The 72,089-nt window shown below is 37.0% G+C and overlaps 1 protein-coding gene across 2 annotated transcripts; it reads right to left on the bottom strand.

Moving 5' to 3' along the window:
• Positions 1 to 33,989: 33,989 nt before the first annotated feature.
• Btla (B and T lymphocyte associated) lies at positions 33,990 to 63,801 on the bottom strand. Of its 2 annotated transcripts, XM_077110417.1 has the most exons (5): positions 63,598 to 63,801; positions 45,417 to 45,740; positions 39,343 to 39,486; positions 37,686 to 37,732; positions 33,990 to 34,832 (listed from the first exon to the last, which is right to left on the bottom strand). In XM_077110417.1, exons 1-5 carry the CDS (start codon positions 63,683 to 63,685, stop codon positions 34,545 to 34,547), a joined length of 891 nt encoding a protein of 296 aa, XP_076966532.1. In that variant the 5' UTR covers positions 63,686 to 63,801; the 3' UTR covers positions 33,990 to 34,544. The 2 variants fall into 2 exon arrangements, with proteins under 2 accessions (XP_076966532.1, XP_076966533.1); XM_077110418.1 differs by lacking the exon at positions 39,343 to 39,486.
• Between the last annotated feature and the right edge of the window lie 8,288 nt (positions 63,802 to 72,089).

Below are 72,089 nucleotides of genomic sequence, written 5' to 3'. Positions count from 1 at the left end.
TTGTCTCTTAGCTTTTAAATAAACTTTTGCTAACCATTTGCTCTATACCAATGACTTAAAGACTTGAAAAGCATGAATCCAACTTTTTGTAGGAAATGTTACATTTGAGGAGTCACCTAAGACTTGTATCCATCTGCTCTTTCCAGAAAAAATGCTCTTGTACCATTCTCCTCTGAGTTGCAGTTTACCTAGCCAGATGGTGGTCAGGATTTCTGTCTCGAATCGTTGTTGTAAGGAACAAATAGGAGCATGTGTGTTTGACTACAATTATTAAAAACTACAGATGCTTTTTGTTTCCATTATCAGTCTCATTCTTGCATGGAAAGACAAAAGACAGACCAGGACAGTAAAGAAGAAATCACTTGTATTCAACCTGCAAGCTGTCCTTAGAGCATTTGCTTTGTAAATGGTCTGATTTCCCATGACAAAAAATGACAGGCCCACTCAGTTATACTCAATTCCAAATCAACAATGAACTTCTGAGGATCCTCTATGGTAGAAATTGGAAATATTAAGTTAAAAGTGTAAAGTTTCTGATCAAAGGAGTGGTGAGATTGTGTGTGTGTGAGTATGTGAGTACATAAGTATAAGTGCATTGCCTATTTACTCTCCTTCCCCAAATTGGAAGGAATCCATAAAAGACAAAAATCAGACAGACTCAATTGATTTTTTTAAAGTGCCACATCAAAAATCTTCATATGATTAAACTATAAAAACATGTAAGATTTGGTACCAAGAGACTCAACTCCTGGAGAATTAATGATGTATAGGACAGGCAATAAATATGATGATTAGTAGGACTAGAGGAGTTAAACAATCCATGCCCCGTTGACTAGACACCTAATGAGAGTAGTTATTTACAGGGAATTAGGGAGGGTGGATAAGAGAATGGAGGATGGACAGGGTGCATGTGATTGTGATTCCTAAGGAGAATGATGGGCATCCAAACTCCAAAGTAGGTACTAAGGGGCTATCCTGTGAGCATACCATGCTACCCCACATAGTCAGTGAGGCAGTGCCCTGGAAGGCAACAGAAGCACAACAGGCAATCTAAAATAAGGTCTCTACTGAAAGGAAAGTAAACAATCAGGAATGAGATATTTAAAGAAAGCCAATGCATAAAGAAAAAAGGTCAATAAGTCAAAGAAACTACAATGGGGTAAATAATAGAGCAGCTTTAGTAGAGTTGTTTTTGTTTAATTTTATTTTTATAACAGGCTTATTTTTTATTAATTATTATTTTTAAATTAAAAATATGTATGGATTATAGTGTGATAATTCAGTATGTATATACAATGTGTGATGATCAAATCAGGGAAGTTGCATTTCCATCTCCTCGAATATTTATAAAATTTCAGATTAGCATGTAATAATTCATATATGCACATTTACAAGGTCCAGTGTAACATGTCAACATGTGTATTTTGTGTATTGATACGGTTAAATTTTTCCCCTTTGGACACATATTTAGAAAATTAATTACTAGACCTCTTATAATTAAAGTTTTGATGCATTTACTTTTCACTTATGTTTTCTCTTATTTATTGCACTTATTCTTATTCCTTGGTCATGAATAATCTATTTGGGCAATAATAATCATTACCAATAAACTATAAGAATTATAAAAACCTAAACTTCTCTTACTAACGTATATTACTTGAGACATACTTGGGTCAGCTACATACTATGCAAAAGGTGAGACACTCTGAATCCACACAAAATGACTAAACTTGTTCATGCTTGAAGACATATCTTTTCCTACACTGTGCCAGGTGAAGTGTTTTATAATAGAGTCAGAAGGACATGAGATGAAGTCCCTATATGCAAAGCATTCATAATCAAGAGCAGTATACATTGTAAGTTACTGAATCCTCAGAATAGAGAGAAAGCATGTATTTAAAGGATTTCCAAAATATAGTATTATTTCGCACTACTAAATAATCAAGTATTAACTTGGAAAGAAATAGTCTAAGCATGGTGGCTGGGGTGTGGCTCAGTGGTAAAGTGCTTGCCTCTCCCATGTGAGCACCACGTAAAAGTAAATGAATAAAATAAAGATAAGTTAAAAAAAAAAAGAAATAGTCTAAACAGAGCCATATGAATTTGTTTGGTCTTAACGCTGTATGGGAAGTGGATTTTCTTGGAGGGAACGGACCACACTCTGTAATAATAGGAAATAAAAATGTTTTCATTTTCTTCTACAAAACACACAATTTAGGATCACTAGGGAATTCAACTTGGTAAATATCATACCATACTGAATGAAAAGTGGGAACTGAGACTCAGTAGAGTAATTTAAGAATTAAGAGTGCATTTCACTAGATATTTGAGGAGAAGATAGAAGAGTACAGCCCAATGAGTCCTTTCCAGGGATCTAAATCCCAACTCTAGAAGTTCCCCATTGTACTCCAGTGGAAAATGATCCACCCTCAGAGATTGGGCCTTTAAATGATCCACCCTCTGAGCTCTTCAGGCACCACAATGAACAGCAGAGATGCTGTCATTATAGGTCCAAGTGTTAGGCTAGATTCAGAGGTTCAGTCCATGGTTGACCAATTTCACAGTTCTGGACCCAAGATGAGGCAGAACATCATGGCAGGAGAGTACGAATGAGAAAAGCCACTCAGGACATGGCAATTGGGAAACAGGTCAATTTGTTTGTTTTAAAGCATAGTTAGTATCCTCAGAATAAATCATAAAGATAACAAGGTATAGGTCATGAAAATTAAAAATTTAGTCATTGCAATGAAAAATTCAAGAGATGTTGAGGGCCACAGCCGAAGGGGCCCCAGCAAACTTTCAGACTGCCAGCTGATGATTGGCTCACAGCGGCCCCAGCAACATCTAGCTGATTGGCTCCCCTGCGGTGATGCTCATTGGGCTGTTTCCCTGCCCTTTCAGACCACGGAGCTGCTCATTGGGGGACTTTTTTGGCTCCGCCCATGCGACCCAGCCAATCGGCCTCAAGAGCAGGAGGATTGTGGGAGGAGGAGGCTGGGTTGGGGTGTGTGGCTTGTGGGAAGCCGGTGGTGGCAGTTGGGCTCTGAGGGTTTTTTCCTGAGGAGCTGTTTTCTTTGGCTTGTGTGGTTCTAAAAATAAAGTTAGTTTCTTTTGACAAGTGGCTCCTGAATTGTGCCCAGCCAGACTGCGGCAGATGGTCTCAAAAGTCTAGCACACATAGCTGAAGACTGATGGAGTAAGCTAGAAGAGTGAGATAGAATTCTCCTAGAAGATGCATAAGGAAACAAAGAGGGAAGGTAGAATGGGACCAGAGTTTCAATAGTCATTTTATAGTAGTTCCTGAACAATAAATGGGGAGAAGATGATAGTTAAAGAAATGATATAAGACCATTATCCTAAATTCCAGAAAGAGTCCTAATTAAAAAAAAAAAAAAAGTCCTACTAAAAGCCATACGAGGAAAACCTAGACTTACTACTGTACTGTTATGACAGAACCCAGAAAATTATGGGGGAAAATCCTAAGATCATTCAACAAAAATTACTTACAAATGAAAAAAATCCAATCACACACTGTCTTCCCATATGAAATTCCAGAGGCTGGAATAAGAAATTCCAGCTAATGAAAAAATATCTTCAAAGTTTGAAGATAAAGTTACTTGACCTCAGAATTCAAATCACAGCCAAAGTATAAAGAAGAAATAAACATATTTTTACATGCAAGAACTCAAAATATTTGCCACTGACATTCTTTTTGTAAGAATTTCCTGAAAATATGCCAGCAAATAAAGGGTTATTTCAAAAAAATCAATGAGGGGTTCAAGCAACAATAACTAAAGAAAGAGTTACAATTTAATGTGAAGTCTGAATGTGTTGGGTCACTTAGACTGAAATCTCCATGTGATAACAATGAAGGATAAAGAGAAGAAGGAAGTAGAAGGATTTTTTTAATGCACCAATTTGTAAATACACCAATTTTCTTTTCTTGTACAATTGAAGGATATAGTTATTAATTAAACTTAGACATTATTAGAAAAATATATGTTTAATTATATAAGATAAAAAATTAACCTTTATAGAATAGAATGATAACATAAAACATTTAAATAAGTTTAGGAATAAAGGGAAAAAAGGCAGGAAAGAGGGAAAAGCAGTCAAAGCATTCCAAGTAGAAACTGCTTCAGTCAATTTTCTCTTTTTTTCCATGTGCTGTTATTTTCATTGGGATTTTTCCCATTTAAAATCCCTTTAAAATAGATCACTATGGTATTTTTAAAAAATGTTTGAATGTTAATAAATAAACAATAATAGATCAGGTGCAAGGTTATATAACTGCATCATTTGGAAAACTGTGGCACTAGGATTGTAATTTGAAATGAACTTTAGGATCTTTTTGATATTCTGTCTCAAATCACTTAAAAATTATACATTTAGAGAGGTCTGTTGATGTAGTTCAATGGTAAAACATTCCTATGTTCAATCCTAAGTGACACTTCTCACAAAGAGTAAATAAATTAAATAAGGGAAAAAATATCAAATCTTTGGTAAGGAATAAGTTTAATGAAATCAGTAAACACATTAAAAAATTAATGAGTTAAATAAATCCATTAAGACAGAAACTTTTAAAATAATCCAGGTATGTACTCCTTAATAATATTTATGGTGGAAAAAAGTTAAAACAACAGTTGTTCCTTGGGGTGAGGAGTATTATGGGGGAGACAGGGAGCTTCTAGGGGTGATAGAAGTAGTCCACATCCTGACAGGAGGCTGACTGACCTGGATTTACATATTTTTCAACTCAAATACACATTTCATTGCATACAAATTTTACATTGAAGGGAAAAACTCTAAACAAGTATTGAATATATAGTTAATGATAATTAAATTAACTAGAAGTATGCTTTATTTTTTACAGATCAATTGATATCTGCACATTACCTTGATATAGTTCAGCCAAATAAATGGATTCACCAATTGTTTTGTAAATGGAAAGTTTTTTAGTCTAAAACTTAAGAGTCATCCATTGGATAAAGTATTTGATTCTTCTAAAAACTTCAATATGCATATATTGTGATTATAGGTGTGGTAGTAGGAGCAAATGTGACTCCATTTTGTTTTATGACTTCATCCTGTAAAACAACCATGCCAAGTAGAAGAGTCATGACTGGGGCAAGATGTTCTTTTCCTTTTGCTATAGAAACCTTTACTAACACGGAACTACCTAATGGGGCATTGTTTCTGTAACTAGGGTAACGGGGCTCTGTTTCCGTAACTGGGGTGACTGGGCTAACTGTGATTGGTTAGGCTTCCCTCCGCTTGACTGCACTGTCCCACTTCTGTAACCTGGCTTGCTTGCATTGGCTAGACCCCCGCCCCCAACATGCCTTTTGCGGTTTTCAGGCTTATAAGGAGTGCCCTTGCAATTATTCAGGGCTGATCAGGGGAACAGATTTATGTTCTAGTCAGCCGCCACCGGTGTGCTTCAATAAAGGCTTGATTCTATTATACGTGAGTGGTCTGGAAGTCAGTTTATGAAACCCTGGGACAAAGCTTTAACTATAACATAGGTACTTCTAAATATTTTCTAAGCATAGTTCATAAGAATTCAGGGAGACTACATGTGTCACTGCCCCTTTTAAAAGTGTTTAACACCTCTTTTTGCCCAAATACCTACTAGAATTGGATTTCTTGCTCATGATGCAAACTCTGTTAAACAGAATTTCTGATGAGGAATGTGGTTTTGTGTGTGTGTGTATTCTGAAGTTAAATAGTGAGGGTCTACTTGCTTTTTGGATATTTGTTTATTGGCAGGATCTCCGAGAAATAATTTTTATTTTGTAGTTTTGCTGCTTTTAGCTGCAGTTATCAGCTGCATTCTATCTATCATTGCCCCTAGGGTCCCTTGGGCATCCTCTAAGGACGGTGGTTCTCATGGTGGGAGAAGTACAAGCCACTAACTTGCTCTTAATGGTTATCAAGTCTAATCGCATCTCAATTAAGTTACGGTAACATAAGAACAAATTCAAACATTTTGTGGCAAAAGAGTAAATGTATGCTTGCATTCTTGTGGAATGAAACCTAGCATAAGTTTACTCTGTTGAACAACTGTTGTTTTGATTTTTTCCACCAGAAATATTAATGAGTACATACCTGGGTTATAAAAAAAAAAGAGTATCTGTTCTAAGGGAGTCACTTAGCTCATTGATTTTTTTATGTGTTTGATGATTTAATTAAACTGTTGATCAAAGGAAAAGCAGTTGCCTAATCCGTAGCATATCATATATAGCTGAAGCGATCAAAGGAATCAGGTTCCCAGTCTTCCACACTCTCTTATGAACCCCCAGAAATCATCTGCCTATATGTTAGGGCCTGGCAGGATTGTCAAGAGATCTAGTTAGTAGGAATCAAAATTCCCACTTCAATGACTTTCTCTATCAGAGCTGTTATCGCTAGGTGTCTTCCCAGAATTTTGAATTGCTTAATGTTTTCTAGAAAGAAGGAATAAAATAATTCCAAAGATTCCTATGTGGCATGGCCAACTAAAACTGGCTGAGGTAAGATCACCATGTTTCATTCATATGTAATATCATCCCACTTATACTCTCGGATTAAAGTGAAGATTTTCCAATAATCTCAACACTTTGCAGTGTACGATTTTCCTTGGTGTTTCTTTTCCCTCATGGCATCTTCATACCCTCCAACTTTTGTCTTCAGGTCTGCCACCTTCTTTTATGCTTGGGTTTCCACCAGTAAATAGAATGGGCTGCAGGCCTGCTTCTTTTAAGCATTTTTTTTAAAGCTACAAATGATTGTGTGCAGTTTCTCTCTCCCAATTTGTTTTTCTGTGTGATGTATAGAAAATACATTATGATCACTCAGGAGATTAATTAAGTCAGGTTAGATTTCCTAGGAATGAATTCTAAGAAACCGATTTGCCTGCATGAGATTTATTGAAGGGGTGTTCTTCAGAACAAGTCTTTAAGAAAGGAAGTGAAGGAGAATAAAAAGGGAAAAGATATGAACAGACTGTGATCTCAGGTATAGAATAACTTTGGCTTGATCTTCAAGTAGGGGTGTGCACTGGAGCATATATTGCACCACAAAGATTTCCCCCCTTGAAGTAAGATGTTGGTTTATTCAACTCCAGAATCAGTTGTCATTGTCTGCAGCAGAGGAGTTGTTGATCTCCCTGGGAGATGACTGACATTATCTGAGATCAATCATCCAGGGAAATGGGTAAGTAGTAGCTATGATCCATTAGCTTTCAACACTTATGACAGGTTGGGGGAGCATAATTTCTGGTAGAAGCAATTGGCCATAGGAAGACCCTATCTCAAAAACAAAAACAAACACAAAACAAAGGAATCACAAAAACAAGACAAAAACAGATGGCAATTAGACATCACCAATATCTAATATATGTTGCAGTCCACCTGTATCTCACGTGCATAATTAGTTTAATAATTTTAGCTAAGATGCGTTAAAGAGGAAACTGTATATAGTTTAGAAATGCTACTGATAAATCAGCAGGAGTTAGAGAAGATGGGTGTGCTTTGTGAAGTGAACTTGCCCATACTCTGTGTCTTCTCAGGAGGATACACCTAAATATAATAAGAGTAAGCCCTTTGACAATAAGTATGGGAGCTCAGTGGTTAGAATGGAATAAAAATTCTTACACTTAATAATTTGACCATTTAAACAACTGTTACTTTTGAATAATCATCATCTATGCCCAATAAGAGATGATTTGGATACAAAACCTGAGTCCACCACTTCTTCAATTTTACATAAAATCAGAAAACCAATATCCAATATACACATATGATATATGTTCTTCCATCACTAAACTTAAAACGCTCTTGTACAAATTTGCTTCCACATAGTTCTCCTCCTCTCTTGACCTCTAACTTCCTTCAAAGTAGATAGCGTGTCTCACATATCAGAACACAACAGAACACCAGTATAGTTTGATGCATAAAGATATGAATGGAAAACTAAGAGTGCACAGTTCCATCTGGAGAAGTCATTATGACTGTTGGAAAACAACCATGGAATATTTTTAGGTTTCTCAGGGAGTGACCACCTCTCTCCCAGTGTCCATCATGATTCATGGAGGCAGTTTCAAGTTTGTTTGGCTCACCCCAATTTCACTTTGTTTGGGTTACTGGTACAAGGTTGAGCTATAATTATGGCTTGATTCCCAAATGTAAACAAATGGAAAAGGGTAAAGATGGGAAAATGTCAACAAGAATTTCCAGCCCAGAAAAAAAATAAATTCTTTGGAAAAACAAACTCTTCAATTTCTTCCTTGAAAGACTGGAAATTTATAAAATCATGTAATTATGCTAGAATAGTTTTTAAAGTTATTGGCACTTCATGATAAGTTGTGTAGAAGCTAAAAAACCAGAAATTTTAATTTTCCGGCTTCAGAATTAAGTAACACCATTGGATGTTTTCTTTTTAACAATAAATTGTGTTTTTCCTTGGATAAAGAAGGAGTTTTATTAAAATGACTAAATGACTTTGCCATTTTTGCAAAATTTGCCTGTGTTCATGATGATTCTCCAGAGAAACATAACCAATCAGAGAAAGTGAGAGAGATCTGTTTTAAGAGATAGGCTCATGTGATTAGGGAGACTGGCAAGTCCCGAATCTGAAAGGTAGGATGGCATGCTGCAAATCCAGTGTAGTGGCACCCCCTCCTCCACAGAAAATCTTAATTAAGCTTCTCCAGAAATCTTCACCATAATTGATTTTAGGATTATCAGCAAAAGAGTCTCTACAGAAGAGTTCATTTTCCAGTTGCTCTATTTTACTTGGCCACTGACCTAGAAGAGATCAGCACTCCAGGTGCTGAACGCCCCCTTGCTAGTTTTTCACAAACATTTATCCAGGACAGTGTGTTTGCAAATGCAAAGTGTAATTTAAAAAAAAAAAAAAAATTCTTTAACAAGGCCTCTGGCCTTGAGCTGGAGCTTCACAGAGATGTTTACATTTCTAAGAAAATAGAAGTTACCAATTGAGCTCCATGGTAACAGCTGGCAAGGGGAGGGAAGAAAGGAGAGAAGAAGCTCTCCCATTCTCAGGGTTAACTTGCCCAAAACAGTGAAAGAAAAAGCTGTTTTTGCATGAACTTCTGCAGACTGTGTACTTCCCCCCCACCCCCTTATACCCTGGGTATAAAGTTCTGAAAATACTTGAACTCTTAAATCTTCCTGGTTGTCGTAGTGTGTTTTACATGTCAATTACATCCTCTTCTGAATTAGTTGAAAAGTAAGATTCTCTGTACTTCTTCTCCTGATAATGACTTTTAGTCACATTTCTATTCAGATATCCTAAGATTTAAGATCACAGCATGAATAATAATAATGAACTAGCAATTACCAATTTATTGGATATTGCACAGAAGTGTTTCATAAGATTAAAGTGATTCACACTAGGTTTTCACACTAATTAAGGTAGCTGGTTAGGCATCCTCTGGAAGAGAATTTCAATGTTTCTGCATCTCGAGAGTTTGATTTGAATGCATTTCCTTGGTTTAGGGGTTTGGCGATTTTTTAAAGGCATAATAGAGAGAGAATAATTTTTTTTTTTTAAATTTGTAGTTGTAGATGGACAAAATGCCTTTATTTTATATGTTTATTTTTATGGGGTGCTGAAGATTGAACCCAGTGCCTCACACATGCTAGGCAAGTGCTCTGCCGCTGAGCTACAGCCTCAGCCCAAGAGAATAAATTATTTAAGAAAGTGCGTTTCTATTCCACTGAACAGTCAACCCAAACCAGACAAAATAGCAGCTATAAACATACTCAACTGTCTTGCTTCACAACTTTGGTCTTCTTCCTCCTTACCTGAATGCCCATCTGCTAAATTCCAATTCCTCCATCAAGTTGCTAAAATAAAAAGGGGGAAAAAAATAAAGCAAAAGATTATATGAAAGAAGTTTCATTAGCTGAGCATCCACATTGAATTCGTTCCATAAACTTGATGCTGTCAAATATCAACAAAGTCATATACTAAGGTTGTAAAAATAGTTTTTTTCTTTAATAAAATTACAAAAGGCAAGAAGGCCCAGTGTGAACTGAACTCAACTTCTCCAAAATAAAAACATGATGACTGTTAAAATGCTGAGATATCTGAAGGACAGTATGGGGAGGTTGTCCCATGTGACCAGGCCGTCTGAGTTCATTGGTGTTTATCCAGAGGGATGAGCTTTTCATATCTTTATGACAGGAATCAGTGGCACAAGTCAGAGCCAGGTGCCCCCTGAAGGTGTAGTAAAGTCCTTGTCCTCCCTCAGGGCTGGGAGCAAGAGCAAAGCACAGTTATGCTCCAAAAATGTATGGTCTCCTAGGGCTACATGACAACATGCACGGACTGGTGGTTTCAACAACAGAAATTTATATTCTCACAGCTCTGCCGGTTAGAATTCCAAGGTCCAGGTTCTGGCTCACTTGGTTTCTGGTGAGGACTCTCCTCTTGCCTCTCAGACCGACACCTCCTTGTTATGTGCTCACCATGGCCTTTCCTCAGCCAGCTGCTTGGTGTGTCCTTTTACAAGGCCATGAGTCCTATCAGATCAGGGTCTCACACTAATGACCTCACTAAACCTTAATTATGTCCTTGAGGGTCCATCTCCAAATAATGTTGGGCAGGGGGCAAGATCTTCCACAGAGGAATATGTGAGGAACATAACATTACAGTTAATAGAGAACAATCTCAGGTCCTTCAGGAAATCTGTTTTTTGTTTGTTTGTATGTTTGTTTTTAGTGGTAGATTTAGGTATGGAAGAGCAGAGGAAGGATATATAATTGCAGGCTTTCTAAGCTAACTACCAAGACAGAAATCAGAGACCTATCTGTTTATTGCCGGGTTTTGGCTGGAATAAGTAATAAATTCTCCTGGCAGCATTGAACTTTCTCTAGCAGGCATTTTAGGGGAGGTGAGAATCAGTCTAAGAACACAGCCTTTAAACCGCTAGAAGCTATGGTAGAATATAGTCACATTTCTTAGTACAGAAGTTTGGACCAAATCAAGTGCTGAGAGCTCTATAGAACTCAATGGCAACACAAATAATCATCAAAAGTATGTCTATAGGTAGAGTAGCTTCTCTCAAAGATACTTTGCCCGGGGGAGGTATCCCTGAAATTATGTTTTTATCACTGTAATTAGGAAAATCACTGTTAGTTTTCAGGTTTCTGAATCTCTTTGTGATTCACAATATAAAACTTCGACAATCCAACCTGCATGAAGAGACAAAATGTATAGCAATGAAGAACAGGATCAGTCACCTATTTTTAATATCTGGATAATTAGGATTACCCTTTAGAATTCTGCTATTGTTTCTTTAGTATAACACTAATGATTCTGATAAGGAATAAGTTTTTACAATTTTAATTACTATTACTGTACTACTCTTAGAGTAGGAAAAAACATGGATTTTTATATTATCTACAATTGAATTCCATAAAATATTTAGCTTTTTTATTGAATATGAATCCTGATTTTTAAGTTTCTTTTTTCTTCAAACTTCCTACTTATGGTAACTTGAGTTAATAGACTCACATGAACTATTGGAAGAATTCATTTCATGTATATAGCTCTGTGTGTGCGTGCAACAAAATTTTGTTTAATTATACTCCTTTTATGACTGCTAAATAGTTTCTGGAAGCCCTGTGGTTGAAACATAAGTATTTGGGGAATTATGCTTTTAGATTAATTTTAAAGATTCCTTAGTACATAATTTAATTGTTAAAAGGATTTGAAGCTGTGTTGTAGTATGATTTATAGGATTTAAAAGTTAGATACTTTTTGATGGTGAAGAAATGGAGATGGTTATGCTGTGTGGCCTTTATTGTGTGGATGTGAACATTTATTATTAGTGTTTTCAGATCAAGTTTTTATTATAGAGTTTGTTATTCTTGATATTCCTGTGGATAGTAAACAATTAGTGACAATCCAAGACACAGTAATTGAGAAAAAAATGAAATAAAAAGGTTAAGTACTTCCGGTTGCCATTTGTGATTATACACATCAGTAATATATTTTTCTTTATAATCAAGCTTCAACATGCTTTGGGATGACTTGGGTATGAAAATTGGAGAGTAATCATTGAAAAATATTCAAGTAGGAAGTATGATTAAGAATTATGAGTAGGTTTCAGGTAATTTAATTTTGATATTAGGTGTGATTGTTGTTTGAGAAGAAGGAAGTAAAAAGTACCCTAGCTTGATTATTGCACATGCATTATAGGTGCCGAATTATCACACCCAATAAGTATGCATAGCTATTGTGTGTCAACTAAAACTAAAAATAATTGTAACTTTTAAAAAATATATATTGGCTTTTTTTTCCATAAAAATAAACATAACAGAACATGCCAGAATCTCCAGGAAACCCTGTCCTAAGGTTGTCAGAACTTGGATCTTGTCCTAAGCATTCAGACAGCACTAGCAGAGCACTGCTCAGTGGCTCTAAGACTAGTTTGAAATATATTTGTGAAGCAAATATAGAAAATATCTTCATGAACTTAGTGTAGGCAAGAATTTCTTGAACAGAATGTAAAAGCGCCACCCACAAGGCAAAACTAGATAAATTAGATTATATTAAAATTAATAAACTGTACATATCAATGTGAAGTCTAAATCTAATATGTCTATTGGACCAATTTTATTTTTTACTTAGGCTTATAAACCCAACTCTTAAAAAGGGTCATTTTTTTCATTTCTTTGTTGAAGTGGTTTAAAAAGAGAGAAACCTGTCTATGTAAAATGTTTTTGAAAGTGTCAAATAATATGTATACTTTAACAGAAGTAATAATAAGTGTTTCCTAAAGACAGTTGGTCACAGGGATGTTGTTTAAAACCCTATGACCTTGCTGTCACTGATGCCACTAGAGAAAAATGGACAGCTGCCTCCTTGGGCTGTTGCTAGTCCAGGCCTTCAGGACCAGGGAGGATGGATTGGAATAGCTGCAGGCAGCTGCCTCAGGTCAGAAGCCTGGCCACCAAGTCCTGCTTCCACTTCTGGTTTCACTTCTCAACTAGGAGAGGTTTCTTCTTGTTTGGCACTTTTTAACCCCAAGAATCCTCTGAATTTTTAAGAGCCATGAGCTTGTCTCTGCAGCTGGTTCTCTGCCTGGGTTATTGAAGAACCATATAGTCTGATTGTTGGTTTGAAAACCTGGTGGGTTTATGCACAGTTCCAAAGGGAGTTGAACTGCCTTTGGGTGGTGGTGATGCCCTTCCCTGTAAATTTTCTCTTACCAGTTTGAACATGAAGTTGTGAACTGCCCCAGGTCTGACCTTTGCAGAACTGTGTGAAGCAGGACTAATTTTCAGTTTCCCCCATAGTGCATGTCAAGATCACCAATGTCTGGAGACAAGCTCATCACTGAGGAGCCCAGTGTTAAGCAGGATATCCTGTAGGAAGGGGAAGAGCAGTCTCACCCCTTGGTGGCCAGCTCAGACAATGCCACAAGGTGTGAGGTCAGTTTTATAAAGTTCAAAGTATTGTAAGAGGAATGGACACTAATGAACATAACAGGTCAGTAATTTAAATGTTTATTTTTAGTGAAAGATTTTGATTTAAAAGAAGCCAATTGACATGGAAATGATGGTGAAATTTTTTATGTGCAAGGAAACTGGACTTTTTGTATTTAAGTAAAAACTATACTGTGCACATTTTAAGAATAAAGCCATTTGACATTTGGGGGAAAAAGATGTCTATTAAAGAAAATGTGAAGGAAAGAGTTGTCCCTGTCACCTGGCTCCCAACTCCAAGTAGCCTAGAGTGGAGAAAGAGGAAAAAAGGCCTTAGATTTAAAATCCAGTACAAGGCCCTCCAATTCGAGGGGAAATGATGGCCAGCATCTCAGTAAAGGGCTCTCTTTTCTGCCCAGGGGAATCCAAGTCACCCTAAAACTCACAATCTCAGATAACTAATAAGTAACAAAACACAGATATTCAGAAATATATTTACATAATGCAAAGCCCCTGATAGATCTGGTCCACATAGGTTCTGTAACTAGACAAAGGGAAAATGGTTCTGGTGGTTTATGTAAGGGGGTATATCAAAGGCAGGCATAACTTTCCAAGGGCAGAAAACTGCTTCAGGTCAGACCCATCTTAGGTGCTGTGTGGACCAGGGCAGAGCAGGAAAGACATTCACATTGTCCCTGGGCAATTGACCAGAGGAAATGGAAGTGTTCACTGGTTATTCCCAGACACCCGATGTCTCTATCCACCAGGCTTCCATGAGCGGTGACTCACATGCAACCCATGAACGGCTTGTGACACTCCATGGTGAAATCCATTGATAAGCAAAATCTGATGACCCCTAGCACCACACCAAAACCCATAGACCCCCCCTCATTGGGCTCAGTGGCTGCCTGCCTCCACTCCCCTCCCACTACCTGGCAGAGGAGTAGGGAATAAGATTCACTCACTAGGGAGCAGAGCATGAAACTAGCACAGGGTTTTGTGTGTAAGATCAATGTCAAGACTGCTGTAGTGAGATCTAGCACCCCATAGAAACTGAAGATCCTGTACACAAGCTAAAGTTTAGAAAGAGCCTCTAGACCAGCACTGGCATCAGAGGGAGAACTGGGAACTGGTAGGATACTCACATTTTGACCCATCATTTCCAGCCTCAGAGTGGGCCTACGGCATACCCATCCTGATCCCAAGACGGTTGTGGGTCACAGCTGTGAGAATCAGGTGCAACCCAGCTTATAGTCAGTCTTAATGGCCAAGAGACTGTCATGCTCCATCTATTCTCCCAATCTCAGCTTGCACAGCTATTGCCAGGCAAATCCTCATAGATGACTCTAGAACTATGCCACCACAAGTCAGACCTGTGGCAGAGTAGGATAGACTTGTGCTTCAGTCTACACCACTGCCAGCTGCAATGTGAGCCTCAGTGCATCCTTGAGACCATGCAACCCCTTGCAGCTTTGAGACTTAGGTGCAACCCAGCACAATGTCAGTCTAGGAGACCAAAGGACTGCCCTCACCAACACTTCCCAACCTCTGGTACCATGGCACAGTAAAAGATTCCATTCTCTGGGGTTAGGACAGGATAGTAAACATAAGTTTGCCATGGAACTTAATCCTGGGCAAGGGAAATCCAACACTGAGCAGATCCTAACAGCCCTCATCCTCAATACTGCCTGATAAGGAGCCTCTGGAACAGCTCCAGTTCCTGGGGAAGACATCGCATCGTCTGTGGCTGATAGCAACAGTCTCAGATCATCAGCCTACTTCAGCAACAGGGACCTTGACACAACCCTGGTGTTGTGCTTATCTCAGTGCACTGTGGGCTCAGAGTGACACAGCCTGGTAGTATTGGTGGCCACAGGTGTGAAAAATAACCCGTGGCTGCTCTGTTTTATAGTGATTCTATCCAGAGATAGGCAAAATGATGACAGACTGGTAGCTGTGGTTGAAGTGTCTGACCCTACCCCAGACCAACAAGGTACTGTGGGGATGGACTCCTCTTTCTATGTATTCTCTTGATTCATTGTGAACAATGCACCAACAGTGTATCTGGATGAAACCTGGGCTTAGATTGCCCTCTATCACTGAAATAGTGACAATACATCAACAGCAGACTCCCAGCAAACCTGAACCTAGGCACATCCAGTATTCCAATAAGAGACATGAACCTAGGCTCAGAAAAAATAAACAGCCTACTTCAAATTTCTGGAAACATAGGTACAAGGACAGATTAAGAAGAATAACTAGCTAATCCTTTAGTACCCAAATGATGTTGCATGCCAACAAGTATCAAGAGTTTTCGGGGAGCTGGGAGTGTAGCTAATTAGCAGAGTGTTTGCCTGACATATGCAAGATACTGGATTTGATATCTAGAGGAGAGAGAGAAGTGTGTGAGTGTAGTAGGGGGATACTTCCAAGAAACATGACCTCACCCAATACTTAATATAAGGTGTCAAAAACTGACCATATAGTACTCAGTATAAGAGAATTATCAGATAATTTTAAACAGATTTTTTAAGGAAACTCAGTGGGCTTGAAGAAAATCCACAGAAACATTACAATATTCTAACAGAAAAACTTAACAAAGAGATGGAAGCATTTTTCTTAAAAAAAATTCAATAGAGGGGCCAGGGATGTGGCTCAAGCGGTAGCGCACTCGCCTGGCATGCGTGCGGCCCGGGTTCGATCCTCAGCACCACGTACAACCAATGATGTTGTGTCCTCCGAAAACTAAAAAATAAATATTAAAATTCCTTCTCTCTCTCTCTCTTTTAAAAAGAATTCAACAGAAATCCTTGATCTGAAAAATATACTCTGCAAAATTAAAAACATAATGCAAAGAATCAATAAGCAGGAGAGATCAGACAGAATAAAGAATTTGTTAATCTGTTTCATAAATATAATCTCAGCTGCTTGGAGGTTGAAACAGGAAAATCACAAGTTCAAAGTCAGCCTTATCACTTTGATGAGGACCTAAGCAATTTAGCAAGACTTTGTCTAAAAATTTAAAAAAATAAAAATGCCTGGAGATGTGACTCAGTGGTAAGGCACCCCTGGGTTAAATACTCAGTACCAAAAAGAAAAAAAAATGTTAACCTAAAAACAGACTATTTAAAGAGTTTCATAGTGGGGTAGGGAGAGGGAGTATGGGAAGAATAGACAAACTCTAGATAGGGCAGAGGGGTGGGAGAGGAAGGGAGGAAGCATAGGGTTATTAATGATGGTGGAATGTGATGAACATTATTATCCAAAGTACATGTATGAAGACATGAATTGGTGTGAATATACTTTGTAAACAATCAGAGATATGAAAAATTATGCTGTATATGTATATAAGAATTGTAATTCATTCTGTTTTCATATATAAATAAAAAATTAATTAAAAAATATACACAGAGGAGAAAAAAGAAAAAGGAATAAAGATGAGTGAAGAAAGCTTATGGGAACTTTGGAACAGTATTAAAAAACAAGTGTTCATGTTGGGGTTTGCAAAGGACTTGGGAATGCCATAGGGATAGGAAGTTTATTCCAAGATACAAATGACAGATGGCTAAATACCATGTAAATGAAGGTCAAAGATCATCAGCCAGACTTAACTGAAACAAGTGTACTCTAAAGTATCTGATAATCAAGCTCTCAAAGATGAAAAATAAAGAGAACATCCTCAAGGTTGAAAAGAGGGGAGGGACAAAAAAACAAGTAGCATTCAATGTGTCCTATTTCTCCTAACAGCAGACTTTTCAGCAGGAAGCTTATAGGCTACGAGAGTTGCAGGACACTTTTCATAGGACTGAGGGAAAAAATCGTCAACTAACAATATTATACCTAGCAAAACTATCCTTGAAAATGTAGGCAAGATAAAGACATTCCCAGATAAATAGTAGCTGAGAAAGTATCTACCAGACCTGCCCTACAAAACAAAACAAAACAAAAGCTAAAGAAAGTTCATCAAATTGAAAAAAAACTATCTATATATCTATATCTATATCTATAAATGAGTACAAAGAAAGCATAAGAAGGTATAAAACTCATTGGTAAGAGTAATTATACAAATAAATTTAGAAAACTCTAATACTTTAAACATGGTACTTAAGCCTTTCATTCTTTTATCATGAAGGCAATAAAAAGAAAACAAAAAATGATAATTACAATTCATATGTTAAGACATAGGCAAAGCAGAAAGATTAAATAAGATATCAAAACTTTGAGAAGATGGAAAGAATGAAATGTAAGTTTTAAATTTTCTTATTAGCATATTTTCTCTTATTCTTTTGTTTTCTCTTCTTGTTTTTACAGCCCTAATTTCAAAATAGCAGTTGTTCTAATCAAAAGATTTTTTGTAAGCCTGTGGTAATCATAAGGCAAAATATGTAATAAATAAACCAAAAATAATGATCGAGAAATAAAAACACACTACTGGTAAATCACTTAAACGCAAAGGAAGAAAGCAAGACAGAGCAGAAGAAAGCAAGAAAGAAAATACAACAAAAGTAGAAAACAAGTTACATAAATACTGTAGTAAAACACCTATCAATAATTATCTTGAATGTAAACGAATTAATTTCTCCAATTAAAAGACAGAGTGACTGAATGGATTTTAAAAAGAGCCATATGCTGTTCACAAGAAGCTGACTTCACTTCTAAGGACTCACACAGTTTGAACGAAATCCAAAAGGAAACAGGAATAGTCATACTTAGATTAAACAGACTTCAAGTCCAGATAAGTAAAAGAAGACAAAAAAAGTCTTTATATAATGATAAAGCAATCAATTCAGAAAGAGGAAATAACAATTCTAAATATATATATGCATCTTGTATCAGAGCACCCAAACATTAAAAGCAAATATAGCAGAGCTAAAGGAAGATATAAACTCCATTACAATAATAGTTGGGGACTTTAACACTCTACTTTCAGCAATAGTCAGATTATCCTGGCCAAAAAAAAGAAAGAAAGACAGAAAACAGCAGGGTAGAATTGTACACTAAGCCAAATGGACATAACAGATATCCACAAAAAATTCTACCCTACAGCTGCCAAATGCACATATTTCTCATCAGCACATGGAACACTCTGAAGGATAGATCATATGATAGGCAACAAAACAAGTGTTAAAAATTTTGGAAAAATAAAAATGCAATGATCTTAAGTAATTTTTTAGACCACAATACAAGAAAACTATAAATCAAAAACAAGAAAAAAATTGTAAATTATGAAAATGCATGGAAGTTAAGCAATTTAGTTTTGAACATCCAATGGGTCAAAGAAGAAACAAGATTGAAATTTAAAAGTTTCTTGAAACAAATGACAATGGAGACACAACACATTGAAATCTATGGGATATGACAAAAGTAATGCTAAGGGGGAACTTTATGGCAATTGATTTTCACATCAGACAAAGGAAAAACATCTAAACAAGCAACCTATTACTACATCTCAAGCCCAAACTCCAAATTATTAGAAGGAAAAAATAATAAAAATCAGAGCAAAAATAAATAAAATGGTGACAAAAATAAATATATAAAAAAAATAAATAAATACATCAATAAAACAAAGAACTGGTTCTCTGACAAGATAAAATAGACAAACCCTTAGCTAGATTAAGAAAAATAGAGAGTAAACTCAAATACAATTGGAGAGAAAAAGGAGAGATTACAACTGATTCCACCTAATTATAAAATTTTATTAGAGATTATGACCAACTATATGCCCACAAATTTGATAAACCTAAAAGAAAAGGACAAATTTATATACACATACACCTTACCAGCATGGAATCATAAAGAAATAAAAATCAATAACATGTAGCAAGATTAAATAACACATAAACATAACACATAATCATAAATAAATTAGAAATCAATAATACATAACAAGATTAGATAAAAACCCTGCCATCAAAGTAAAGCCTAGGATCTGATTGACAGCTTCACTGCTGAATTCTACCAAACATTTAAAGAAACATTTAAGGAAGAACTAATACCAATACTCCTAAGTTATTCTAGAGAGAGAGAGAGAGAGAGAGAGAAGAATTCTCTCAAGCACACACTCTACAAGGCCTGCATTATCCCAATATCAAAACCAGTTAAGGACACAATAAAAGAAAAACATTAGGCCTTTAACCTTCATTAACATAAATGCAAAAATACCAAATGAAATACTAGCAAACTGAATTCCACAGCACATGAAAAAGACTATTTCCCATAAGCAAGTGGGTTTCATCCCAGGAATGTAAGAATTTTTCAATATCTGTGAATTAATAAATGTGATATACCACATCAACAGAATGAAGGACAAAAGCCACATGATCATCTCAACAGATTCACAAAAGGTTTTTGATAAAATTCAACTTTACTTCTTCATTATAAAAATGTTGAACTCATTAGATATACAAGGAATATAAGTCAACAGCTAACAATATACTGAATGGGGAAAAGCTGAAAGTTTTTCTCTAAGTTGTAGAGTAAGACAAGAATGCTCATTTCTCCAGTTTTATTCAACAGAGTCAGGACGCTCTACCTAAAGCGACAGAACAAGAGAAAGAAACACAAATCATATACTTTGGAAAGTAAGTAAAATTATTGCTGTTTGCAAATGACATGTTCTTACATTTAGAAAAAAATGAAAAAAACTACATACACACACACACACACACAACCTATTAGAATAAATGAATTCAGCAAAGTTGCAGCATATAAAATCAGGATACAAAACTCAGTATTCTATATGCAAATAGTGGGTTATTTGAAACAGAAATCAAGAAAGCAATCCCACTTAAAATAATGAAAAAAAATATATAAAATCCCTATGAATAAACTTAACCAAACAGGAAAGATCTTCATAATGAAAATTATAAAACATTGGTGAACGAAATTTAATAGTACACAAAAATAGAAAGATAATCCATATTCATGGATTAGAAGAGTTGGTATTTTTAAAATGCTCATACTAACTAAAAAAAGCTACAAAAACAAATTTAATGCAATCCCTATCAAATACCAACAGCATTTTTCATAGAATTAGAAAAAAGAATCCTGAAATTCTGTAAAACCATAATAAAAAATGTCAAATAGACAAAACCACCTTGAGCAAAAAGGAACAAAGTAGAAAGCATTACACTATCTGACTTCAAAACATACTACAAACCTGTAGTAATCAAAACAACATGGTATTGACATAAAAACAAACTTATATAGCAATGTAACAGAATACAGAGCCTAGAAGTAAACTCACACATCTATAGCCAACATGTTTTTGATGATTGTGCTAAGAACACATGTTGGAGAAAAAACAGTCATTTTGATAGAAGGTACTGGAAAATTGGATGTCCATATACAAAAGGATGAAACTAGACCCCTATTCTTCACCAGTTGCAAAAAAATCAATTCAAAATGGATTAAGGACATGAATGTAGGACCTGAAACTATGAAACTATTAGAAGAAAACACAGGAGAAACACTTTAGAACATTAAAATGGGCAAGATTTTTTTTTGATAGGACCTCAAAAACAGAAGATAAAATCAAAAATAAAGAAATGGAATTACATCAAATTTTAAAAAGCTTCTATGCAGCAGACAACTTCAGAATGAGAGAAAATATATGCAAACTATATATCTGACAGGGATACAAGATAAGGAACTCCAAAAACTTAATTGCAACAAAACAAATAATCTGATTTCAAAATAAGCACTAGATATAAAAAGACATGTCTTAAAAGAATAGATTTTTTCTTTTAAGATATGTGAATAATGGCTAACAAGTATGTGAAAATTACTCAATATCATTAATTATCAAGGAGATGCAAACACAAATCACAGCCAGATATCACTTTACCCAAGTAAAAATGGCTATTATAAAAAAAAGACAAAAAATAGCAATATACTTGGAGATGTGGAAAAAAGGGAAAATTTTCACATTATTAGTGAGAGCATAAATTTGTACAACCATTATAGTAGAGTATGGAGACTCCTCAAAAAATTAAAAGTAGAGCTATTATTGTGTAATCCAACAATCCCACCACGGGGTATATATCCAAAAGACATGAAATCAATATGGTAAAGGGATGCAGGCATTCCTGTGTTCATTGCAGTACTATTTGCAATAGTTAAGAAATGGAAACTACCTAAAGGTTCAGATTATGATGAATGATTAAAGAAACTGTGATACATATACACAATGGAATACTGTTCAGTCATCAAAAAGAATGAAATCCTGTCATTTGAGTCAATATGGATGAGGAGTTTGTTAAATGATATAAGCAAGGCCCAGAGGGATGTGTACCACATGATCTCACTCGTATGTGAAATCTAAAAAAATTGATCTCAAAGAAGTTGAGAGAAGAATGGCGGTTACCAGAACCTGGGGAAAGTGGGAGTAGGTGAGAAAAAGTTGATTGATGGGTAGTACTAAGTCACAAACGGAAGCAAGCAGTTCTGATGTTTTATTGAACAGTAAGGTGACTGTAGAAAATATAATACGTTGTACCTTTCAAAAAGCTAGGAAAAGAAAATTTTAAAGTTTTCTATGTAAAGAAATAATAAATGTTTTTGAGGAGTTAAACATTACACGATGCATACATTTATCAACATTACATGATATCCCATAAATATGTACAATTTTTGTTTTTATATATCAGTTAAAAATAAAAATTTTAAAGTAACCATTCATAAAAGTACAAAAAATAAACAAGAATTGTCAACATCAATTTATTGGAGATTATTGATTAAATGAATTTCTACATGTAACAAACTTTATTTAAAATAAATGATTGTGGCAATTTCAGTCCATGCCAGGCATTGTTTTGGCAATGAGTTCATATAGATGAAGTCTAGAACCCCAGACCTCAAGAAGTGGATGAACGAAGGGGTAAGGATACTGTTAGAACTCAGATAATAATGATCCAAAGTTCTATGGAACACAGAATGTGGTAGATAGAATTAGTTCTGCTGGAGAACCTAAGAAAGAACATACAAACAAAGTGACATGAATTAAATCTTAAATGAGTGGAAATTATCCAGGTACCAAATGGTGGGAAATATGTAAAAGAAAAGAAATCCAATGTTCAAGGGTCTAGAAGTGTAAAAGATTATGGAACATAAACAGCTTATAGGCTGTGGACTATCAGGAGTGTGCCCCCTGTGCACATCCTCTAAAATTAGAATTCAGCACCAATGTTAAGGTGTGATGCCTACAAGGACTTGATTAAAGACATGCTGAATGTTGTATGGAAACAAGCATTACTCCCTTCAGCCTTAAATACAGGAATCAGAGAGATTGAAACTATCAGGCAGGGCCAAGTGCTGGAAGGAATTTTCCTCCCAAACATTGCAGGGAGGTCTGAGAACAGAGACCAGCTCCAGGAATGTGGGTTTATCTCACTACTACAGTAATGTTTGCTTTCCGTGAAACACCAGTTAGGAGCTCACAGTGTGCACAGACAATCTCGTGGTGGCACCCTTTTATGTGCTCACTATCTTGCAAAGACTAAGCAATCAGAGGGAAGATGGTATGTCTTTTACATTCTTTTGCTAGATTCTGGAAATGCTTTTCAGTCTTTTGAGTATGGAAAAAAGTAAAAAAGATAAAAGCTGGAGAGGGAGAAATGTAACCATAGAATCAAGTTGCAAAGACTTTGAAATGTCCCAATGAGGAATGTGTAGATTACTCCCATAAAAGCTGATGTCTAGGGAAAGTATCAGACTAGTAGGAGGTAGCTCTATGCCATTCAAAGAGAGGGAGAGGGCAAGCCAGAAAACACAATGTGCTGAGAGAAATATGAGAACTTAGTGAAACACATTGATAAAATGAGTTCCTAGGTGTAACTCAAATATTCAGTGAGAATATTTACTAAATAAGAGTTTACCAGGAACCTAGTTACCAACCAACCAGGGTAGGGAAAGCATTCCTGGCAAAAGTACTTAGAATCTATGATCAAAGCTAGACTAGTACAAAACAGAAAGCCTCCAGACAAGCTTATGCAATATTAGCAAGAAAATATGGAGCAAAGCCTTAAATACAGGAATCAGAGAGATTGAAACTATCAGGCAGGGCCAAGTGCTGGAAGGAACCTTCCTCCCAAACATTGCAGGGAGGTCTGAGAACACAGATCAGCTTCAGGAGTGTGGGTTTATCTCACTACTCCAGGAAGCTGGCCAGAAAGTGTGCAATAGGCTTTATATGGTACATGGAGAGCTCTCTTCCAGTAAATTCCTAGGGTAGAGGAAGGTGAAAGGAGAAATGTTTTGTAACCAAGAAGTGATAGCCAGATTGACTTTTCAAACCATGGTATTTTGATGAACTGTGGCCTGTTACTGTTGTGCTCACAGATTGACCGTTCAATCAGTAATCAGCTAAGAGGAGTTGAAATGCCTTAGGAAACCTCTGAACATACAATTGCTCTTGATTCTCTAGGTTCCCAGTGGCAGGGAGAAAGAGTCACCAGGAATGATCTGAAAGTCACTGTCAGTCGGTGGGAAGAAGCCCAGGTGAAATGACTGTCCAAGGCAAGAGAGCTCTCTTCCTGCTAGGGATGTAGTTAGCAGGCTGTTTAAGATTTATTTAAGATCTGACCACAGATATAAAAATTCTGCTCTCTGGCTGCTGTTCATTGGCATTGTATGCATTAAGCAGAATGAGATTTCAGAAGAAAAATTTATCTAAACTGAAAGATATTACCTCCAGATATTTAAACTAAGAATCGTATCCAAGGGAGGAGTGTGAAAGTCTGAGAACTTCTGGGACTTCACTAAAAATATTATTTTGAGTCTGAGTACCCTTTACTATGAGCCTATAACCCAAACTTTCCTCAGGGCTTCTCCTCCCATCCTTTGCTTCCAGGGTGCCACCCACTCTAATCTCTCTGATCCAATTTCCTCCCATTTCCCTTCTCTCTATTCCCTTCAGTCACACAACATGGCTACACTTGGGTTTAGATTTGCCTGAATAAGAGTTCTCTGATTTACCATTTTAGTTACATTTCCCAAGACCCAGATATAACTCACAGGTAGCCCTGCTGATCAATGAGCTCTCCTTACAACACAGCCTTGGTTCAACCTACTTTGCTTCTACATCCTAGGGGGAAGATCTTACAGGCAATAGGACATCTTTAGAGTTTTCTAAACATAAAGCATCATTAATAGAATTAGTTTTAGTAAGTAAATTAAACTTTTTTTTTTAAAACACAAATGACAGAATCCTGGGATTCTGCCCCTTAAGGGGTGTGGTGAGGATCAAATAATATGAACCATATAAAGCCTATTGCACACTTTCTGGTGTATATCTGGCATTCAGTAAATGTTTGCTATTATTATTTGTGTACATTGATTGATGGCCAATGATTTGGGAAAGTTTGAAAGTCATTTTTTCTTCTCACATTAGTTTGCATGCTTCAAGCATATTTAATTAATGACACCTGTAAGAATTAGCATATAGATTCCCTCTTTGTTCAAAGTTCAGTGATCTTGGTTCAGAGAGAAAAATTGCTTATGATCATTGAAAGGAAAGTGAGGAATCAGGAAACAGGCCAGCGAGAAGTGAAAGACAGAGACCAGGCAGAGATACACATGAGAGTTTATTTGTCAGAGCTGGTGTGAGGGAGTGGTGATATCCCCTTGGGTGGGAAAGAATGCTGGTGTTGAAGGGTTGGGTTGGTATGAGGGAGTGGTAAGCCTTTCCTGGAAAGGTCCTTGGGCAGAAAAATGGTGGCTGTCACTTAAGATGGCAGCCCAGATGATAAGCAAGGACCTTACAATCGTGCTTACCCACACCAAGGCCAGATGGATGACTTTCTTCTGTGCACCCAACACAGCTAGAATGAACCTCCATCTTCATGATTACCACTTGTTGTGACAATGACCTCCCTCACAAGAGAGCAGGCCTCCAAAGACAAGATCTCATGGAAACCTCTAAAACCTGCACAGGGCTTGATGTGCAATGGGCTCAAAAATATGTATATATTTGTTGAGTAAATTAATGAATGAGAAGGAAAAGCAATTGTTAGACCAGGAAGCAAGAAAAGACCCCTGACTCCAATTAAAATCAAATTAAAGCAAGCTTATTATTTCGACCGGCCAGGCTGCCTCTCCCTCCCAAAATGGCAGGAACAAGACAGCAACCCCAGCTTTCCTGCAGCCCAGCTTTATAGCCCAGAAAGTTACACAAAGGGGGGGTTACAGATAACAGAACTCTGACAAACATCACACTAATGGCAGTTTACATTTTTTTTTGCTGGCCCCAACATCAGAATTTATGAGGACCATTACAGCCTCAGAGAGGGTCGTTGTCTGGCCGGGGAAGGCCAAGATTTGTGAGGAGTCACTAAAGTTTCAGAGAGGGCTGCTATCTGGTCAGAGAGCCAGGCATGGGTGAGTTCAAGGCCTGGGCAGGCATTCCAAGCAGATTCAGAATTTGCAGTAATTTATAGTAAAGCCGAAATTATCTTTTCATGGCTTTGTGGCGAGATGGCTCCCAATTTTAAGAAAAGATCAGGTTGGGTCTATCACAATGTCTGACTACATGCAGTTTTAGGATTTACGTTTTTCCCTTTTACCCATTGAGGGTGTTAACCTTTTATGGTTCCTACTAATAAGTTGGGCAATTAAGTTGTTTTCCTACACTCCACTTTAAATTCAGCTATTGAAACCAAAGCCCTAGGCCTGCTACCTCAACCCATGCATGGATCAGCACCATGTACATCCATAGAGCTTGTTAAACAACCAATCTCAAGCTGTACCCCACATCAACTGAATCAAAATGTGCAAATAGTAAGATCAACAAGTAACTGCGCACATTCATGTTGTAACATACTGTTAAGGTCTGTAAACAAGTCAGATTGGCACCTGTTATTTTGCCAGAGAAATGTTAGAGTCTGTAAACAAGTCTGCACGGTGCCTGGCAAAATGCCAGAGGGATTGGTTTGTGAAGTAACAAAAGCGAGCCATTAAGTGTGGAGATTCCTTATTGGTTGACTACTGTATCTATTTTATGCTAATTAGATAGGCTGTATAAAATGTATAAATACCGCTCTTATTCTACAATAAACGGCTTCCACTCCTGCTGTATCAACGTACACAAGTTATTTGTCACCCCCCCCACTTCCCCCGCCCCCCCCCACCCCGGTTATTTTGCTGCAGCCGGACTGCGGCAACATACAGCTTTCAGGCTATTCAAGATTAAAATATGGGCTGGGGATGTGGCTCAAGCGGTAGCGCGCTCGCCTGGCATGCGTGCAGCCCGAGTTCGATCCTCAGCACCACATACAAACAAAGACGTTGTGCCTGCCGAAAAACTAAAAAATAAATATTAAAAAATTCATTTAAAAAAAAAAAAAAAAGATTAAAATATACCACCAGAATAGCCTCCAGCTTCAATGTTCTCACACTTCAGATGAGTGGTTTTCTCAATTCCTCTTTCCCCAAAATGCTTTATCTTCTTGGTGGATCAGCTATTTCTTTGAAAAGATATACTTGAAATATTTTTTAAACTAGCATATATTGATGCTTGAATTGTGGGCATTTTAAATAACATCTAGTTTATGATATTGTCAGTAACAAAAACCGTGCACAATTTCATCACAATTTCATGTGAATGTGAAAACCCTTTATTTATCTAGTAGTTATATTTAATGTAAAGATTAGTAATTCTGAGTCAATATCTAAACACAAAATAAATATTGAATAACTTCTGATACTTTTCCAAATGATTTTTCATATATATTGATTCTCTTTTGTTGCTATTTATCTCTATTTCAAATGGACTTCACTATGGTAGTGTTGTAGGTTTTAATGTCATCATTATTCTTCTTCCTTTTTAGAAATTTCCTAAAATTTTGCATTTTCCAAGTAAGTTTTGATATAATTTTTCCCAACTTTAAAATGAAAATCTGTTGATATTTTAATTGGAAATCATTAAGTACTGAAAATTTTAGAGAAAGTCCTATTAAGTCTTACTATCTAAAAGTTCAGTTTGTCTTTGCATTTATATATTTTATCATTTATCTTTAAATTCTGAAGTATAAATTTTGAAGATTTATCTTTAAATTTCGAAGTATATTTTACATAGAAGAAAATGTACAAAACTTAAATGCTCTATGAGTTTTGGTAAATGTAGATACCTATCTATAATATCACTCTCTAGATAATTATCCTTTCTATACCAATACTTTCCCACACATACACCCAAGACAAGGTAACCAATTCTTTAAATTTATCTTTCCAAATATTCACTACCCCTTTTCTAGAGATTTATGTAAGTGAAATTATAATCTTTTGTCTGACTTCTTTCACCCAGCAAAATGTCTTAGAGTTGTCTCCCTGTAATTGTGGGTAACCTCAGTTTATCCTTTTCTTTTTCTTTTCTTTTTTTTTTCTGGAATAGTAGTTTATTGCATGAGCATACAATTTAAAATCAGTTCTCCTATTAACTTTTGTGTTAAAGTTGCTTAGAAGATTCTTGAACAAGTCCTTATACAAGTGAAAATATGTTGCATTTATCTTCAGTAAATATCTACAAGTGGAATTAATGAGTCATGAGATGGGTGTATGATTATTTTTATAACAAAACACTTAACTACTGTCTTTCCAACATTGTTGCTCATTACACAATCTTACCAGCAACTTCTAAGAGTTCCAATTGACCACAGCCTTGCCAATATTTGGTGTTATCAGTCTTACTATTAATTGGAATCAACACTCCATCTACATTTGATAAAAATGGTTCATATAGTTGTGTTTAAGTTCACTATCTTAATATTTGTTTTTTATTGGTCTTATATGTTTTGTCTATTTTCTTGTTTTCTGACTTATTTTTCATTAAATATTTACCTAACATCCTCCTTTATTGCTTTTATTTGCCTTCTCACTATAATTTTTTAGAAAAGAATTTAATGATTACTCTATGTATTTCAATTTGCATACTTGATTTATCACCATTTATTTTTAGATAATATCATACTTTCATTTACCACCCTCTTTCTTTGGGCTAGTATTGTCATATATTTTACATCTACATGTTCTATTAAGTCCATATAACATTGTTATGTTTTCTTTAGAAAATCATTTAAAAAAATTAAAAACAAGAATTCAGATTTATTTTACATTTACTCACATAATTTCCATTCCTGAAACTTGTCACTCTATTGTTCAGATCCAGCTTTTCATCTAGTGTCATTTTCCTTCAGCTTCCTCCCCAAATGCTATAAAAATATTTTAGTGGTGTATTTGCTTTGGTGACAAACTTTCCCCATTTTTATTTTTTTTTAATTTTTAAAAATTATTTTGCCTTTATTTTAAATGATATTTTCTCCTGACATAAATTTCTAGGACAACTGTTTTTTCTTTTGGAACTTTAAAATTTTGTTTCACTATTTTTATAACAAGTTGCCATTTTTATTAATGCAATGTATATATCATGGCCTTTTGCTGTCTGCTTTCAATATTTTCCCTTTATATTTGGGTATTGATAATTTAACCATGATATGGATAAGTATAACCTTCCTTTTATATGTCTATCTGGGGACATATAGATTTATCTTTTCCCTCAAATTTAGGAAGAATTTTAACCATTATTTCTTCAAATATATCTTTTCTAGCCAAGCTTCATTGACCTCTTCTTCTAAGACTGCAGTTGCACGCTTGATATTCCTTGGATATGCTTCCCTTTGTTCCAGTACATTATTGCTTAAGTGTTTTACTGATTCATATTTGGAAATATTTTATTTAAGACTTTTGTCAATTAACAATAAGAAAAAATTAATAATTTATGTTTGTTGTGATAGTGTTTAAAATAAAAATGAAGTTTATGACTGTATCAGCATGTTAATTATGCATATTTTTGACAGCCACATAACTTAAAGAGAAAATGGTTGCAATAGATTTCCCACAGTGAGTAAAATGTTTTGAATAATATACAGGAAAGCACTTTGTAACCACCCACATTCTATTTAAATGGACATGTCAGCTGAAATTGGTCTCATATCCTGTCCCTCCTCTCACATAACTTACACGATAGCCACTGGATTTCTGGCCATTCTCAGAATATGCCGTGCCTTTTTGAATAGCTCTCCTCTCCACAGAGGATTCTGTGGCCTAGACAATCTTGGTTGGTGCACAAAACTGATCAAGTAAATGATATGACAAACCTAGCCTCTACTTCACATTTTCTCAAATTTTGGACTTTGGAAATGTCAAAACCACCTGGGGCATCTCTTAAGGATGATGGCTCTAAGAGAAAGCACAATCTTTGATTTCTCCTAAAGAAGAGTCGCCTCCTTTTTAATCCATTCATTTCACTAATGTAACATTCAGTGAATTCTTACTATGTTCTCCAATAAGGGGGAAAATCGTTCTTTTTGCTTTCTTCCTGTCCTCACATGAGCTACAAAACACAGTCTTCTGTTGAGCTACCCTCTTGATCTACCCTGCCTTCTTACAGAAAGGGGATTGATTTAAGTGGTTAGTGAGACAGAGGCTTTCAGCCACATTAACCTCAGGATGCAGCCCTTGTGTTAAAGGTAAGGAAGGTGTCACCATATCCCAACTCCTCTTCAGCTGCAAGGAAGCTTGAAGCTGACTGACACCCTTCCATGGATTGGTTGGGTATCTCTGTAGGCTCTTCTATATCTTAATAGGTTAAGAAATATAGAAATATAAATAGCCTATAGAAACAGAGAAATGTGATTAATCAGGGTTCTCTCCCAACCCTCAGTGTATGAGGAACAAAATATTCTACTAAAATGAATCAGAAGTGTGTCTTATGCTCAAAGAACTCACAGTTCTGTGGTGTTTCCACAGCAATTAATGTATATATTATATACATTATAATTTAGCCCATGAATTATAATCTTTTGTGTAGTTTCTACCCTCTTCATCTAGACTGTAAGCAGTGTTAGGAATGAAATCTTTTTCAACCTTAGAACCTCATTATCTAGCAAACTAGTAGGTAGTAGTAGGGGGTCATAAATTATTTACAGAGAAAGCAACTCTCATGGCATGTTTACTGTGAGTGACTTCAGATCAAGGCCTTATGTTAAAGCACAATATCTATAACTTGAATTTGAAACTGTGAGTTGATTTCTAGCACAAAACTTTCAGTTCCCACATTCTCCAGTTCAGTACCAACTTCTTTTCTATAAAATGTCATGTCTCACTTGTCATTTTTACTTTCTGGGTGAGGTGGTGAGGTCCTTCCTGTTTCTTCCTAAAATAGAACTTTCCAAATTAGTCTATTCTACAAATGTATCTTGGGTTCCTACTCCACTTACTCAGGGTAGGGAGAGATGGGTACACAAAGACTAAGTGGATTGAAAGAATTAAAGTGCATACATATTACCTAAGAATCTTGCTAAACCACAGATTCTTATTGAGTGTGTGAAGGCTGAAAAAGCACAAGTTCTACCAAACTTCCAGAGGTTCCCACGCCACTGATTTATTTGAGCAACAAGGAAGTAGATGATCTATTTCATAATAATTCATTCATTCAATACTAAAATTTCTTAAACAGTAAATTTAATTCTAAAATGAATCAGGCACTGAGCTATGAAACTAAAGAGGAATGTAACCCACAGTCTAGATAACAAATACAATAACAAACAAATGCTATGACTATCATGAGATTAAGAAGACAAACTATAGATTGGGAGGAGATATTTGCAAAAGACATTTCTGATAAAGGGTTATTATCCAAACCACATAAAGAACTCTTAAAATTCAACAAGAAAATTAATAATCCAATTTAAAAATGGACAAAAATGATCCAAAAAAAAAAGATGTTATGCAAGCATATGCAAAGAGGATTAACATGTTAATAGGAAATCACAACAAAGAGATATCACTAAACACCTATTAGGATGGCAAAATTCCAAAACACTGATAATACCAAATGTTGGCTAGAATGTGAAGCAATAGGGACTTTCATTCATTGCTGGTGGGGATGCAAAACAGTAGGGTCCCTTTGGAAGCCCGTTTGGCATTTTCTTAACGAAATTGAATAGACTCTCACCAATGTGATGTAACAATCATCCTCCTTGCAAATTACCCAAATGAGTTGAAAGTGTAACCACACAAAATTAGAATGTTTACAGCAATCTCATAATTTAAAAAACTTGGGAAAAAAACAGGATGTCCCTCAGTAAGTATAGTGAAACAATTGAATATTATTCAACACTGAAGAGAAATGAGCTATTGAGCCATAGAAAGACATGGAGGAAACTTATATGCATGTTACTACATAAAAGAAGTCATTCCAAAAAGGTTACATCACATTCTGGAAAAGGCAAAGCTATGGATGCAATAAATAGATTACTAGTTATCAGGCATTAGAAGGAAAGGAGGGATGAATAGATGGAGCTCAGAAATTTTTTAGGGCAGTAAAATTATCATGCATGTCACTATAATTATGGGGATAGGCCATTAGACATGTCAAAGCCCAAACAACTTCAACACCAAGAGTAAATGTTAAGGCAAACTAGAGACTTTGGTTGATAGTGATATCTCAGTATTTGTTCAGTTTTAACAAATATACCATGGCAGTGAAGCAGAGAAGGATATTAATGAGAAGGGAATCTGTGTGTGTTGTGGGGTGGGGAAGGAGCATATGAAAAAATCCCTGTGCTTTCTGCTTAGTTTTGATGAAATTAGAACTAGTCTTTAAGTCTCAGTAAGTCTCTCTTTTTCTCTCATCCCTTCTGGACTAGACGATCTTGGTTGGTGCACAAAACTGATCAAGTAAATGACATAACCAACCCAGCCCCTACTTCACATTTTCTAAAATCGTGGACTTTGGAAAACATGTCAAAACCACCCAGGGCATATCTTAAGGATGAAAATCATACAGCCATGTCTTAGACCTCCCAAATCAGAATTTCTTAGTGTCAGGAGTTGGTGATCTGTAGGTTAACAAATTCTTCAGGCTGTTTGATGTGCATGAAATTTAAGAATCACTTCCATTTTGTATCCATATATTTTTGTTACAAAAATAAACATCAAATTGATTTCAAATAAGTTTTAATAGCTTTATTTTCTTATTCGGAACAATCAACAAGCTTAGAATTCACAGGAAATCATTAAATTATATACTATGTATAAATTAATGAAATAATCATGGAACAATACTAAAATAGATTTATTACATATATCTCTCTGATATTTTGTATTAAGAAGGAATAGAAGCATAAATGATTTGTGATTTTGACAAGCATGGTACAAACATAAGAATAAATCATTGATAGAGGTGAAATCACTCCCAACATTATCTTTGATTGTAAGATGTATTAAGAATATTTTGAACACGGTGACGGAAATATACTTGTTTTTAAATTGGAGGGAATTTATGAAAGAACCGTTCAACTCTGTGTATTCATCTGATAAGAAGGCAGCTGCATGCATCCTCCCATGCTTCCGGTTTCTATTTTTAAGATCACAACTAGTCGCTATTCTTTTTTACATAAATTTCCCACAAATGTAGCTTGGTGAAAAGAACCTACCTAGAATTGGTTGCTTAAAATTCTAGATATGTAATGTTATCAAACTGGCTAAATAATGTTGACTCAAAAACCCAAATCCACAGAACTAAAATTAACATGAGCATTGTGTAAAAAAAGCTTCATCATAAAACCTCATGTTTGTCTTTGTGTGTGTTCTCTACTCACACTCCCACTGTCATAATTTTGTATGGATTATTTTATTTAATAACACATTCTAGTATTCGGTATTTCATCAGCAAACTAAAAATGGAAAGCCAATTTGATCAGTTTCTCTTGCACTATTTCCATAAGTCACCTGCCTCTCTCTACAGTAAAACAGATACATGCGCGCGCACACACACACAGACCACATTCATTTGTTCAGCAGCTCACGTGTTTGTTCAAGTGGATCCTAATGTTTGCCATCCACTTTGTACCAGGACTTCTGCATTATTTAGTAGCAGCACCCAAGAACACTAATCTCAACTGTTGGATCAAGTTGCAGGCTACTACTTAAATAATTAGACTCAAGTACTCCAGAAATTTTAAAAATCTGAAATCTGAAATCCTCCTAATTGGCTGCAATCTCAGTATTTTTAACAAATGGTTGTCAAACTGTAATGCTTCAAAGCATATGATTTGCCCTGTTTCCTTCCTAAAAACAGCCGAATTATAGATGTTAATGAAAGTATGTCGACCCCTACAGACCAACTTGTTATTCTAACCTTCCATTCCATTACTTGTCCCTTTTATTATTGTCAGGTCAAGAATGAGAGAGTTAAAAGTTCAGTCAGCACTTGCCTGATAATACCTGTTGTCATTGCTTTTTAGGTCTATTCAGATGCCCACAAGTATATTAAATCAGCAGCATTATGTCACATTCACATACCTGATACCACATGACCCAAACACCAAGTCACTTTCCTGCTCATAAAATACTATACATTGATTGCTCCATAAATACCTATATATTTGCTTCACAATCCAACAGGGTAGATTTAGGCGTTTGCTTGCCAGGCATAGGGAATATCTACCCTACATCCAGTTGGTATATTATATACCTGTATTGCACCTATTCTTTCCATTCTTTGCTTATGTCAAGTCTAAAATTTTATTTCTCCTTTATATGTAAGAAACAATAGCTTTAGATTGACAAATAAAAATTTCTAATTACATAATATTGACTGGTAATACACAGTGACTATATTTATAGTTACTCTAATTAGCACATTCTTTCCTTTTCAAGAGTGTGTAGTGAATAATAATACAAACCTCTCTTCAGATAATACAAACCTCCAGATAATACAAACCTCTCTTCTCCACAAGTCTCTCTGATAGCTTCAAAGGAAATATTGAGTTTATATATTGGGTAAAATATAGCTGAGTTTAAATGTTCTACTATTGTGCTATTAACAATATGAAACAGTTTTGGAGAGAAGATTTTGTTGTTCGAGGCTATTATATAAAATTCTCCCAAAGAAGTTATCAGGAGGAATTCTGATCATATATTCTATGGACCATTAAGACACAAGCACCACCATAAACCACCTTGAAATGAAAATTCCCAAGTTGATGAATATTTGGCAAACTCTTGGGGCCAGAGGAGGTGACAGGCCCATCATTTGGCTGGTTGGTATCAGGACCGGCTTTGACTCCGCACACATACTGAAGCATATTCTGTTGGTGCTTCTTGCACTGGTCTTGCTTGTCTTAGGTTCACACCAATGATAGAATGATTTAGGGAAGCATAAACGATTCCCTGTTTGTTTTCATCCAGGGATGGGTTAGAATAAACTTCAGAGCCTTCTCTTATCCTGAACAAGGAGTCGTTATCGTAAATTTCAGTTTGGGATGGCAGAGTTTGGGAATTTTCTCTGATGCTCACTTCAGCTTGTTCACTCCTCAAGGGCTGAGAGACATCCACCTAAAAGAGAAAAAAAAAAAAAAAGGTGCACCACTGAATGATAATATGGCCTCATTAGCAAACTGTGAGCAAAAGGCTAAATGGTGTCATCTACCTTGAGAGAAATAATCTACTTTTCCTCACACGGGCTGATAATATCTACACTTTTGGCAAATTCTTGGTTTTTAAGGGATAAATTTTGAGGACTACTATGTTCCTCCCAAGTGGTTATTTGGTGCTTTATTATGGGTCACTTTTGAAATCATAGAACACTTTCAATTCCATTCAACATAAAAGTTTAGCCCAAATTAATGGGAAAAACATAAACTGCCCCATGAAAACTTCAAGTATTTCATAATCCAATGGGAAGTATTAATGTAGTATAGAATAAAAAGATTCATAAATAAAGCAGAATAGTGACCTCTTGATGGGGGCCAAAAGAATAAATATTATGAGCTATCCAAGATAAATTATTATGATCTGAGACTTGGAGTTGGAAAATTGATGTCAGTTTTAGAGGGACAAAGTTTAGATAAAGTTCTGAAATATTATTCCAGTTGTTATTTCTATCACAAGAAAGTTCTTATACAATCTGTGCCACAAGGATCTCGCCCCATGGTGTGGTGGAAAAAGTTGATAAAGACAGAAGCAGCAATCCCACTTACATACTTATGGCACATTATGGTTTATAATATGCTTTTAAAAATGCAAATTGAGCTGGGCACAGTGGTGCATGCCTGTAATCCCAACAGCTTGGGAGTTCTGAAGCAGATCTCAAGTTCAAAGCCAGCCACAGCAACTTAGTAAGGCCCTAAGCAACTTGGCAAGACCCCGTTTCAAAATAAAATATAAAAAGGGCTGGGGATGTGGTTCAGTGATTCAGTGCCTTGGGGTTCAATTCCTGCTAATGCTACCTACCCCCAAAAAATGTTAAAATGCACATATCATAGCATTCAACTTTTAAGTGTATAATCGCTTTTTTGCTAAAGACCATTTTGGAATAAATCCAGAATATCAGTTTTTTATATGTACTGTTAAAAAATAAAGTCAAAATGGCTGTAGAACGGACAAAGAGAAGGCAAAAATTCTTTCATAAGCCTTAGAGGCTTGTTGATAGGGATAAGTTGCTGCACATTGCCACAAAAACTGAAAATAAAGTAATCTTTGGTACTTTGTAAATATCCAATGGGCCTTCAAAGAGTTCAGAGTTACCGGTCTTTCCTTGGTATGGCAATGGACTTGCAAACTTTGTAACCGCTCTGATTTGAGTCAATTCCCCTCACCAGGTTTGTTCAAGTTTTCACCTGCAAAGAATGTTGAACTATGTGTTCCCCCTTTTAAATTCAACTTCAAATCATAATTAACAGCAGCTTACACAGGAAAAAATATGACCACATTCTAATGAGTCTGGGTTTTCCTTGCATGGTATATTATTTAGATTATTATTTTAAATAGTTTCAAGCCTGACTATGACAGAATGCTGTATTTTTCTTGTTGTTTACTTAGAAATATAGAAAATAATATTTAAGAACCATTCCATATTTGAGAAAATAAAGCTTTAGCACCAAAAATAATGCCTACTAGTGCTTATTTAAAACTTAATATAAAGTTTATCAAGGTGAATGCATTTGATTCTGTATAAAATTCAGCCATAAAAAAGAATGAAATTATCCAATTTGCAGGAAAATGGATAGAACTTGAGAACATTATGTTAAGCAAAATAAACCAAATTCATATCAAGGGTCATATGTTTTCTCTCACATATGGAGGCCAGGGAAGAAAAAGAAAAAGAAAGGTGAGTGGAGGGGATCTCATGAACATGGAAGCGACATCAGTAGAATAGAGGAAGGGGACCAGGGAGAGGAAGAAGGGGCAGAGGAAACTGGGAAATGATACTGACCAAATGATATTGTTATATTGTTTTATCGTGCACATGTACAAATGCATAATAATGAACCCCACCATTATGTGTAATTATAATGGAATAAAAATAGGGGGAAAATACGATAAAATTTGGCAGCTTAGGTGGGAAATGTTGAATACTATTTAATATTACATGTAGAATTATTGGTTGTATCTGTCTCTGTCTCTGGCATTTCTGGAACTTTCAAGATGCTTACTACTTATTTGTCTCTAATTTTCCTTACTGAAACACACACACACACACACACACACACACACACACACACACATCAAATACCTCATTTATGCCTATTTTAATTAAGGAGCTTCATTTTTTTTCCCCACAAATACATTGCTTTATCTTGCATTCTCTCTTTCATTCCAATATCTTCACAACTTTGGATCCAAAAGAAAGACCTAAATTTATTCTCCAAATCTTCCAGGAACAATTGCTTTCAAAAAGCCCTTTCCTTTGTCTGGCTCTCTCTTCCTTTCCTTAATGAGCCCACACACCTGACCATGGACTTTGGCATAATCATTTAGCCTGGAATCATGCCTCTTTACCTACTGGTATGTTTATGAAAAAAAATCTAGTTATTATAATACAGTTATGATTTATTGTGATAATTAACCTAGAAGTATGGTTATTTATGCGTTCATTTTTTCATTAACTCTCTACTCTCTTCCAGAAAGACTTCAAGGTGTTTTTGTAAGAATGAATGAAGAGCCCAAAGCCACATAATAGACCAGAGCTGAGCCAAAGTTATGTGGATCCGTCTTTGACTTTCCTGTTTCTATTCTGGACTGCTTCCATATCAAAGAAACAACTTATTATGAGACTTGTTATTCCCAAAGAGTCTTTGATGTATTGAAAAAAAAAAAAAGTGGGTGGCCCTTGGTGTTATGCAAACTTATTGAAAAAAAATGATATAATACAAGTCACATTTATCATAACAGATACATTAAACATACCAGGTTAATTTCCCTTCCTTCTATATCAGAAGGCTTCTTTTGTTTCCCTGAAAGATAAAAGTAAAAACAAAACAAAAAACGATTAATCAAAAGGAGGAAAGAAAGCAGGGGTAAACCACCTCCCCCACGCCCATCCTGTTGCATACTAGCAATGATGTCATATGTTTGGGCTTGTATATTCACCTTGGCTAGCATGCTGTACAGGCCCCAGTGGATGAGAATTCACATTACCCATTTCCCTTCCAGCCCTCTTGACACCACATGGCCTATGGCATATCCAAGAGGAAGGGGCAGGATCTAGCAACTTGACTTTGAAAAGGTTGGAAGCCCTTGCTCTGAGTATATCCTATATGCAATCCCAGAAATGCTCCTGTCCTGTCACCTGTATATCCAGTATCTCCTGTTACTCAGTTCACTTTGATGTGGCAAATCAAAAGATTTGTCCTACACCTGTCTGTAATCCCAGCTACTCGGGAGTCTGATACAGGAGGATCACAAAGTCAGTCTGGAGAACCTAGTGAGACCTTGTCTCAAATAAAATTAAACATAGTTAACAGGCTGAGGATGTATCTCCCAGTAGAGTGACGCCCTGGGTTCAATCCCCAGTACTGCAAATAATAAAAATAAACTGATAAATGAATTTTAAAAAAAGTATGCCTGCCTCTTTTTTCTGAAGTTCTGAGAGAAGTTATAGTAGCCTCAAGAAAAATGATGGAATATACAGAGAGACAAGGAAAGATCTATGGAGTTGCAGATGCAAAGGTGGGGTTACAGAAGATTCCTCAGAATTGTAAGAAGGTTCTGGGCTTCAGAATTCTTCACTGGAAGCACTTCAACCAGATAAATCTTTCTTTTGTGGCAATGGAATCAGGAGTGGTCTGTCTGGCTTAGTTTCTATACCTACACTATGGCTGATGTTGTGGGAAAATGAATGGGGAGACATGGAAGGAAAAGAAAAAAAAAAAGAGAAAACTGAGGTAACAAGATCAGAGTTAATCAGAATTCTCAATGCATTCCTCTCTTACTGGGTTTAAGTATTTGGTGGTGACCCTGACAGAATGTTTTCAAAAGTAGAAAGGAATTATTTTCAAAACACCACACCTCTCTCATTTTCACCAAACCCACATTTTTCAAACACATTATTGTTGAGTGAGAATTGAGTGCATTTAGTTCAGTTGTGTGTTCTTGATGGCAATATAAAGGACAATGGTTCTTTAGACAAGACTGTGCAACTGGGATGAGGCATTATAGGTGTAAAAAGGTGAGACAAAACAACTCAATGCAGACTTATTCACTGAGAAATTATTTCAACCCCACTTTCAACTCAAAGTTTAGAAGAATTCTTTCTCATATGAGCATAAGACTGATGCCAATAGAGAATGTCTCAGCAACATGGCCTTCTGGCCACAACCCTGGGCTGTGCACTTTTCTGTAATGCAGGTGCCTCACTATGACAAGAGGGAGCCCAAATGGACCCACTTGGCTCTTTGGTGAAAATATGAGGAGTCCCCCCAGGAACTCCTTCTCCATGGTTTATCATAGATCAGGAAAAAAAAAAAAAACAAAAAAAAAACAGGAACCAATGGAAAATCTATCATCCTGGAAAACAGAACCCCAGGTGTGTGATACAGAGGGGCAGAAGGAAAATGGAACCCACCTTGATGCCTTTTTAGGTAGCAGAACAAGCAGAAACAGGCAATGATGAGGAGAGAAAATCCACCCACAGGAAGCAGACTGTAGAGGAGCCACGGCTTGTCTGCCACCTCTTCCTTGGAGGGTGGTCCTGAGGCAGTTGGTGCATCTGGAATGTTAGTCAGTGCTAAAGACAGTTAGGAAGTCAGAGCTATATTAGGTTCAGCAACATACCTCTGCATCATCAGATGCTTCTATTTCTCCTCCGGAGGTCTCTCCTAAAAAAAATAGGCCTCAGTACTTGGCTTAATCTTTTGCAATATTTTTTTTTATTCTGCTAGGGTTAATCTTCTGTAGAACAATCTTCATAACAGCTCTCAGAAAGTATTTCACCAAGCCCTTCCCTTTACAGTATCAAAGTTTCCATTCATATGCACTATTTAAGGAATTAGAGAAGGCTTTAGCTTTATTCAATTCTGTGACTTGAGAATAATAATAATAATTCCAGGTGTTACCCCAAAATAAGACAGCCAGTGAACCAACATGTTTCAGATACTAAATTCACTTCCCTTCAACACAGTGCCTTTTGTCTCATAACTCACTGTTATCTCCAAATACCGAATACTTTTGGTTTCCTCAAATATGCTTTGCATGGCATATAGCTGATGCTCATTATTATTTATAGGTGTTAACAAACATTAAGGCCACTTGTCCAGGGTAGTTTGAAACTTTGTTAGCAGATTATAAAACAATTTAGTAGATCACAAATATCATTTCTGGAAAATGAAGAAGAGCACAACAGAATACATTGGAATAGATCACACCCAGTGGTGATTCTCAAGCAGGACAATTTCTCCCCCAGGACACAAGTGGCAATGTCTGGAAGTGTTTCTGGTTGTGACAAAGTTGGAATGGGACTGGCATATAATGAGCACAGGCTAAACACCCTATATTACACAAGATACCTCTTCACCATACTGTGGGTGGACATATAGTGGACCTATAGTTCTATAGTTTGGTAATTCAGAAGAGTAGGAACAAATGTAGCACTGTTCCTGCTGCAGCTGCTGTTGAAATTGGGCAGGCAGCCAAGTCATTACAGGAGTGGGAGAAGGCTGTCTGGAGGAGGGGTTTGGATAACAAACAACAGATAATCTAATACAAACAAATCCGCTAGACTAAGAAGACCCAATTTCTATTACTTTTCCACCTATCACACAAACTTGTTAATTTTATTTGATTAGTTTGATACTTACTTATTTGAGGTTGTTCTGAATTATTTCTGGTCTGTTCTGAAATACAGAAATAGGATGAAGAATTGAAATTGAGAAAACAATCTGTATATTCTCAGGGATGTCTAAAATCAAAGCTAACTTTGGAGAAGACTCTGGTAATTGCATACTAACAGAGAATCCAATGATCCACCTCAAGTCCAATTTGCATGATTCATGTATCATAACTATAAGTCATGAAATAAAGTAAATTCCTAAGTTAGTTTCAGATTCAAAGAAAAACTCCGCAAATAAACGGTAACCCTCATCTGCCTGCTTTGATTCCCTCTTCCACATTCCTTAGGTATATGGATACAGAACAGCCCATGTAGCACCTCTAGGACCTGCAATAACAAGACACACCAGCAAGTGCTCCAAGTTGAGTATGGAGGGCCATAAGGAAAGGATGCTTTGGGAGACATTCTGGGTGCTCATTCTGAAACAAAGACTGTGCCTTTCACTCTCTTCCCTCTCACTCCACATCACTTTCTTTCTCATTTAATAATCACCCTGCATTTGTGAAGTTTCTCATCAGGACTGACCAGGGACAGTCTGAGGAGAACAGACTTCCAGACCAATGTATGTTCCCATTACAGTTTCCCAGCTCAGTCAACTTTCCTCTTGGGACTTTGCTTTGCTTTACAAAGTGCTTTTCTTCATTCTGGGAGAATACTGCTTTCCCAAGAGAATCCAGTTCCCCACTTTGTCACACGCCTGTTCTTACATGAACCCACTCTGAACATAAACAGCAAAGGAGAGTCAGACACAAAAACAAGAAAATGCCCAATAACCCTTCAGAAAGATATTTCAAGGGGGAACAATTAAATAGTTTTGTCATACCTCCAAAATGTATTTATTAAAGCATGGTTCTTAAACATAATTCCAGGGCACATTTTTCCCTCACTTCATATTTACTTTATTGAGTCCTCTCATTTTCAAAAGGAAAACAATTTTCTTAACCCTTTCCCTATTACCTTTGATTTCATCATTTCATTGAAGTAGAATTCACACTCAGTTTAAATTAAAATAATTTCAAAATAATTTATTTGACTTTTGTGAAGGAATCAGATAACCCAAAGAAATATGACACAATTTCTACCTTCCAGGACATTATACTCTCTCATTGAATTTGAGAGCATTTCCATACATTACTATTGTGAAAGAAAATATGTAAAAAAAAATGAGAGACACAGAGGCTTAAATTGCATAAGAATTGGTAGAAAAGAGAAATTGCATCCCCTAAAGCAATCGTGGAAGGCTTCCTTGAAAACTTAGGTAATGAGCTGGAATTGAATGGTGGGCTGAAGCTTTGATAGGTAAAGATAGGTGAATGAATGCCCTGTGAGCGGTGACAATGGCATAAGAGGGTTCATGGTAAGTGTAGAGCCATGGCAAGTGGGGCAGCTGGGCTGAGTGGAGAGGTTCTACGTGGAATCCAGAAACAATCCACAAAGGTAGGAATGAGCTGAGGAAGACCTTGAGTGACGGTGAACAAACATAAGCCCAATTCTGTGAGCACTGAGGATGCTCTCCAGGGGACAAGAAATGTATCAGGCGTATTAAGTATTTTAGGGAGATTTGGGGCCAAAATGACCAAAATGGGAAATACTAAAGACAAGAAGTCCAATAGTACCATTAATTGGAGTCATTTAGAAGGAAAATAATGAAGGTCTGAGATGCTCTTAGAAGCTGTAAAGAGAACACATCACAGAGCAGAAGATTCTCTTGACAAACAGGAGCAGAAGGCCAAAGCCAAGTGGTGGGGAATACCCAGTGTGGACCAGAAGCCTTGAATGACCAAGTGAAATGAAAGAGAGCAATAAGGAAGGGAGGAGCAGGGAAGAGACAAACCTGGGAGGGTAGAAATCTTGCAAAAGAAACCAGCCCCTTCCTGTCTTCAATTTAACTCTTTGGGTCTCGTGGGCCTCATCTCCACACTTTTTTTTTTTTTCCAGTATAAAACCCCTCAGGGCACAGAGTTTAACAGGAAATGCTTTGGGGTCTGACTTCTTTTCCTTAGCAGAACGTTTCTGAGGTTTATCCAGGTTGCAGCATGTATCGGTACTTATTCCTTTTTAGAGATCAATAATATCCATTTGTATAGATACCCCACATTTCCATTCATCAGGTGGTGAGCATTTAGGTTGTTTCTACCTCCGGTATTGTGAATAGCTGCTTATAAACGTTCATGTGAAAGTTTTTTGTGACATATATTTAATTCCACTTGGGTATTTACCTAGCCACACAATTGCTTGATCATGTGGTAACTAGGTTATCTTTCTGAAGAACTGCTAGACTGTTTTCCAAATTAGCTGTGCCAATTTATATTACCACCACAAGCAACGTAAAAGTGTTTCCACTTCTCCACACCCTTGCCAACACTTGTTTTTTTTTGTTTTTTTTTTTAATTCTTGTCATTCTAGCGGGTATGCCATGTTATCTCACGGTGGTTTTGATTTGCATGTTCCTAAAGATTAAATGATATTGAGCTTTTTCTCACATGCTTATTGGCCATTTTGTATACATAATTCTTTGATAACATGTCTACTCAAGTCCTTGCTTATCTGTTTATAGTTGGCTTGTAGTAGTTCTTACACATTCTAGGCAAACATCTCCTACCAGACATATAATTTGCAAATATTTTCTCATATTCTGTGGTTTGAATTTTTACTCTTTTGAAAGTGTCCTTAGATGCAGAAAAGTTTTCAGGTTTTATGAAGCCAAACTTATCTAATTTTTTGTCTACTTTTTTTGTAATTTTATCTAGAAAACTATTACCACATCCAAGATCAGGAAGGTTTACAGTTTTATATACATATTTATAGTTTTATATAAATTTAGTTTTCATAATTTTAGCTCTTATATTTAAATATCTGATCCATTTTTTAATTTTGTGTGAGATAAAGGGTTTTAATTTATTCTTTTGCTTGTGTGTATACAATTGTCCCAACCAAATCATTCATTTGTGTTTTTTTATTGGGTGGTGTTCAGTGTTGGGGATCAAACCTGGGGCCTCTTGCATGCTAGGGACCAATATCTTAAGGGTTTCTCCTATGTTCTCTTCTAGTAGTTTTTAAGATTCGGGACTTAGATTAAGGTCTTTGACTCATTTTGAGCTGATTTCTGTACAGTGTGAGATAGGAGCTAAGTTTCAATTTTCTACATGTGAATATCCAGTTTTCCCAGCACCATCTGGTAAAGAGGCTGTCCTTCCTGTAATGTATTTTTTTGGCACCTTTATCAAAAATTAGTTGACTGGGCTGGATGCAGTGACTGTAATCTCAATGGCTAGGGAAGCTGAAGCAGGAGGATCTCAAGTTCAAAGCCAGTCTCAGCAAAAATGAGGTACTAAGCAACTCAGTGAGACCCTGACTCTAAACAAAATACAAAACAGGACTGGGGATGTGTCTCTGTGGTATGTCTTGAGATCAGGTATGTGATGCCTCCTGCTTTGCTACTTTTCAAGATTGTTTTGGCTATTCCAGATCTATCACAATTTCCTATGAAAATCTGATCCTAAAAATTCATAGGAAAAAACAGCTGTTGGGATTTTGAACGGGATTACATTGACTCTCTAGATCATCTTGGGGAATATTATAATTTTTACAACAGTGATTCTTCTAAACCATGATGATGGGAGGTGTTTATACTTATTTACATCTTAAATTTATTTTAGTCAGACTTTTTTTGCTCAGTTTGCAAGTCTTGTACCTCCTTAGTTAAATTTATTTCTAAGTGTTTTACTTTTTGATGTTATTATAAATGAAATTTTTCCCCTTAATTTCCTTTTCAGATTATTCTTTACTAGTGTTATAGAAATACCACTGATTTTTATATGTTCATCCTGTATCCTATAAATTTGCTAAATTTGAGTGTTAATCTTAATACTTTTTTATGAATCTTATAGCATTTATCTGTATAAAAGGTCATGCTGTCTTTGAACAGACTGTTTTACTTCTTCCATTCAAATTTAGATGCCTTTTATTTTTTGTTCTTGCTAAATTGTTCTGGCTCGAACTCCCAGTTCAATGTTGAATGGAAATGGCAGAAGCAGGCATCCTTGTTTTGTTCCTGATCTTAGGGGACAAGAATTCCATCTCCCACCACTGGATACGCTGTTTGCTGTGGGATTTTCACAAATCAAAAATAATTTTACTCTCCTTTCCTCCTCCCTATATATATATTTTTTCTCTCTGCTTTGTTCAGTTGGGTTTTCCACAGGTTAATCTTCACCTGTTCTCCCTCAGCTGTTACAGCTAATTAAAGGCCTCTGGGGAGGAAGTGGGGAGTCAGCTGAAGCCCTGCACAGTCCCCAAACTCATCAGAGTAAGCTACTTGTGTTGGTTTGCCCTGTGAACATTAATAAGTATATATTTATCGGAGCACCACAAATATAACTTGCATTAATTATAATTGACAAAGTCAAAAACAGAAAAATGGAAGAAAAAAAGAAAAGAAAAAGAAAGCAAGGACAAACAATAAAGAACTATCTGTAATCACTGGTATTCTCCTTGTTATTTTTTTTTTTTTTTCACTGTTTCAATAATCTATTCTGGACTTACCAAGTAAATGATATAATCCGTAAGTGCAAAAACAAAAACTTTCATTGTACTTTTCTTACTCTTCCCCAACTCACTTCACACGCACACACCCACATACATGCAGACACCCATGCACTCCTGGATCTCACACTCTGTGAGGTGTGACAGACTTCTGAGGTGATGCAGGTGTTCAGTTTCTAACCTACTCACTTAAGAAAACCCGGATCTTCAGTTGACTGGAAATATGATGAGAAAAACATTAGATGGTCTGGGGGTTGAGAACTCACCTGTCACATAAAGGATTATTGAATGACTTGGAGAGACAAAAGACCGAAAATGCGCTTGACAGCTATATGAGCCATTGTCGCTAGGAAGCACTGGTTCAAAATGTAGAAAAAATACTGAAATATTCTGCCTTTCTTCCCAACTTGTGTGTGGCTGAAGTCTATCTCCAAGTTGGAAACACTGTGTTCCATTGAATTTGCACCAAGTCATATTGGGTCTCTTAGCACAGTATTTGACAGGGCATTCCATTTTAAAGGAACTTCCTGCCGGGGCATGGTATGCTGAATGTCTCTTCACGGAAAGTTGTTCTATACATGACTCCTCCCCTAAAAGATAAAGACAGAATTAAAATCAAATCTGTTCTTCTCAACCACCATATACATGCCACTTCCACCATTTCTACCAAAAATTTCTCAAGCTTAGTTATATAATTTTTCTAGGTAATATATCCAAGGAAATGACTCTCACTAGCCCAGTGTCTGGTATATAGTAGTCACATAGCAAAGATCTTTATTTAATATTTTTAATACTGGATTTACAGAAAATCATTTCATCTTCACAACAAAAATACTATATATTAGTATATATGTTTTTTTAAGAGAGAGAGAGAGTTTTTTTATTATTATTATTTATTTTTTAGTTTTCAGCAGACACAACATCCCTGTCTGTATGTGGTACTGAGGATCGAACCCGGGCCACACACATGCCAGGCAAGCACGCTACCGCTTGAGCCACATCCTCAGCCCTAGTATATATGTCTTACAAATGAAGAGATGGAGGTGGTAAAGAACTTGTCTATAGTAACATGCTAAAAATTCAGAGAATTAATATTTAAAGTCATACTGTAGTTTCTTGTTCTAGAACTCATTAGCCATTAGTCTGTATTACTTCTTGAGCAACTCTTAATCCATTAAATGAAGAATTTTTTAAAGTTTTTTATAGTTGTAGATGGACAGACTGCCTTTATTTCATTTGTTTATTTTTTTATGTAGTGATGAGGATTGAACCCAGAGCCTCACTCATGCTAGGCAAGTGCTCTGCCACTGAGCTACAGCTCCAGCCCCAAGAAGAAGAATTTTTGTAAACAATCATATGCCTAGAATACCTGAAATTAGGAATTTTATTTCTTGGTTTTTCAATGGCCTTAATGGTGCCTTGCAAGTTTTTCCCCGTTTTCTTTGTAGAAGACGTGTAACTCAAAATAATCATCTGAAGACAGGATGTTCCTAGTTACCCAGAACTTTTTATTCTCCAACAGGAAGGAGGAGCAGGGCTCCAACTCTGAGAATCTCTGCATGCTGGCCCAACATACTGCAAACATGCCTCCCTTTGGGGAAGAGAGTTTTTCCCTGAAAATAGGCCTTTCTATGTAATCTATGAATCTCCAGCTAGCAATTGTCAAGTGTATATAAAATCTGCAGCCAGAAACATTTTTAAAGTTTTCTATGTTGTTGAATAAGTTATCATTAACTTATCATAAATATATTTACCCTGTAATCTCTATATTCAAAATAATACCTGAGAACCAAGTTATATGAGAAAGAAATCTTTTCTAAGCAGACAAAATAGATATCTCAAGATCTAAAATTTAGCTCATTTTATACCTAATTCTTCCAATTCCATTTTCACTTCAGAGGACAAAACATGCTATATGATACAGACTAATATGTTCATAATGACAAGAGTTAATCAATAATAGAATTTTAACTATTAATTCTCAGAGTCCCATGCATAAGGGGCGTGAGATACGGTATGCATTTACAATAATTAAAAAAACCTTTTATATCATTTACATCATGTAACTGATATATGTATGATATATGTATAAATCACTGAATATTTTATTATGGTTCTAACTTCCTGATGTAGTGAAACAAAATAAAATATGCAAAGTTTCTGTCTAGTTAAGCAATTTATATCTTTTTATTTTTCTAATAAAGATAAGGCTAAGCACATGGTCTTAAAAGTATTTAAAATACTTTTTCCTCCAATCTTCTAGTTCTTTATTAGCCTATTCTTTTATGTTTTGAACTACTCTCTCAGCAATGTGTCTAATCCATCTTCATTAATCTCTTTAACACATCTTCAAGTATTCTTCTGAATAGATTCACAGATTCATGGGTTATAATCACGTAAGCATACCTGAGATTACAGCTAAAAGCCTTCTTTAAAGACCAGGAGGGCTAAGGACTCCACCACAGGGGAGACCAGACATTGAGCTAGCCAGCGGCTTTGGGCCCCAAGTTCCACAAGCCTCTCTACATAGGATAATGTTCTGCTTTATTTCTATACCCTTATAGAATGAATATTCTCATTTTTAGCTATTTCCTAATACCTAATAAAACTTTCACTCTAATTCCTGGTCATATCTCATCAATTCCAGCTCACTATAATTGAAATTTGATTAAGTTTTCAGAAATTGTGATTGAGACAGAGAACCTTTAGAGAAACTTAAGAACCTGATTTACTATTTATAACTATGTTGAGAGCACAAACGAGTTCACTTTAGTACTTGCTAAGTCAGTGGCTTTCAAAAATTCAGTATAAAAATGAAAGCAAACAAAAAAGGTAAGTCATAAAAATGAGATTTTCAAAAATTGAAGAGAAAGAGTAAAATAACTTACCAAAAGGAAGTGCCTAAATGTGGTTATAGTTATGACAAAAAAGCAAGGAGATCAGGGGCAGAAAGAACAAGTGAAACCAGGTGTCTGTTCCTCTCCCTAACGTTAATGGACTATCATAGCTTCCTAACTTCCCCTTTTCATTCTCTTGGGTAAATTAATTACAGTTTATGGAGCCTATAACTTTGTACCAGAATTGCAAAAATCCAGATGGTTACAAAGACGTTTTGTTTTCAGAAGTTTACTGTTTAATTAGACAATATTACCTAATGACAAGACCATATTTCCAGAATATACTTATTATCTACTACTCTTTTTTCTTAAAGTTTACTTGAGCTGAAAGCAAGGTCTAGAGGGATCTAGTATGTTAATTTTGGGGGGTGGGTATATAAATAAGACGAGATGCCTGCATTTTGGAATTTGGCTTCTAATGAGAAATAAAGATGCATGATGAGTGGGAGAATAGCACTGTGAAAACATACAGACCACTTTGCGTGGCTATGCACAGGTGTGACCTCAGCTAGGGCTCTTGAGGCAAGTCTTCATGGAACCTGAGAGCTGAACCTCAGTAAATAAACAGCCCTTTGACAATCAAAGCAGAGACCAGCAAGATATTTCAGGACTGAGACAATGGGGGATTAAAAAAAAGGGCTCTTCATCCAGAAATCTTATGGTTCATTCAAGGAACTGACATACAACTGGATTGCAGTTTTCTGAAAGTGACATGGATTCCACTGGTTGGTTCAGAATAAATGGAATAAGTATTAAGTAGGGAAGTTTAAACTTTGCCTATCTACCATGAAAAAATTCAGTGCCTAATTTGGGGGGAGAGGTATTTATAAAGGGCATGGAAATAGCTGTAAATGAGAATATTCATTGAACACACCTGTTTCAAATGTTAAAACATTGTGTGAACTTGGGATAACTACCCAGTTTCAACAGCACTCAATTGCTTCACAATAAGAACAGGATTGAATTAAAAAAATAGGAAAGTTACTAACCACCATTACCTCCTAACACAAACACATACAACTTCACGTCCCTCAATGTGTGATTGACTGTGAAACCACTTCTAAACTGCAATTTTTATCCCTATTGCAACATAGTACCCTTCCATTTATCCAAAGAATTGTCACCTCATGCTAGTAGCACTGTTAAACACATCTTTTGGTCTCAGCATCCTGTGATTCTATGCTCGAGAGGAATGCACAAAATTGATTAGCAGTTGGAGGTGGAAAAAAAGAGATAGCTGTTAGACCTAGCTACATCCCTAACTTGCAAAGGGCTTACAGAAACATTATTGAGGTTCCTGTATATTTTTATCAGCAGGATGAGGATCATTGACAATCCCAGTGTGAACTTTGATTCCACAGGCACAGGAATTTTTCTTGAATGAAAGGATGAATAGATGATGAATGCTTGGAAACCAGACATTAAAAATCATCAAGAATATTCCCTCTGTGCATAAACGAGATGTTACTCTTCCTAACTCTCAGAAACTAAATCTAATGCTTCTAGGGCAAAAAGGATCCACTGAACCAAATGTAATAATTCTAATTTTTCAGGATATGTGGGTGGCCAGATCTCAAAGGAGGACTGCTCCCTAGCTCTTCCTAGGAAGCTCTCAGGGGATAAAGAATCTCGGATCTGTATCCTGAATTTACTTTAATGGTCAAAAGGTTAAGTGAACATGTTTTTGTAATAAGCAAACACACACACACACACACACACACACACACACACACAATAAAACAAGCTATTATATCAAAGAAAATGACCTGAGGTCTTCAAGGACACCATCAAAAAGCCAAAAGGAAGCTAGGTGCAGTAGTGCACTCCTGTAATCCCAGCAACTGGGAAGCAGGAGGTCAACCTAGGCAAATCAGTGAAGCTCTGTCTCAAAAAAATAAATACTGGGGATGTAGCTTCATGGTAGAGTGCCCTTGGGTTCCATCTCCAGGAAAAAAAGGAAGGAAGGAAGGAAGGAAGGAGGGAACAAAACTCACAGAATGAGAGAAAATATTTGCAATTATTTATGTGTAAGAGTCTAAGAGTTAGAGTGTATAAAGAACTCTCACAGCTCCATAATAAAAGGTAAATCACCCATTAAAGAAAGGACAAAGAGTTTGAGTAGATATTTCTCCTAAGGGTATATACAAATAGCCAAATACATATATGAAAAGATGTTCATTCAACCCTGGGCACCATAGTACATGCCTGTAATCTCAATGACTTGGGAGTCTGAGGCAGGAGGATCACAGATTCAAGGCCAGCCTCAGCAAGTTAGCAAGACCCTGTCTCACAACTAAAAGGATTGGAGATGTAAATCAATAGTAAAGTAGCCTGGGTTCGATCCCAAGTGCAAAAAAAAAAAAAAAACGTTGTTTAATATCATTATTTACCAGAGAAGTATAAATGAAAGTCACAATGAGATACCAATTTACACATCCTAGAATAAGTGTAATAATAATAAAACTTCAGAAAACAACAGGTGTTTGTGGGAATGTGGAGAAATTTGAATGCTTAAACACTGCTGAGCGAAATACAAAATGACGCAGTTGGTGTGGAAAACAGTTTGGTAGTTCCTCAAAAAGCTAAGCATTATAGTTATCCTAGGACTCAGCAATTCTATTCTTAGGTATACACCAATAGGAGTAACAATATGTGTACCTACAGTGTCTTGTATAATAGCGTTAATTGTAACTATATTCATAATAGTAAAAAAAAAAAAATAGGAGTAACCTGAATGTCCATCAACTGATAAATGTATAAACAAAAGTGGTATTTCCAAACAATGGAATATTATCCATCCATAAAAAGAAATGAAATATTTATTCATACTACAATATAGATAAACCTTTAAAATATTATGTTAAGTGAAATAAGCCAGATACAAAAGATCACATGTTGTATAATCCTATTTCTATTAAATACTCCAGACAGACAATCCATGGAGACAGAAAATACATTAGTGGTCTCTAGAAGATAGGGAAAAGGAGGGAACTGGGAACAACTTAAACAGTATGGTTTCTTTGAGGTGATGGAAATGTTCTGGGATAAGATGGTGGAGATAAGTGCACCATGTTTTGAATACACTAAAAACCACTGAATTGTATGCTTTGAAGTGGTAAATAGTATGCTATATGAATCTTATCTCAATAAAACACCATTGAAACTACAGGTATGTTGACAAGTTTTTTGTCTGTCTTGAATCATGAAACTCCACCTTAATACACGCAAGACACACAAAGCTTTCCTCAAGGGGAAAACATTTTCTAAAGGGAAAAGACAATCATAGTTGCTTTGGGCTATGACTTATCTGTCAACTATCAGTTAATTTTTGTTACTACTGTTAGTGTTTCTGCTGTTGTTTTCAAACATTCATATCTGGTAATAGGGAATTTTTGATGCTAAAATAATTAAAATGCAGCATGAGGTTAAAAGCATCTACCACCTCTAGGTTTTCATCTGATAAAATATAATAGTTGCTTTTTAAGTAACTATAGATTTAGGAAGCCTCTTATTTTTCAAATTCTTAAGAAAATCACAGGGGTATTATCACAGTATGTAGCACATCTGAAGTCTAGCACAACTCATTTTGAACAACCTTTACCTCTACATGGAAAAGTATTTTCAGAAATGATCATAAAATGAGACAATATAATGGCCAGAAAAAATACAAACTGTAAATATTTTTTTGCATTGAATTTTACATATACAACTAATAAGTTTAGCAAGTATTTGAAAAATAGTAGAATAGAAAAATTAAAAAATGCGTAACTATTTGTTCAATTATTTGAGCAATGATGTGAACTTTGATCCTTAGTTACATGCTGTGGTAATAATGTACAAAATAAATGTCCACTAATTCATAGGCGAATTTCATTAAACTAATGATTGAACCTTTATTGAAACTGAAATTCTGTAAAGTACAATTTAGGCAAATGCTAAATTTTACCACTAATACAAAGTGTTTTTCTTGCTTCATTCTGTAGTTTCAAAACAATTAAGCCCTTTAAAAAGTGTTCATTTCAATTGTAAAGATACTAATCAAACATTTGATGTATGAACTAGGTCGCCAAATAAAAATATCACACCTATACTCTGTGCTCTGTTTTGTTGTTTTAAAACTTCAAACACAATAAATACTCAACACAATTGCATATAGTGACAGAAATGAAACAGCTTCTGTTGTGTTTCTTCATCTCTATAATTATTGTGGTGTTCATTTAAAGAGGACAGCTGAGAGGCAGGAACATGTAGTACCACAGCCACTGTGACTCTAGAATGGACCTGGAGCACTGAAGAGTGATTCTGAATATTGTAAATTTATTCTGGAAATGAAAAAAAGTAGCTGAATTTGTATGTGTCCAGGGCCAACTCTAAGTGGGAAGTTCTTGGAGTTGACTTGCATGTAGAAGGTAACATTTATTGGAGAGTCATAACTATAAACACATTAATGTGAAGATCCCATACATATTATTAACACTCAAAGTAACACATTAATCACTTAAAACTTAGACCAAATATTACAGGAGCAGTGTTCAACTCCTGACATTGTTCAGAATTACTAGTGCTGTAAGATACTAGATAGACTGTGGGAACATAGATACCCTAATGCCTGTGGCAATTTAGGAATGATGGTTTCTAGTGCAAAGATGAGACCGAAAGTTGCTTATGTGGCTCTTCAATTGTGCAGCTAGATTTTTATTTATTTTGAATATGATTATAATCTCTGAGAGTTTTCAGATCCCTAAGAGGGAGGGAATCTTTCTGACTAGGCCAATCAGGAAGGCCTCATGGAGGAAAATGAACCTTCTCCCACTCCCAACCCCACCTCCAGGTATACTTGGTCCTTTTCGTATTTTCACAATTAATACCACCCCCGCTCCCTAAAGAATGGTCCCATGCTATTCAGCGTGCCACACATCATTCTATTTCAACTACCTCTGTGTTGAAGCATTTGCCCTCTGTCTAGATAACCATGACCTAGATCCTATGGTACCCATCTCTGTAGAAGTAAGTAGCATTAGAAAAGTATGAAGGTGAGAAAGCATGATGTGTCCTGAGACTAAAAAGAAAGCTTGATGAAGTGAAGAATCCCCTGTTTACAGCTCTAAAAGTTCCTTTGTCTTAAGACACAGGCACAGCTAAGTCCTTTAAGAGCTCAATCAAAAGTCATTGAGGTGATAATATATGTACATCAAAATACCCTGTAGTGGTTAATTCATAACCACTGAAGAAAAACTAGATTTTGCAAGTATGTGGGAAGATCTGATTTATGTCCACTTGTGGGTGATATTTAAACTATTTAGTATGTGGTGTTCCACAGCCATCTAGACACCAGATCAGTTAATTGAAAAGGAATGCCAGCCATGAACAACTACATGTCCAGGGACTTCCAGCTGAGCAAGTGTAATTGCATATAGAAATTCTTTCAGGGGCTGAAGAGAGTAAGTAATTTGTGAAAACTATTAGCTAGGTTCTTAAATTAGGACTGTGATTATGCATATTTGTGAAATGTCATTATTTCTTATTTTTAAAAACCATGTCCTTTGATTATAACTGTTATCATTAGAAAAATCCTAACAAGTTTCACTGTTCCTCCATTGAAAATTCTTAAAATTTAAGGAAAGTTCAAAATGATTAATTTGAGCTGACAGTGTTAGAGATGAACATAGAAATGTAAACAAAATTTTATAAAACTATAATATTACTAAAGGTATAATAGACCAATAATTTTTAAGGACATCAGCCAAGATTTTAGCCTCTGTCAGAAGAGATGATGATAGACAAATAACAAATACTTCAGATACATGCTGGGGTGACTACAGAGGAGAGTTTGTTCACACTCAGGAAGAAAAGGCTTCCAGGTGATGCTGGTGGTATGTTCTGCTTTACTTCAGTGGGGTAGGATAGTAGAGGGAGGAGCAATGACGGCCACCAGAGAATGAAATAACTGCATCAACCCTAGCAAATTGAGGTTTTGTGATGACATCAGGCAATGGTTTGAGCACAGTCAAGGAAATCCATGCACAGCGATGGCAGACTTGTAATCACACATCAAAGAGCCTGGGAGGACATCAATTTGGACACATTGGGGAGTCACACAAGTAACACTTGAAGGCCCAAATGCCATACTTCCTGTCACAAACTAGCTGACATACATTCACAAAATCAGAATGCGGTGACATGGGATTAGAGCAGGAACTTCCACCTCATCTAGAAACCACTAATTCAATGTTTTGTAACCTTTATTAAATATGCCACTTTAACACTGTGGCAAATGAACCTACTGCATAAGTCAGACACTCCCAAAATTGATAGGAATACCTGGAGAAATTTAAATAGACATGAGCATAAATATGTTAAAGTCAGAACTTGTATTATAAAAGGTGACCATTGTTAGTTTAAGGAAAATCCTGTGACTTGTTCTCAGGATTCTAATGGAAACTGAGATTGCTGTGAAATGAAAATGTATTCATATACATCTTCTTGACAAACAGCACTTAATGTAATATAGATCACAGACACATAAATAGCATGGAATAATATTGTCTCCTGTTCTCTGTAGAATAATTTCTCTGGATATTGTCTTTAGACAGAGATAGCCATTTTCTCCCTAAGCACATACAAATGCATGCACACACACACACTCATACAATATAAAGTTCTCTTAACAAAAATGGAAATGGAAAGAATTAACTTCATATCAAGAATACACATAGTATGATTCCATATTCTCAGTACTTGCAAAACAATGGCCATGATACAAGAAAATTGAAAGAATTTTCATAATTATCATTTACTATTTCCTCTTAAAATCCCCTTCTTTCAAAAGTTTATCTTCTTATAATCATGCAAGAATCATTTAAGTTGCTTTCATATGGTATTTATTTAGCACACTTTCAAACTATTTCTTCTAAGTCTAGAATTTCTCACTGTATGATATGACTACTTGGGGGGATATTTGAAGACTATCTCTTCCACCTAGTTGTATAGAGCAATCTAAGACTTTAAACCATACACCTTATCGTTTTATCTAGTTTGAGATAATTCTGAAATTGTTTTACCTAAAAATAGTCACTTTCGTATTTGCTGTAGCTTTTGATAATACTTAGCAAAGCTTACAAAGTGCCTGAGCCATTTCCTCTCCTTGAGATATTTAAGAATAGGACAAGCAGACGTCTTTCAATGTCATCAGGTCAGGTAGCAGATGGATGGGCTAAGTCACATTTGGAAGAGCATCTTGGGAATCACTGCTGCACACTCACTGCCACCATACCAAGAGCCCATGGCACCTCATTCACCACTGGACGATAGACCCTTTCTGGATCCATCCCCACAATAGGCAAAAAGGATAAGACTAATACATTTAAGTTCTTATTTCATGTTAGTCACTTTTAGTCATATCACTTTTGCATTATTGTAAAGTTAAAAAATTTTAAGTTGAGTCATTCTAAATCAAGGACCATCTATATATATTTTATTTTTATCCTCACAATGATTGTTATTATTATTTTTATTTTTAAGATGAGGAAATAGAGTATACAAGAAGATAAGCTTGTTTTCTGAACTCTAAGTATAACAAAACTCACCAGTAATGGAAATTAAGTAGAAAGTCCCAAGGAAGCAAGATAATAGCTTTTGATGTCATCATTAAAATAGAGGAAATTTTTATAGTTGGATGAAGGAAGCAATAATAAATTGAAGAGCCCCTCATTGTTAGGGAGTCAATTCAAGGCTGTAATCAGCACAGGGGTTAATCTGTTCATGCCCTAATCCAGGAAATCCTGAAAATGCAGAATGAATTTCTAGACATTTGCATAAATGGTGGGCATTTCTGTGATGACAGCACATAAGTATTCGGCATTTAGTAGAAGACATGACTCTATCTCTAATATTTCATATGCGCATTTCAACAGGAACAAATACAACAGCCATATAAATAAATAAGCCTGATACAGATGCTGTGCTACAATACTTGAACTTCAAGCAATACTGGTTGCAGACTACTGGTTATCTGCCCTAGTGGGCCTGCTCTGATTCAAGGACACAGCTGGTACATAATGGAGCAACATAATCTGGATGGGTTGTGGGGTATGGCATTTAAGGTAGATCCATGAACCATACTGAACCCTCATAATAAGAATTGGACACAGGCAAAAACCAAATGGAGATGTGACCCTATCCACTTTGTTTTCCAAACAGCCTTACTGGGCCAGATTAGGATTCTTTTGTATCACAATAACCAGTGAACAAAGATTTCCAATTGCCTTTAGTCCAGCTCATACACACTGTCAGTGTCCAGACATTAATTGTAGTACTCCTGCCTGACTGAAGATGAAATCCTCAGTTGATCCTCAATTAAACAAGTGGTCCAGGGACTTACAGCAGAAAGAACAACTTCCACCTGCAGCCTAGGTCTTATCAGCATGAGAAGGGGTTGGTACTTTTATTACTTTCATGAGGACAGAAATCACCTGACACTGAAGCACTGAAGGACAGGTTCCCCTGTATGTTTTTGATAAATAGAGAAGAAAAAAAAGCAAGCAAGCATAATTTTGTGTAAAAGAAGGACTTTAAACATGGAGTTTGTAGAAAATATTACATTTTTTTCAACCTTATTATAGATTCAGAGTCACTCCTGGGTGAAAGGAAAGTGAGGAATGGGAAGATGGGAAAGCGAGAAATGGAAGACAGAGACCAGGCAGAGATACATGCGAGAGTTTATTGGTCAGAGCTGAAAAATAAAGGCACATCTCTCCATAGACAGAGAGAGGCAAAACAGGCTTGGGTTCAGGACTTTTATGGGGCAGGCACAGAGATTAGAGATGGGCGGGTCCTAATGTGGGTGGTAAAAGGTAGGGTTGGTATGAGGGAGTTGTGAGCCTTCCTCAGAAAGGCCCTTGGGAGGGAAAGTGAAATTTTTTGAATTTTTTCTTAAAATGGTGGCTGTCATTTAAGATGGCCATCACAGGTGCTAAGCAAGGACATTTTTTTCTTTGTATTGGGCCCCTTAAGGGACAGCGGCATAGATCTAATCTTCCATAGCTTCTTCCTGCTGGGAAGGGGCAGCATCTGGATGCTTGTTAGGGGTGTTGTGTGCCATTGAGGCAATGGTGATGGTCAGGTGGCACCAGGTGATGCTGACTCCAGAGGGCCCAATTTTGGTGAGGAGTTGGAAGTCCTATAACAGAAGCTGGTTCACAGTTTGGTTAGAGATCCTTTGAATATGGTCTTGAATAATTCTAATGATGCAGAGGATAAGCATTAGCAAAAGGCCTATGACAAGGAGAGAGGTCAGAAAAGGAAGTGCCCACTTGAGAAGGGGGTTACTTAGCTGCCATCCGTCAGTCCCAATGGCAATGGGAAGCTTTGATGTCTGAAGGATATTGGAGATAAAGGGGGCATTAGTAATTGAGGTTCCCTTGGTGGTAAGGAATCCATGCTCCTTCCAAATAGCAGAATGGGAGAGAAGTATGTGGAAAGCGTATTGAGAGTCAGCGTAGACATTGAGGGAGGCTCCCTTTGCCACAGTGAAGGCTCTGATGAAGGCAACAAGTTCAGCCTGCTAATTGAATGTATTATTGGGGATGGGAGCCACTTTCACAACCAAGGTTAGAGAGACTATGGCATATCCTGCCCAATGAACTCCTTCCTAAAGGAAGGGGGAGCCATCTGTGAACCATCTGTATATTGTGCGGAGTAAGGGGCCTTCCTATAGGTGGGAGGGATATGGAAGAAACTCCTCCAGAGTTTCAATGCATGAATGGGTAAGAAGAGAAGAATTGGAAGATTCCTGAGGAACTGGGAGGAGAGTAACAGAATTTAAAGGTGAGCACATGTGGAAAGTAAGACGGGGATCTTCTACCAGGGAATCCTGTAGAGATAAAAGGCAACAGGGAGGTAAGGAGTGTAAGCCCTTGTAGGTAAGGAGTTCCTTTAGGTGATGGGGAGCCAGGATGGTAAATGGGGACCCCAAAAGTGAATTTTTTGACTCATTAATGAGTCAAGAGGCTGCAGCCAACATTTGTAGGCAAGTAGAGTCAAGACCCTCCAATTAGGAGAGTTCTGGGTCTCTTGTTTGTCTAGAAGCAGGGCCTCTGGAGGAATCCAGAGTTTTAGTGGCAAGTAGAAGCTGGGCAGAGGAGCAAGAAGAGCAAAGGGAAGGCTTAGAATGGAGAAAGGAGAAAGCTCACACATAAGGGATTTTCTTCCATTTTTCTTGAGCGCTCACAAAAGTTGTAAAGATTGGAAGGTTGAATTGGTGGATGGGACTTTAGATCAGGAGCCAAACAGAGTGGGGCTAAGTGGGTAAGGAGGCAGCCAAGAGGTGAGTCAGATGGGATTTGGAAGTTCCCCATGACGAGCTGGAGCCTGGGACGGAGAGAAGGGAATCACCCACTACTTCCGTAGTCCCGAGCTTTTCCTATGGGAGTCTTGGTTGCCTGGCCAGGGCTTTTGTGAGCTCCCCTAAGGAGCTGAGAACCAAGACCCGAGAGTGAACTTGCCAAGGGGAAGGGATTGGGAGTTTCCCATGGCGAGTTGGAGTGAGCTCACCCAGGGGAAGAGATGGGTGAGAATCTTGGTGCTGGGCCAAGATCTAAGTTCTAGAGAGGAGACTTGTAGAGTTGTGAGGAGCAGAGGAGGGGAAGGGTGAAGTCATTTACCCAAATGAGGCTTGAGTGTGGATAGAGAAGAGCAAGGTGTGTAGTAATTGTCCTGGGCCCTCAGGCCAGGATCCCAAAGCAGCTCAAATCCCTGGAGAGGAGAGCAAAGCTGATAGGAGCACATAATGGAGTCACTGGCATCAATGAAAGAAAAGTGGCTCAGATCTAATCACACACCTGGGATAAGAAGCGGGTTTATTGTCAGGAGCCTGACAAGGCTGCTCTGCAATAAAAAAGGAACAGCAGCAGCAAGGAGGGAGAGAGGGTATTGTGATTGGGTCAGAAAATGGAGAGGGCTTTTGAGACAGATGTGAATGGGCTCATGGTGTGAGGAGATAGAAGGACTGGAAACATCCCAGATGGTAGGGTCCACCTTGGAAGGGGGTAATGGGAATGCACTGGCAGATGGAATAGGGGATGGTCCTAAGGTAAGGGTGAGGATCAGGGGAGCAGCAGGTGAGTTTGGATGGAAGCATATATGAGGGGAGAAGGAAAGCATAGCCACCAAGTTTGTGAGGATGTCTCTTCCTATAAAGGGAACAGGACACTGTGGAATAACCAAAAAGGAGTGGGTAAAAATTAGAGAGCCAAAAGCACAAACAAGGCTAGGTGTCTGTAAAGGTTGGTAGTAGGCCCCTAGAACTCCTTGAGGACTGAATATGTATCTCCCGGGGTATAGAAGGAAGGAGACAGGCCTACCTGAAATACGCAGAGTTACCCTGGGTTCCCATGGAGTGACGGTAGTGGTTGGGTGATGGGGACCTGGGCCTCGTCAGTCCTCTGTAGGCAGTTCTAAGATTTGGAAAGGGGAACTAAAAGGGCAGGATAGCTGGGGGCTGCTATGGACTTGGGGACAGTCAACGGCCCATTGTCCCTCCTGATGGCATTTAGGACAAGAGCCCAGAGGCTTGCAAAGCTTGAGACATGTACAAGCCCAGTGACCCACTGACCACATTTAAAACAGGGTCTGGGCAGTCCTGAGGGACTCTTACATGGGCCAGTGGAACCAGGGAAAGATGCTGAAGCCAGCCATGTGACTTGAGTGAACATCTAATATTTCTGCTTCCAAGCCTTCTCGTCTCTCCTGTTATACACCTTAAAGGCTACTCCCAGAACCTCAGCTTGGGGAGTTAGGTGCCCTCTCTCGAGGTACCTTAGTTTGGTTTTAATACTGGAGAAACTCTATGAGAAAAAGTAGACCATTAGTAGTTGTCTCCCATCTGGAGTCTCAGTGTCAGATTAGTATGTTGTAATAAAGCCTTGGTCAGGCGGTCTAAAAATGCTGAAGGTTTTAATTTTTATCTTGGATGACTTCCTGGAGCTTTTCAATTGATAGCCTTATGGGCTGCTTTTCTAAGTCCTGCCATGAGGCAAGTAATGAATTGCTTTCTACTAGTTACTCCTCCAAGCAAATTATAATCCCAATTGGGGTCCTAATCAGGAACTGCTTCAATGCCAATTGGATGAGCTGGGGAAGTCTGATGTACCTCATCTGCATAATTTCTAGCTTGCTCCCAAACTTGCTTGGGCTCCTCAGGCAGAAGGACATCAAAGGTGGAGGGGCCGAGGGGACAGTTGCTACAGAGGCTTCATTAGAAAGAGAATTATGGTGTGGTTGGAGCTCATCTGCTGGGTCTAAGGAGGAGTCCTGGGTAGAATCTTTTGTCCCTTTGGAAGTAGGCATAGGGGAGGAGAGAGCTAAGAGAACTTGTGCAGGAGAGCAAGAGTTGCAGAGAGAGGGCTTAGAACAGAGGAGAGAAAGCCTGAACAAATGATATCTCTTTCCATTTTACTGAATGCTCACAATAGTTTAAAAGATCCCTGATAATATTGGGATCTAGAGGGCCATTAAGAGGCCATTTAGAGTCTAAAGGGTATTGAGGACAGATCTGATTGCACAAATGAATAAGGTTTTAGGGTTTAGGTCCAGGGTGAGAGAGAGAGACCCTAGGTTAGCCAGGAGGCAGCCTAGAGGACTATGGGAAGGAATGAATGAGGAGCCACCCATGGTGAGATACAGAAGGTGAGTTTAGAGGTGGGTGTCCCCCAGTCTCTAGTATCACCCAGTCGAGAGGACTGGTTATGCTCAGGGGGTTGCACCACTGCTGGGTAAGCGTCAAAAGCAGGACCTGTAGAGGCACTTGGGCACCCGGCTGGGACTACATAGGGGCAAAAACCATAGAGATTAACCCAAGGCCAAGAGGTAGTCTCATCAGAAACAACTCCCAATCACCCTTGGTGGTTTTTCTCAAAACCCAAGACCCACATAAAAGACCACCTATAGACTCGGTCAACAGTAGGGATCAGCCGTAGCTGTAAAAGCTGTGGCTGTGGGTGCCCTGACCACACGGTAACCTGGGAGTGCCGAATGAAAGATCAACAGTCACTTCCAGGGACCTTAGATTGTTTAGGTTGACCAGAGACAGGGATCTTACCTGAAATAGTGGTGGGTGCAGAGAGGGTATTTGGCAGAATGGAGGGCCTGCTCCCATAACGGAATTCAGATAGGGGCCCGGAGACACTCAGTGAACCTTGAAGAGAGGAATGGGCACACCAGGGAACCCAATCCTGGGTTTTGGCACCAAGGAAAGGAAAGTGAGAGAAGAAAGACAGAGATGAGGCAGAGATACACGTAAGAGTTTGTTGGTCAGAGCTGACAAATAAAAGCACATCTCTCCATAGATGGAGAGAGGCAAAACAGGCTTGGGGTTTAGGACTTTTATGAGGCAAGCTCAGCTATTAGAGCTGGGCGAGCCCTAATGGGGGTGGTTAAGGGTGGAGGTGGTATGAGGGAGTGGTCTTTCTCAGAAAGGCCCTTGGGCAGGAAAGTGAAATCTTTCTTAAAATGGGGGCTGTCATTTAAGATGGCCATCCAGATGCCAAGCAAGGACCTTATACTGGGAAGAAGCACATGGGTCTCAGGTTGTTTTGAAGTGAGGGAAAGCATTTTTAAATTATCTTTAAACTCTTTGCTCTGCCTCTGAGCTACACCCCCACTTGATGTTCTTATCTCAACCTATATTCTTAATTTAATATGAGTAGTGATAAAATCAATTATATTAACTTTTATATAAGATAACTGGTCAGTACTTGGTCCAAGCCTTTCCCTTTCATTTTCCAAATGATTTGATTCATTATATTCTGGGCTAAATATATTGTACAATATATTTTACTTATTCATTTTAACAACTCAAGTATTGGGAGATGTTGGTCACAGGTACAGAGTTCAAGCTAGGAGAAAAAGGTTTAGTGATCTGTTGCACTGCATTGTAACGATATAATAATGTTAAACTTTACATCTCACTTAGCTGGATTTTACGGGAGTTTCTTGGCAGTAAGTACTATGAGCAAAAATACCGCTAAGATTTATCAAGCTTTGGTTATGTGTACTTAGTATTTGATACTTTACCTGTATTATTGCACTTAAAATTACTCTAGGCCAACAACTTGGGTACAATTATCATCTCTATTTTACAAATGAGAAAAGTAAAAATGAGAGCAGATAAGAAACTTAACCAAGATCACACAGTAACTGACAGAGTGAGTAAGTGAACACAATTCTAATAGCTGAGACTATTTTTATAAGCACTAAGTTACAATACACTGAGAGGAAGAACGGAAGTCATATGGCACCCCAATTGTAGTAAAGCACTGAAAATATTTCATTTTCTTTCACAAAGAATATGTAATAAATCCTTTAGGATGAATTTTGTTTACTATTTGTCTCTGACTGTAGCTATGTGATTGCAGGCATCTGCCAAATAGCTAAGAACCTACTGGACTCAACATTTAGACACTTTAGTGACCAAGGAGATTTTTATCGTGGCATCCTGGCATCTTAGAGTCAAATTCCAAGCTAACAGCTTTAGAACTAAAGATGACATTCTGTAGGACTGCAATGATCATATTTTCTAATTTAAAACAGAAACACAAAAGCCAATAAATGTGTGTTGTGTGCAAAGGAGAGTTAACTGAGCAATTAGAAACTTTGTCTAACCATTCATAGGCCTTCACCCTGTACAAATTATGGCCCCGGTGTCAATGTACTGGAGCAAGAGACCTCAAAATAGAGAAGGAATGACCTTTTTTCATGTACCCAAAGTCTTTTTAGAGTTGGCCAAACATCATCTATACAGAACTCAAACTCTTTCAATGTTCATCTGACAACCATGTATGAATCATTCCCTTCCAACAAAGTAGAAGCTCTGTGGAAGGTTCTGCTCCTGTTTCCCAGCATTTGCTCACTCAATATTCTCAAGGCACACACACCACCGAAGCAGTTACCAAGATTTTATTTAAAGAAAATACTACTTAAGAGTAACCAAGGAGACAGATTTAATTTCAGTTATCCAGCACCTATCCTACCCAAATGAACTCTAAAACATTTTTCTGGAATCAGTTTGGAAAGAACATGCTATTTGAGCTGGGATTTTAGCTCAGTGGTAGAGCACTTGCCTAGCATGTGTGAGGCACTGGGTTCAATTCTCAGCACTGCATATAAATAAATAATAAATGAATAAATGTTCATCAGCAACTGAAATATATATTTAATTCACTATCAGTATGGTAGTCAAAAAGTTTTTGGTAATAGTAGTGATTAAATTTGTACTTAACTATGTATAGCACCTAATCAATTCTTTTCTCTTACCATCAACACATGTTTTTAAGAAAACTGGCCAAGCTGTGGATTTGGTGTTTACTATTTAAGCAGGTGAGTACCAGGCTCTAATTTGGTTTACATTCTCTAATGTCATCAGGGAGCAAATCGTTTCATCTACTATTACCCAGTTGGCATAAACATCCTGCACTGCTAAATTCAACAGGGGAATGCATTACATCCATATTCCCCTGAGAAATAAAACCAGAAATAATCTAAATAGGTATCTTACCATGGATGCTCCAGAAGCCCAGATGTGGGATTAGGAAAAGGACCCCAAATAATTTCCCAATTCTACACATGGCTGGCGACGTCTTCATTCCCCTGCGTATCAGTGACAGAAGAACTGCTCAAGCAGAAGGCTTCTTTTCTCCCCTGGATTCCTCAGAGATGGATCAGGTTATCTACCCCAGCAGCATCTGAGAATTAAAGAGAACACCAGGAAGAAGACAGTAGGAAGAGCCTGAATGATTCTGTGAAACAAAGTGAGCAGAGTCTTTGTGGTTTTGCTTCTTGTTAAATTGGCTGTTCACTTTCAAACACTGCTCTGCAAAGCAACTCAGTCCTTAGCTTCTCCTTCCGTTCTGCCACCCTTCTTGCCCCACCTTGAGTCTTTTTTTGTTTTTCAAAGTGAAATGAACAATTAAACTCTAAAGACATCTAAATTGTTGCAATCTTTAGGTTGAGGTTTTAATCAAATCAAGGTCAGGAAATTCATGGTAAAAGTACCTATGGGAGGTAGACATTCTCTCCCTTTTCACAGCTTGTGATTATGAAACTTCTTTTATGTAAAAGATCTTAAACTCCGGCCCCCTCACAAACATCATGTCAGGGTAAGATGAGACTGCTTATTATCATGAAAACAATAAGCACTTATCTGAGGTTATGGAGAAAATGAGAGACAGGATACATTTCCTCAACAGAAGAGGGAAGGGCCTCTGTCTTTAATCTGAAGATACATATCAATGGAACAAAATCATCGTTATTATGGGCTATATGTTCTTTCTAAATATATTAAAGTTCCGGACAAAATGAGATCTTGAATATCAATTAAAGGAAACTTTCATTTTCAGCAATCTTTATGCGGTTGCTATCTGGATGAAGTATCATAGAAATGGTACAGGAAGAAATGAAAAATTTCAAAATCAGTTTAGGGTTACTGTGGGTCTGTTAAAAATTAGTGTACTTGATAACCACAGGAGATATTCAAATTTGCCATCATTTGAGATTTTAATTGAATGATCTTGCTTTGTGGCCCTTGTCCACCTGTACTCATTGACAGAAGCTGATTTTGCAAATCTTTCCCACAGAGGCTGGTGATGTGCTCCCAAGGCCAAACTTCAATGGCTTTTAGTAGATAAGGTTAAAAACTGTTGTATATTCATTCATTCAAACATAACATGCAGTGGTTGGAGATACAAAGATGGATGTGTTACTGCTCCTAATTTTAACTAATTTGGTCAATTGGTATTATAACTTCTTTACATCAACATTTAATGTTAGCACTTAAATTCACATGCATTTCCACCATGCATAGTACAATATAGAGTAACTGTACATAGCCTTTAGTACTTCCATTACCGACCAAGTGTATGGTTTGGATATGAAATGTTGAAGGCTTGATCCCCAATGCAGCAATGTCCCCACTGCAGAGGTAGAACTTTAGGGATGTGATTGGACAATGCATTAATCTACTGATAGCTGAATGGACTACCAGGACGTGGTGGAAGCTGTGGGAGTGATAAATGTTAGAGAAAGTAGGTCACTAGGGATGTGCTTTGGAAGGGTATCTCTTACCCCCTGCCCCTTGCTGCTTCCCAGCTATTATGAGCTGAGTAACCTTTCTCTACCATGCCCTACCGCTATGATGTTTCTGCCTCACCTCAGGCCCAAAGCAATGGAGCCAGCTGATCATATAGCAGAAACCCATGAAACTGTAAGACAAAATAAAATTCTCCTCTTCTTAAGTTGTTGTTTTCAGGAATTCGGCACAGTGACAAAAAGCTGTCTTACACATCAAGTCAACATCCTGGAATGTATTTATGCAGCACTTGAACACCTCCTTCCTTTTCTTGTGTCCAGGATAAAGTGTAAACTTCCTGTGGCAGCTGAAGCAAGTTTCGTTGTTTCCTTAAAATGGTCCTAGAAACCAAAAGCCATAAACCATAAGCCCCAGAGCTCAGGATATTATCCAAAACCAGAGGGAAGACACATTCACTTTGTTTATCTCAATTCAAAGTCTTCACAATTCACTATTTTAAAAAATGTTTTTTATATAAAGGAGTCCATAGGAATTAGATAAGATTTGAAAACAATTTAATGTACCAGCTATTGTGTGTCTTAAAAGATATTTATTTTAATAGCTTTATCTGTGTAACTGGCTCTTTATCTCTCCATAGTTGGAATCCTGAGAGACCAACTAGATGTAAATTGCCTCAGAATCCAACTGCTACCTCTATTCTGGTAAGGAAAAAAATTTTTAAAAAAGCTAAATTCAGAAGTTTTTCTTTCTTTCTTTTTTTTTTTAGCTCAGTAATAAGTCAAATTTTTCTTAAGTTTATACCTTATCTGTTAATGAGACATATCTAGTAATTAAACTTCTGCCTTGACCCCTGTCCTATCATTAGATGACCAAATTATAACTTTCATCTAAATGTACAAATTTAGAGAGTTTACAGCATTCTTAAAAGTGATTGTATTGTGTGTCCAAAACAAATTTTAAAGCACAAACTTCTTGACAATTTTATATTGAAAGACAAAAGGCAAAATTGAATTTGATGTTTTCAAATTCTCTTTACTAACGTCTCAGTAGCTACCCAAAGAGCAAATTTTTCAGTTCATTTATAGACTCAACTATTTTTATGAATCATGAAGCAGTTGTGCTTTCTGAAAGATCCTCCATCCTCCAGTGATCAGAGAATCAGCAATCACAAAACAAGATGCAAGGTTCTAGAGAGGTCTTGCTACAAATGACAGACAGCATTGACCCCAGTGAGATGAATTATAACCAATTTTTTAAATTCCTCCCAAAACGTTCCATACTTTCTATCAGAAATAAAGTTCAGCATTTAAAACCTCTGCCATTCTGCTTCGTGCACTCTCTGCACTAATATTATTGTTAGCAATGGTTTCTATGAATTAGTAGACTTTATAATCAATCTGGGCACTTTTTATAAAATGTGCCCAGATTGATTATATGGGTCCTACTCATACTCATTGAGTCAAAATCTCACAAAGTGGATCCAGAGATCCATATTTTATTTAAAAAAAAAATCCAAAGGTGATTCTGATACAGTGGCTTAAATGGATATTTGGAAGCCAATTATGAATTAGTGGGGAGCATGACTATTTTGGGGGGGATCCTGAAGATTTAGCCCAAAGTACTTTACCACTTAGCTACATTCCTCAGCCCTTTTTATTTTGAGACAGGGTCTCCCTATGTTGCTTAGGGCCTTGCTAAACTGCTGAGGCTAACCTTGAACTTGAAATCCTCCTATCTCAGGCTTCTGGGTTGCAGGGATTACAGATGTATGCCACCATACCTGGGTAGGAAGATGAATTTTAGAGTCATAAAAGATGTGGCATAATGCTTTCGCTACTTACTAGTTGTACACAGATTGTTATAAAATTCTTAGAGTCCATAGTACACACAGAGATGTACCACAAATACCCCCTTTAAGGATTATTTGCTCTTAGCTGTGAAGAATGCAATCAGTGGATAACTTCCCATTATTAATTCCCTTAGGGTCTTCTCAGTTGGTACCCACCTTGTCCAAGGTCATCCTTTCCCATGAAAAGTCTACAGCCAGTGATGAAGCAAGCAAAGCGTACAAAGAGCTGACATGGAATGCCGGTGGGCGATACTTATCATTCTCAATGAAGTTGATAAAGACTATGTCAGGCAGCATCCCAGTTTAATTTCTTCCTCTATTCAATTTCCCTTCTTCTCTTTTCTTTTCACAGGTGTTGATTCCTAATCTATCTCAGTATCTTCTTCCAGAGAATCAAATCTGCTCCATATCTCAATTTCTGGTTCTGTAGCACAACACCTATCTGTTATGTTGGTTAACTGAGGTGATACATGAAAATGATCAGTAAATTACAAATACAACTATTCTAAAACCAAAGGTGAGGTTTTATTTGGAGAAGGTAGGTACCAAGTCCCATACTAATAAGCCAAAAAGTATTTATGGTGTCACAAATTGAAAATGTGTATTTGCTAATGAGACTCATCATTATGTAGAGATTGAGACTCAAAGTGTCATAATAGGGGTTTTTTTTTTGAGGGGGGATAGTAACTTTTTTTGCTTGTTCTTTTTTAGTTATTTCATAATAAGGCTTTGATAAGCACAGGAATGGGGCAAATTCAAGATGGTTGAATTATAAAAGTGTTCACAAAGATGGATCAGCTATGCAGGTAAGTCCCAGAACTGAAGGGCAAATAAAGCAATGCTTTATTTGAGGAAAGTGAAGCAGGAGGCATCACAATATCAGAGTTATAGTAACAATAATGGCACGTATTGGCACCAAAACAGGCAAGAAGACCAATGGAACAGAATAGAAGACAAACAAATAAAAAAAATGCAGTTACCTCATACTAGACAAAGATGCCAATAAAATACACTGGAGAAAAGAGAGCCTCTTTAACAAATTGTGCTTGGAAAACCATATGTAGAAGAATGAAATTTAACCCCTATCTCTCACCCTACACAAAACTCAGCTCAAAGTGGGTCAAGGACCTAGATAACAGACCAGAAACCATGCACATACTAGAAGAAAAGTTAGGCCCCACACTCCAACATATCCACTCAGGAACTGACTTCCTTAATAAGACCCTTGAAGTGCAAGAAGTAAAATTAATAATCAATAAATGGATGGCATCAAACTGAAAAGTTTCTTCACAGCAAAGGAAACAATCAAGAATGTGCACATGAAGAGAGATCCTATAAAATGTGAGAAAATGTTTGCTAGTTACTATTCTGGCAGAGGATTAAAGTCCAGAATATATAAAGAACTCAAAAAACTTAACAGCAAAAGAAACCAAATAACCCAATCAATAAATGGCAAAGGAACTGAACAGACATTTCTCAAAAGAAAAAATATGAATAGTCAATAAATACATGGAAAAGTGTTCAAAATCTCTAGCAATTAAATTAAAACTTCACTGAGATTCCATCTCACACAAGTCAGAATGGCAATTACCAAGACTACAGCTAACAGTAAAGGTTGGCTAGGATGTGAGCAAAAGGGTACACTTATACATTACTGGTGAGATTGCAAATTGATGCAACCACTCTGGAAAGCAGTATGGAGATTCCTCAAAAATCTTGGAATCGAACCACCATTGGACCCAGTTATCCCACTCCTCAGCATATATACAAAGGAGTTAAAATCAGCATACTACAGTGATGCAGCCACGTCAATGTTTAAAGCAGCTCAATGCATAATAGCTAAGCTATTAACCAACTTAGATGTCCTTCAATAGATGAATGGATAAAGAAAATTTAATATATATGTACACAAAGATTATTACTCAGTCATAAAGAAGAATGAAATAATGACATCTGCCAGCAAAATGAATGGATCTGGAGACTATCATGCTAAGTGAAGTAAGCCACTCCCCAAACCAAAGGTTGAATGTTTTCTCTGATAGGTGGAAGCTAACCCACAATAAGGGGGTGCAGTTAGGGGAAGAATAGAAGTGTAGTAGATTAAACAATGAGGAATGGAGGAAAGGGAGGGGGAATAAGCACAGTAAAGACTGACATAATTGTCCCACTTACATATATGAAAACAACACAGTGAATCCCACCATCATGTACATCTGTAAGAATGGAACTCTAACTAGAATAAGATATATAATGATATCAAAATGGATTCTGCTGTCATGTATAACTAAAAAGAGCCAACTAAAAACAAACAAACAAACAAAAAAAAAACTGAAGGGCAGAAAGAAATAGAGTCCAGAGGGTAAGAGACCTAAAAGAGGGCCTGTGCATTGGAACTATCAGAGAAAGAATTTTAACTCTCTGAAAGATTAGAAGTGATCAAAACAGGCATGGAGTCACAGCACAACAGGAGGGCTGGACAAGTAAAAACCAGGGACTACTTATGAGAATCAGATAATGAAAGGATCCTAGGTGCTAGAACTCTTCCTGAGACAGAAAAAGCTGCTAACTTCATCCTGATTCCTCCCCTTGGCTCCTTTAAGTATCTCCTGCTGAAAGATTTGGTCCCATGCTGTGGCAGAGGTGGCATTGATCCAAAAGATGGTGTGAAATAGGCTCAGATGCAAAAGCTGGAAGACTGAAGAAGCTTTAGGGGGGAAAAAATTCCTTGCAATAGTAAAATATACATGGCTGAGAATGTAGCTCAGTGGTAGAGCACATGCTTAACAAAGCAAGCCCCTGGGTTGTCTGATCCCCAGCACACAAACAAAAGCGCACACACACACACACACACACACACACACACACACACACATACAGACAAGCATATAAGCCAGTATGCGCATTTTCTTCTAGTATGTGCATGGTTTCTGGTTTATATATGCATATAAATATACATATGCATATGTATGTATATATACATATTTATATATGTGTATATATAAATATACATATATATGCATGTATACATATTTATGTGTGTGTGTCATACACACACATACACCATATATATACATATATATATTGTGTGCTGATTTTGTTGTGTGCTGATCATACAACCCAGGGGCTTCCACATGTCACACATACATACGTATACATGCATATATATGTATATTTGTATATTTACATATGTATTTATATATATGTATATACACATTTATTATTATAATCCTCATATTTGCAATAGTAAACAGGAATACACCTACCTGGAAGACTGATATTAATGTTAAAGACACAAATTAGCATTTCAAGCTAGCATACAATAAATTACCTACCACAGTGTCTGACACGAGACCAGGATCCTAATAAATTCATTTTTCTTTCTTTTATTCAGTAAGAAAAGTTGAGAGTTTCTAGATATTCTTTATTTGTAGAAAAAAAAATCTTTGAAGAAAATTTTATAAATATTCCTTGAAGCATGAGCATAGAGAGACTTGACTTCTCATGTATCAGATGCATCTGAGTGAATTACATTTACTATGTGCTAACATTTTTGTGCCATTGTATATGTTTACCTCATTGCTTTCTTTATGATACCAATGTAGAGATGGATTCATGACTGCTTTGCAAATTGTCTTGTCTTTTAATTTTATAGATGTGTACACCCTTTGATGTGTCTGAAGTTTGAGATATCAGCAAAAATTAGGGTCTGAAGCCATGAAATGGTTCTTCCAGGAGGAACTGAATAGACCCCCTAGCCTAGTAATTGGAGGTTTTACAATTTTAGGCACTGTAATTGACTAGAGGCCTCAGTTTCTACACTCTGAAAATTCATTACCCGACTTGTGCTGAGGCCATGCTTCCCAGCCACTGGCGGATGACAAGAGAAATAAGGAGGCAGCCTCATTTCTGGGAGACAAAAGATCCTCTGATGGAATGACTTGGCTTAAGAATTCCCTATGGCCTTGCCAGTCCTTCTTGGGGTACACAGCAATCTAGGATCCTTTTACTCAACCTACTTCCTGCTTTCCTTGGCTCAGAATGAACCTTGCACTGGGTCTAATAATTTTCCTACTTCCCCATTTTTTTTCTCAGAGGAATTTCCTGTAATAAAATCCTTGCACATTTGATTCTCTCTTTGCATCTGCTTCTTGGAGAACCCATCCAAAGCTATCATTTTGTACTGTTATGACAATACCGAATACTAAGGACTTTTTTTCTTCTTTTTCTTCTTCTCTTCCTCCCTCCCTTCCTGAATATAAAAGTTTTTCAATTTTGTTTTCTCTTACCATAGGTCAACAGGTAGTATTTTTCAAAGCAGGAATGTACAGGAAGTAGGAAGACATGAAAACCAGTTAGTAGAAAGTGTAGGATTAAATTAATCAATTTGAGAGAAACCAAAGTTCAGCCAGAGTAAAAAAAAAGCCCAGAAAATAGACAAAAACATGGAGAATTCACATTCTTTTAACCATAAACATGAGGGTACCAAGAGCAAGGTAGCATTTGAACCAAATAAAGTAAAAGGCTTTTTTAGAGCTTTTCAGAGCTACAGTGCATATGCTCCACTCAGATTTGTCTTCCTATGGAGTCCCTTCGTTATAGTGAGAAAAAGAACACGTAAATGAAGCAAGATAGAATGGAGTGAGCTTCTTTCTTTATTTCTTTCTCTTACTCCCCCACCCTCTTTCTTTCTTAGTGGAAAGAAAGAGCTTGCTTTCTCTTCCACCCCCCCCACCTCTTTCTCATCCCCCCCCCACCTCTTTCTCTCTCTCTTACTCTTTCTTTCTACTAAGATCAAAGAAAGAATTTGGGAGAAGTTTGTGCATAATGATAAACATACATTAAATCTTACAGTACAGGCACTGGTACAATTACCATGAAGGTCACAAAGCTAGAGCAGCTCCTGGGTGCCCAGCTATGCCAGTCTTATTAGTTGCCCAATAAATAGGTGATTCAAAAATGAGGGGCCCAATGAGGGGGCCCAGGAAGCAACAGAAGCAAGGTGGATCCCAGGGATCAACCCAGTCCAGCAACCATTTGCCATTCAACAACTAATTCAGAAATGCAGTGTTTCATATTTTAACATTAGGTAGAGAGAGCCAAAGCAATGACAACT

Source organism: Callospermophilus lateralis, chromosome 10 (genome assembly GCF_048772815.1).
Source record: "Callospermophilus lateralis isolate mCalLat2 chromosome 10, mCalLat2.hap1, whole genome shotgun sequence".
In the NCBI taxonomy this organism is placed as follows: Eukaryota; Metazoa; Chordata; class Mammalia; order Rodentia; family Sciuridae; genus Callospermophilus; species Callospermophilus lateralis.
This window is presented reverse-complemented; position numbering and strand designations above follow the sequence as displayed.

What these genes read in the sequence shown, in the direction of transcription:
- Btla (XM_077110417.1), bottom strand. Translation starts at nt 63,685, where the DNA reads ATGAAGACGTCGCCAGCCATGTGTAGAATTGGGAAATTATTTGGGGTC. An exon ending in CTACCTAAAAAGGCATCAAG is followed by an intron (nt 37,733 to 39,342) that starts GTGGGTTCCATT and finishes TTTATCTTTCAG; the next exon opens with GGAAACAAAAGAAGCCTTCT. An exon ending in AAGGAAGGGAAATTAACCTG is followed by an intron (nt 34,833 to 37,685) that starts GTATGTTTAATG and finishes TTTCTCTTTTAG; the next exon opens with GTGGATGTCTCTCAGCCCTT.